Raw genomic sequence first — 72,089 nt, 5'->3', positions numbered from 1 at the left:
TGCACATTTTTCTAAATTCTAAAACATTAGCTGCCAGACTTTTCCCTTCACTTGATAGCTCATGTCTTAAAAATAGGACATTGAGGTGAGCAATTTTAGATTTTTTAAAGTTACATTTGTAGCTTAAATTGGCAAACCCCAGAATTATGTTGTTCACCCTGCTCAAGTGTTCCAATAATTCATCGCCCATCAGATAAATGTCATCTACATAGGACAATGCCTCCTCATCACAATTTTGAAGTAACTCTGTTACTCTTGCTGAGAACAACCCAGGGCTTTTCTTATACCTTTGGTGCAGTCCACAGAATTGCGTTGCGTGCCGAGGGCCAAGAATGCTGTCAAATATCTGCTTCCAAGTGCTATATTTTCACAGAAGAATCCATTTTGAGATGTGGTTTTGTATTGTTTCTGTACAATGTTATTCATTAATGTGGCACTGTGTGCATTTTGTACTGCAAATGTTTGTGTGTATGTGTTCAAATGCCTGTAGTCTAAGACTAGACGGTATGAATTGTCGGGTTTCATTACGGGAAACAAAGGATTATTCATGGAAGAGGTGCAGTTTTCAGTCACACCTTGCTATTCAAGTTGATCTAAGATCTCCCAGACTTGTTTCTTTGCACCATGTTTTATTGGGAACTGCCTCTGTGCAGTAGGAGTAGATTTTAATGGGATTACTTGGTGAAGTGACTCAGCATCCCACCCCACATGATTGCGGTAAAGTGCGGGAGCTAGCGCTAACGCCCACTCCTATGCATATGAATGTTTAAGTGACTCTGGAACGAGGTCGGAGAAACCCAGTAAAATTACATCTTCCCCCTTATGGCACTCCATAACGAACTCAGGCCGCCAATCTCTTTCAGCCTACAGGATGTTATATCAGTATGTCAGGTTCTCCCAAAAGAGACCTTTTACTTTCCTGGGTATGTCGCCCTCTATTTGGAGTGTTATTTTGAATAAACGGTGTGGGACACTTACCCTTGTATAAGGTGTCTCCACCGTGATATGTTCATTTAACGCTGTTGCCACCAGAAATTCCATCAGGTTCTGACAAGTTATTGTTACTTCTGATGTGTGGTCTAATATCGACAGAGCCCATACCCCGTTCAGAAGCAGAGTCCTCACTAGCCTGGCTATTTCTTATTTTAAGGCCAGATACTTTCTTTTTTTTAATTGTGCTTTAGTTTTGGGTTTATCTTCTTCTTTGATAATGTAGTCTGAAGTACGATTTGCCTCCCTTTTTGGCTCGTTCTTCTGATCTGTGTTCTGACCGTCCTACCCTCTCTGAGTGTTTTGATGAACCCTGAAAGGCACGAGAGTAATGTTTATTAGTATCCTGACACCTGTCAGGTTTTTTAATAGTGTCACGGTTTCTGAGATTGCATCTCTTCTCAGTGGGCTCTTGTTTAGGAGATTCACCCCGTGAGCGTGTAGCATTCTGCTTATTATTTTTTTATTGTTTGTCATCGCATTTCTTTTTAGAAGAATTGGATGCTTGCTTCGAGTTATCCATTTCAGAATTACTTGCCACTTGTGGTTTTCCAGGTCTGGATCCCAAATTATCTCTACATAGTAAAGCATAGATTTATTCGATAATCGTAGGTATTTCTCGCTCCTGTTGCGCAGGAGTGACTTCCCTCAGGCATTGGCATATAGCCACTGCTGCTGCCTCCCCTTTTATGTTGCTTACCATAATTGCTGATACCTGGGTGAAATTGCCCATCAGTTTCATCCCAAAGTCCAGAGCAGGTTCTGCCCTGTACTAGTTCTGTTTTTGTTTCAATCCATCTAGTATAACTGCTATTGAGGGGGTACTTTGAATTCTGATATACACAGCAGCAAAAATTGTGCCCCAAGTGGTACAATCTTCTATCGGAGGCACCATCCCCATTGACAAGTCCATTTCTTTTATGCCCATTTGACTTCTGTGCTTTGGCTTTTGTGTCCATTTTTTATGCTCTACCCAGTCCTTTGTGCTCATTTGCATACCCTATCTCGTCTTTGACCTATGCTTTCCCTTGTGTGCTTTGGCTTTTTGTTGCTCTGTCCAATCTTTGTGCCCACTTTTGTGCTCTTTGCTGTCTTTTTGTGCCCATATTTGTGCCCGTTTTGTTGCCTTGACTCGTTCCTGCTGATTGCTTTTTCTCTTCCCCATTTTTCCCCTTTCTCCAGGACCTCATTGACAAGCATTCCCCTTGACATGCTCTTTCTTGATGAAACCTGGTTCAACAAGTCACACACTCCAGCCATTGCTGAGATCATGCCTCCAGGCTACAAGATCATCTGCCGAGGCAGGCATCACAAACCCAGAGGACATCTTGTGATCATTCAGAAATACAACATCACCAGTACATACGCAATGGATAAACCCACTGCAATCATGGAACAAATGCACTTCCAACTACATATCAGCCAATCTGCAACCATGTCACGCACTCCCTCTTATCAACCACCAGGACCTTACATCCCCTCCAGCAACCTTCTCACCGACTTCATCACTCCCATCGCCATCAGATCAAATGATTTATTACTGCTTTGTGACCTTAGCATTCATTTCAATAACCCAATGGACCACAACGCCACCTCCCTCCGTACACTTCTACATCAAAGCGCCCCACTCCAGGAAATGAAAACCAGCCATCAACATCATTAGCAAATAGAACAACATAGCAGCGGTGCATTGGACCCATACCCTCAGGTCCCATCAGCCTATCCTCACAGGAGACCTACAGAATGATCCATCCACTTCCAACAACTGGATCACAGACTGTATGAACACCTTGGCTCCCACGAAGAAAATCAGGTATGCAAGAACTCATGGTCAAGCATGCTGGTACACAGAAGACCTATGAGACTTTAAGAGCTATTAGTAGAAAGAAGATGAAGAACAAGCCGATACAACACATAACACCTCTAGAGACACCCACAAATCCACACTCAAATAAAAGAAGCCAGGAAAACTGCCCTTGTGCTAAATTTAGAATCCTGAGACAGCATCATCAGAATATTCACCAATCCAACGGCTTCAACCAACACCATCACACGCTCATGGGAACTCTGCGAAGACCTTTCTGAATTTTTCCACAACAAAATACTGACGATCTACACCAACTTTGCACCCCAACCCACCGTAGAAAACATCATTGCGCTACCTCCCATCACCACCAGAAGCGATCACCTTCTAACGAACTGGAGCCCTCTCACCAGAGAAGACTGCCAGAATTATGCACACTATTCATTCAGGGTCCCCCACAGACCTCTGCCCTCACCACATATACACCTAGGGAAGAACACTGATCAGTGTCAAACACACCACCATCATCAACTCCACCATACTTAGTGGAACCTTCCCGGATAGCTGGAAACATGCAGAAGTCAAAGCTCTCATGAAGAAACCCTTGGCCAACCTGAAAGGACTCAGCAACTACAGACCCTTCTCTCTCCTGCCTTTACTGGAGTTCTGGAGAAATAGAACAACAGGCATCTTTCACTCCATCTAGAATAGCAACACCTCATGAACTCCATACAGTCAGGGTTTCGAAGCAACAACAGAACGGAAACCACCCTCCTGGCAGCAACAGACGGCATCTGGTCCATCATGGACATAGGGGAAACAGCTGCTCTCACCCTGATCGATCTCTCGGCAGCCTCTGACACTGTGTCTCCCGTGGTACCCTCATCGCCAGACTCCAGGACTCAGGAATTCAAGGGCCCGCTCTGAAGTTTGTTTTTAGCCATATACAAAATAAGAACAAGTTTTATTTTTGATTTATTTTTTTATTTTTATTGTTTTATAGAGCATGAACTTGACCCTAGGGTATCAGAGTGCTTTACAGGGGAACATAGCAGTGTACAATAGGCAAGGAATCACAATAGTTTAGCGGACACTTAGGAAACAGTGTACATATAATTAACTCTAGATAAGGCCCCCGATTTCTTGAAGAGGTAGGTCGGTATTCCGAAGGGAGGCGCTAGTCCGTATTTGGCCAAGTTCTGTGTATTGGTCAAGGACTGTGAATCGGCAGGAGGCAGCATTTAGGAGATGAATTTACCCATAAGGAAATGTTTTGGTCTCCTTTTTGAAGCATGCCTGAGAAGGGATTCTTTTGATGGCGAGCGGGATAGAGCTCCATATTCTTGGAGCGGATCCGGAGAAAGCCCGGTTATACGTTTTTTTTCTGGAACCGTGCAGGTTGGAGTAAAAGGTCCCTGTTTCTGCTTCGGCCGGATACCACAAGTTTCTGTCAAGGTAGGCAGGGTAGTTAGAGTATAAAGCTTTGTGTGTGATGCAAGCCAGATTGAGTTGGATTCTGGCCTCGAGCGTGAGCCAGTTCAAAGCTTTCAGGTGTAGAGAGATATGGTCACATTTTTTTGAGCTTGTAAGAAGTCTGGCGGCGGCATTAAGGCAGGCTTTTAGGGGTGCCAGGGAGATCTTGGGTAAGCCTGAGAGAGTGGAACAGCCGTATTCCAGTCTAGAGATTACTAGCGCTTGGACTGCACTTTTTAGGTCGGTAGTGTCAAGGAAGGGTTTCAGTTTCCAAAGGTAGCTCAGGTGGAATCTGGATGATTTGGCCATCGAGTTGATGTGGTCTTGCATGTTCAAATTGTAGTCCAGGGTTATTCAAAAAGATTTTGTTGAGTCGACATTGGTCGGTGGGCAATCTATGGCTCTGATAGCCTTGACCCATAACTGCATCTCGGGATTTGTTTTTGGAGTGGAAATTAGGAGAAATTCTTTCTTCTTGGCGTTAAGTTTAAGTTGATTGGAGGTGAGCCAGTGGACGGTTGATTTCAGGGCCTCTTTCAGGGTGAGAATGTCCTCAAGAGAGGAGGCTGTGATGTAGAGCTGAGTGTCGTCAGCATACATATGGTAGGAGATATTCGCTGTGCGTAGTACTTCGGTAAATGGTTCAAGATAAAGGTTGAAGAGGGTAGGGGACAGGGTTGATCCTTGAGGGACTCCGACCTTGACCGGCGAGGGAGCAGATAGTTTGCCGTTAATTAGGAATCGCTGCGATCGGTTTTGGAGGAAGGATTTAAACCATTCTAGAACAGAGCCGTCCAAACCCATCCTCAGTTTGAGGCGTTTGATTAGTTTTTCGTGGTTGACTGTGTCGAAGGCCGAGGATAGATATAGGAGAATTAATAGGCAAGTTTTCCCTTGGTCCAGGGCTTGGAGAGCATCATCAAGAATGTGGAGCATGGTCGTTTCAGTGCTGTGCCCAGGTCAGAAACTGAATTGGAAATCATCGAGAAGGTGGAAGTTGTTGATGTGCTGACTTAGTTGCTGTTGTACACACTTCTCCAACACTTTGGCTAGGAGGGGGATGTTGGAGATAGGTCTGAAATTTTCGGGGATGGCTGGATGCAGCGATGGTTTTTTCAAAATAGGGAGGACTTGACCGGCTTTCATGGAGTCAGGAGTGGAACCCTGCTGGAGCGAGGCGTTAATTATTGCAGTCCAGCTAGGAATAATGGATTGGGCGACAGCCGCAAGGCAGTTGGGAGGGGAGCGGGTCGTTAAAATGGTTATTCGGGTTTAGGGACGATAAGATTTTAGAAACGGAGTCTTCCTCTTAGAGGTTGAAGTCAGTCCAGAGTGCTTGATTTTTGGGTAAAGATTGTGGGGGCATCGTAGGAGGAGGGGGAGGCAGGCCAGGAAGGGATAGAGAGTATGTGGCGGCACTAAGTCCATCTTCTAAGGCTGCAATTTTGTCCAGGAAGGAGGAGAATTCCTCAGATGATATTAAAGCCTTGGGGGCTTCTTTCGAGGTTTTGACCAGTTTATTGGATTGGTGTTTGACCAGATCAAAGAGCTTATGAGGTCTGTTCTTGGCGTTCTCAAGTTTGGATCTGAAAAATTCTTCCTTTGATTTCAGGATGCTTTTGTTGTAGGCATTTCTGGCCTGGCGGAGAAGTTTTAGATGAGCGGCGGAGGGGTCCTGCCTCCAGATTCTTTCGGATTACCGAGGCATCTCCTCTTATTATTGAGAGGTCCAGTGAACCAGGGGTTCCTATCTTTAGTTTGGGTTCTTTTTAGCTTTAGTGGGCCTAGGTCATCCATAATGTTTGAGATAGTTGCGGAGTAGTGGTTATTGAGGTCATTGACCGTTGAGCAATGTGGGGAGGGGGGGGGGGAGATCAGATTTGCAGCGAGCCTCCAGCTCATTGTGGTCCAGCTTTCTAGTATCTCTAATCCAGCGTTTGGAAATTACTGGTTGAGGTGACCTTATCTTGTGGGTGCCAAGTAGCAGGAATGCGATGGCGTGGTGGTCAGACCAGTCGCACGGGTCTATGGAGATAAGCTTGACTGTTGATTCCTTGGAAATGATCCAGTCAAGGATGACCCCTTTTGAGTGTGTTGGGAGAGAGCAGGTTTGGGTCAGGGCTTGATCGGACAGGAGGTCTTTGATGGCGTTGACATGAGGGTCCTTGGGGTCATTACAATACAGGTTGAAATCGCCCAGGAAGATATCTTTGGAATTGGAGGAGAACTTAGCAGTAATAAGTTCCACGAGGTGGTCAGTGAAGGAGTCGTTCGTCCCAGGGGGATGATAGATGATGTGTAGGTTGCACATTAGGGTGGAGTTGTTACAAATGGAGAGTGCGAGGTATTCGCAAGAGTCAGAGGAATCAGCCAGACGTTCAGAGACGCTGAGGTTAGAGCGGTAGATGCAGGCCATGCCCCCTCCTTTCTTGCTGGATTGTCTGTCCAGCCTGGTGATGTTATAGCCGGGAGTGACTAAGAGGTCCAGGCAGGGAGATGAGGAATCGCTGAGCCATGATTTTGTTAGAATAGCTATGTCGAAGTTTTTGTTTAGGGCAGAAGCACTAGGTACACTAGATAAGTCGTATCACAGCTTCCCTTCACAGCCAAACATTCTACATTCTAAATACAGTATACCAATAATTGCAAGTTATGCCTAACACAAAGGAATAGAGAAAAAGCAGATGGTACAATACCACACCCAGCTTGAGTTGGATCACCTCCTTGCTCTCCAACAGAACTCAACGAGTCAGACCTTCCTTTTACAACTCCGAAATCAAGAAATTAATCTGTGGAGTCCACCAAGGCTCCTCCCTCAGCCCAACCCACATAATTAGAGCCCACAGCATCAACACTGTCTCCTAAGCTGATGACACCGGGCGCATCTTCTCCTTCACAGACACAAACAACACCATCAGTACCAACTTCACCTCCCGCATGTCCAAGGTGGCCAACAGGATGAGAGACTACTGCCTTAAACTCAACACGGACAAAACATAGTTCCTGATTTTCTGAACAAGGCTTCTCTTGGGATTCCTCCTGGTGGCCAACCAAATTAGGTCCGACACCCACCCCCACAGACGACGCCAGGAACCTTGGCATCATCCCCTAGACGACAAACTCCCGTTAAAGTAACAGGTCACGGTGTGATTGCATGCTGCTGCCTCGTCTTCAGAATGCTATGCAAGATTTTCAAATGGCATCACAAGCAAGGAAGAAACACTGTCACCCAGGTCCTCATAACCAGTAGACTCAACTATGGCAACACTTTCTACATTGGCATCTCCAACAGGCTCAGACAAAGAATCCAGACCATCGGAAACACCGCCGCCAGACTCATCCTAGACGTCCCCAGAAGCACTCACATCACTCCCTACCTCAGTGAAATAGGCTAGCTACCCAGCCAGAAAGGTTTCCAATTCAAGCTGCTCATAAACACCTACAATGTCCTCCACAACACCGGACCAGCATACCTGAACAACTGACTTCAACTCGACCAACCATTCAGACAGCTACGTTCTATCTTTATCTCCTCCACACATGTCCCACGCAGCCACAGAAAAATGTCCTTCATGGCAGCCAAGAACTGAATTTAATTTCCTCAACACATCAGTACAGTTACGTTACTTCACTCCTCAATTTCCACAAGAAACTGAAGATCCGCTGTTCAACTAAGATTACCTTCCAATCCACATTCCTGCTCCAGAGCATGGATACCCTCATGGGTGATCAGCTGCACCATACAAATCGATTTAGCATAACGTAGCATAAAACAGAGTGCCCATGGACTTTGAATCTCTTCGCTGCTCTTGTAGGCTGTCAGCCCTGATAGTCTTAGATTTTGAAAAGGAGTTTGATTCTTTGTCCTAGCCCTTCACGTTTCAGATGCTGCATAAAATTAACTTTGGTCTACTGTTCATAGCATACGCCTGACTCTTCTATTCCTCTTCTTGGGTGCAAATAGGTCTTAATGGCCTACTCATTCTCTTTGCCGATTGAACGAGGGACAAATAAGGGCTGCCTGCTTTCCCCACTCCTATTTAGCCTGATGATCGACCTGCTCGCAGCACCGATCGAAACGATCGAAACAATGCTCAAGTGTGGGGAGTGGACTGGGGTTGCAGCGTGGAGGACAGGTGTAGGAAAGTAGGATCTGCTTTCATGGTTACCCCCACGTTTTGCCTGGTGTCAGTGTGTTTTGACTGTAGTCTGCTGGGATCCTGCAAATCAGGACTCCAGCTACTGTGTTCTCTCCCCTAACCTGACTCTTGTAAGCACTTTGGTACGTCTACAATTGACTACTGGTGTACCCTTATCAGTCCCTAGTATATGGTACTAAGGTACCGAGGGCATGCAGCATGTATAGTGCCACCCATGGGAGTCCACTTAAACTGTTAATACAGGCCTGCCATTGCAGCCTGTGTGAGATTGTGCTTGCACCTTTCACAAACAGATATACATTTCCTTATATCTGAGGTCACTGCAACTAAAACCTATAAGTCATCCCTATGGTAGGCTCTTCAGTCCTGAGGGTAGGGTGCTTTGTTACAAATGTGAGGGTATGCCTGCATGAGCAGGAAACCCCAACAAACCCCGGAGTGGATTCTCCAGGCTTTGTAAGTTTAGTCAGACATTTTAAGGTATATAATGGACATCAGTCATTACGAGATGCATAAATGCACATACTAATATGGCTGGCAGTGTCTGAAAGACATGGCCACCATATTGAACCCTTTTCCGCCCGGTCGACATGTCGACCTGGCGGAAAAGGGGCGGACGGACTTTCCATCCGCCGCGGACCCCCCAGCCATTATAATATGGCGGGGGTCTTTCTACAGGCATGGTGAGCAGATCCGCCCGCCATCCTAATGGGGCCCTAGGACTTCGACTGGAACCAAGACTGCATCAAGGAAGACTCCTGCTGCTCTTGGTCTCACTGTTCTTCAAGTATTCTGCGTCATCAGTGTATGTGCTTCATCCCAATTCTCCAGAAGGCCTGTGGGCCTCAAGGTCATCCTAAGTAATCTTGGAGTGAAGGAGTCACTCCCATGCATCTGCAGGCATCTCACCAAAGCTGACCGGTCTGCTGCTCTTGTCGTCCTATGAACTTCCTGAGGCCCAGCAACACAGGGGGAGGTTCTTCAGCTCCCTAGAGGCCTGACCGGTCTTCTCTGCAATTTTGGGGACAGTATCCATGGTCGTAGCTACCGGGACCAAACCATTTTACACCGCATTGACTTGCAGTTGCCAAGGCTTGTTGACTCTGCCCTCCAGAGATATTCGGGCTACAAGAAAACCCAGTCTTCAGCACCTTATCCCTCAAAGATCAGCATTCTCACTGCATCCTTCGTACAGTGGGACTCCATCTTTGATGAGCTGCTTTAGGTCCTCTTGTGACTCCTGTGCATTCAGCCTGTGGGTCCTCACAAGGGTCTTCCTTTGCTTCAGTGGGCTCTCCTTCTTGCTCAGGCCTGCTCTGACTCTCCTGCACATGGTGGGTCCCTTGAACCTTGTTGTTTCCAATGTTCGTATATTTTCGCTTTCACGCCATTTGCAGCTACCAAGGCTGGTTCGTGCTCCCGCCGGACACTGACCACCTAGACACTGACATCCAACGTGGGGCAGCTTGAGCAGGGATCCTGGTATTCCTCAGCATCGCCTGGTCCTCACAGCTGCGGCGACAAGGTAACCATCTTCACTCCGTAACCTCTTGACATCGGTGGGCATTGCACTTCCGTGCCTCCTGGTCACCTCCGGGTGACAGAGACTTTGTCCACGCTGCTTGCAGGTTCCCCTTTCAATAATGCACCCTTGGATTCCACCGGACTACTTCACGGGATTCTCCAAAGGCATCTTCTTTGAAGTCTTCCGTTGTCATCTACAGCAAGTTCCAATCTCAATTCACCTCTTTGCACCCGGCCTCCCTAGTACAGATAACCTGGTTCCTGGGGCATCCACAATTGGGGTGGCTCTCCAACCTTTCATCTTCCAAAGGATTTCTTCGGGGTCCTCTGGGAAGGGTCCTTCTTAAAAACTGCTACCACAACTTCTCCATTGACTTCTTTTGGGTACACAGCTGTGTTACCACTCTGCACACAGCCTCTGTCGGGCTCTTTGGTACTTACCTTAGGTGATTCCTTTCATCCCCAGCTCCTCTGAGTCGTCTGGTCCAAGTTCCGTTCTCCTTTGCAGTTCACATTCCACTTTCTTAGTATATGGTTTGATCTCCCCCTGGAGACCAGTGTACATTTGTGCTACTTACCTGATTATTTTCAAATATTCTTTTTCTATTGTTATCTCTGGGTAGGAGAAATACCAATGTGTTAGTGATTGTGTTACATAATAAATAGAGTTGTTTTTAATAAATACTGTATGGTTCTTTTTCATCTAATCTACTGTTGATGAAATGTTGTAAACCATGCTGCTTTACACTCCTTCAAGATAAGCCTGAAGGCTCCTCTCCACAGCTACTACTTTGAGAGCTTTCTATTATTATCAAACACCACTACGAGAGTTGCATGGATTAGTGCAAGGTGCACTGCTCCTTAGGGTGTGCACCAGATACTAAGCCAGCCTCCTACAACCGGGTTTCTCTCCAAGCGGACAATATGCTTCTCTCCCTAGAGCGACAGTGTCTGTTGATCTCTGCACATCTGTCGGAGGTTGATGGTCTACAGAGTCCTCAGGCCTTCAAGTGAACTGGCTTAAATTAGTATTGAAGCTGGTAGGAGCGACCAACAAGGTGGCCCTTCCCGAGGCACTAGCCTTCCGTCCTCCTTAAATATTTGGGCATATACATCAGACAGGTACTAGATGACTACAGGGAACTAACTTAGACTACAGCTTGCAGCCTAGGGACGGCTCCCAATCTCAATTATTGGGCGAGTGGCCCTGTATAAAATGATATCCCTCCTGCAGCTACTTTACATATTTCAAAACTGCCCATACTCGCTGCCTAACACTTTTTCAGCGGGCTCCGAGCCACATTATCTGCTTTCACATAGGACAGTAGTCTCTCATAAGTGTCGTTCAGAATGGTGTTGCAGCCACCATGAAATATAGGGCTGGGAGTCTCAAATATACAGCTTTACTACTGGGCAGCCTCAATGCTCCCTATTAACGACTGGCTAAAGAGGCGATCCCATGGTCTGACTTGAACTTTTTAGGAGGTGGAGAGGTATGGGGTACTGAGCTCCTATACAGGGCTAGGGCATGACAGACCTTCTCCGAGCTAGCTTTGGTTACCCAAAAGGGCACGACGTATGCACACAATACTGGCCATCCACCGAGCCGAGAGTGGGACAGCACAAACAGGGACAGAATCACTGTAAGGTATGGTTGACTGTGCCCTAGCAGAGGACACAGTTTAAAAAAGCAAAAAGAATAAATGATGGACGGAATGCTAAACAATGCAAACATTCCCCCCTAGTCACAAAGATGTGGACTTAATCCATCGCTTTGTTCCTCACCATGTCACCCCAGTTCGACCCAGACATATGCAAATCAGTCTTCCTCATGGGAACAGTCCAGCCCGAACTGCTAAGCCAGGTCCTCCCTGGACCACAAACAAGCATCCTGGGGGACTGGAATCAGGGTATCAGCCCTCATTGGCCAGGCTAGCTGGCTAATGAGAGTCATAGTGAGCACACAACCCATGTCTGAGAGCAATGAGCATTCAATATACGCTTCTCTTCCCAGCCCGAAAAAAGGTCATCTTCAACTACAAAACACTGTTTTTAATATCCCGGAGGTGGCATTGGAGTTAGCGGAAGATAAACGTGTCTTCCCTAGAAGAGGGGTTCACTGACCCCACAGAGCCCGAGGATGGCACACAATAAAACCATGGCGGCTCGGGACACTGGGTAATGGAACCCTCCAATGGGCATTGCAATTGACTTAGGAAAGCCAGATCAAAAGACATGAACACAGTAGATCTGGAGAAAAAGGTTATGAGGGCCCCACTATGTGAACAAGCGCAAAGGACACAGATCCTTCACCAAGAGTAACGGAGTGTGAAGAACTTCGGATCACTTATAATGCAAGAGGTAAATCTGAAAGACACAAATTGAAGGGACTGTATTATGATTAACCTAGGTTACATGGTTATGGGGGAGACCACAAACCACCCAGAGTTAGGGAGCTGGGCAGTATTGAACCCGCACCCTGGAGGAAGCAGGCACCACAATTAGTTTGTTCAGTTTTAGGGGTTTAACTTTATACCACACCAAGGTAAACAGATGCACACAAAAAAACTACACTGATGAAAAATGTTTACAACAACTAAGCCCAAGGTCCCCAGATGAGTGACAAACCTGATAACGACAACCTGAAGTTTTTATTATGGAACAGCAACTAGCAAAATTAAAATATGTATGGAGAAACGCGCCAGACTTAGTACTGCTGCAGGAAACTCACCTGTTGGGTACATGTTGTAAATTTCTTAATAGAGGGCAATGTAGATTACTGGCATGTTGGATGTACAAGGGGATCAAAAAACGTGGTTGTACTGGCATGGAAATTCCTCCCTTTCAGAGTACCATGACCTGGATTGACACAGACAGATGTTATGTGCCAGTGCAGATGAACATTGCTGCTCCTAAACAAATGTGTTGCACCTACATAGTAAAGGAAAGCTTGATCAAGAGACTTGAACACAGTAGATCTGGCGAAGGAGCAGGTCATGAGGGCCCCACTATTTGAACAAGCGCAAAGGACACAGATCCTTCACCAAGAGTAAAGGAGAGTGAAGAACTTCGAACCACTTATAATGCAAGAGGTAAATCTGAAGCACACAAATTGAAGGGACTGTATTATGACTAACCTAGGTTACATGGTTATGTGAAGACCACAAACCACCCAGAGTTAAGGAGGTGGGCAGTATTGAACCTGCGTCCAGGAGGTAGCAGGCACCAGTTAGTTTGTTCAGTTTTAGGGGTTTAAGTTTATACCACACCACACCAAGGTAATCAGAGGCACACAAAAAGCAACACTGATGAAAAATGTTTACAAAAACTGAGCACAAGAACACCAACGAGTTAACTAGCAAAATTAAAATATGTATGGAGAAACGCCCCAGACTTAGTACTATTGCAGGAAAGTCACCTGTTGGGTACTTGTTGTAAATGTCTTAATAGAGAGCAATATAGATTACTGGCATGTTGGACGTACAAGGGGCTCAAGAGAAGTGGTCATACTCAGGGCTCGACAAATCCACTCGACCGCTCGCATTTGCGAGGTAAATTTTATGAGGTTGAGCTATTTTTAGGTCCTACTCGCCCTTTCTGGCGAGTAGGAAACATACTAACTTTTGTCCTCCGTCTTTCAAAACGGAGCAAATGTGACAAGATAACAAGATTTAAAGGCCTTTTTGTTGCTCACAAAGCAAATGAGTAATGAAGATGTCTTTAAATCTTGTTATCTTGTCACATTTGCTCCGCTTTCAGAGACGGAGGTCAAGTAGGTTACTGTTAGGTCGAGAAGTTTTTTTAAAGTACTTGACCTGCAGGTCTAGTACCATTTTCCAGATTTCTCGAGCCCTGATACTGGCATGGAAATTCACACCTTTCAGATTACCATGACCTGGATCGACAGAGACAGATGTTATGTGGCAGCGCAGATTAACACTGCTGCTCCCAAACAAATATGTCGCACCTATACAGCAAAGGTAAGCATAGTCCTAAACTCTTGAAAGTGGAGACAACCATACACCTAGTGGGTGGGGATTTTACGGACAGGTCACAAGCTTGTGCAGTGTTCCCACAAGCACTCACAAGGTTGCATAATTCATCTGCATGTTGAACCTGTTGGATGTTTGGAGACATAGACAGACTCAAGTTCATGTTTCTCAAGGGGCCACAGGTCTTTCACCCACCTGAATTATGCATTCGTCTCCATGGGAGAGACCATGGTGATCAGGTAGACAGAATACCTGGGGTGAGAATTTGAGTTGTTGGTTGAGGAAGGTGCACCGCTACTCAAGCAACAGCCACAATCCTTATCAGGGTGAACCACAAAAGTTACTAAATTAATCTGTGCTTAACCCTCTGGTAGCTTGTCACAAAAGCAGTCGGGCTTAATTTAGAAGCAAGGCAGAAAGTATTTATGCAGCAAACAAACAATAATAAAGTGAAAACAGAACACTGAAAAAATCCCACAATTTAGAAAATAGTGCCTAAAATCACAAAGCAACAACTGTGGGTCTGGTCTTTTCAGACTTCAACAAAATCACAAGTTCAGGCTGACAGTGGTCAAATGCAGGCCAGATACAGGGACCAGGTTAGGCTTGCTGAACAAAGTACCTTAAATCTAGGTTCTGAAGCCTTGTGAGGTCTCTCATCGAGAATGCATCATACAGGGGCCATTCCAATGAGTTGCAGCTCTGATGTAAGGTACAGCATCGAGTATGCTTTGTACAGTGGCAGTTCAAAAGAGCTGCGGGCTGTGATGCAAGGTCCTGTGTTGAGAATGTGTCATGCAGTGACATTTCCAAAGAGCTGATGGGTTCTGCATTGGGGATTCATTATACAGTGCCCATTGTGATGCGGAGCAGCAAGGTAATGCCCCATGCTGCATCAGTTCTGCTAGGACCACAGCTGGGATGGCACAGTACCTTCAGGCCCACTCCAAGGGTCCAAGAAAGGGGTGGCACCACTAGGAGCCAGGACGCACAGTAGGCAGAGTCCCTGGAGCAAGGTTCAAGGTGGTTGGAGCCTTTTCTGTCCCAGAGGTTCTGATCAGGAGGCCAGCCAACTAGCCCTTGAAGTCACTCTGGTGGTCCTGGGTTTAAGATTCAGGACCAGTCCTTCACAGTCAGGCAGCATGGCAGTCCTTCTTGGAGGAGAGCAGCAGAGCAGTTCTTATGAGTCTTCCACAGATCCAGAACTGTACTGAAGCGTTGAGTCTGAGGGACCACTATATATATATCAGATTTAAGGGCTTTATTCTTCAGAATGATTATATTACTAACGCTTAGTTAGCTCATTTATGGAGGTTCTATGGTCTACTTTCATTCTCAGAACATGGTTGCTCCAACAATCACTGCTTGTAGACCATAGAACCTCCATAAATGAAGGTAAGTGTCAGTATTATAATCATTCAGAAGAATAAAAAATAGAGCCTTTAAACATGCCATATGTAACGCCTCCAAGAAAGAGAAATACATATCAGGCGACAAAACCCCATGCACAGGCAAAGAACACATAACGTGGTAAAGTTGGCATTACCCTCACATAGGGAAGCATAGCCTTGGTAAAAACCACCTCACGCAAAAGCAATCCGTACACCCCTTATTGCAAAGTAAAGTGCACCCTGCCAAAACTAAAGAAAAGGACTGCAATCAAATGAAGGACCGGTCAAATAAGAATGTCCTAGAAGAAAACTTGGTCAATTAAGCCCAAAATTGCAACATAGTGAAAATTAGGAGTAGATATAATCAATATACATACTCTCTGTATAAGAGGTCTCCCATAGGGCATAAGCAAGATGTCCCTATAAGAGATACTGTAAATCAAAAGTAATACATACCAGCAAATTGAACTACTTCCAAAGAAGCATGAGACATTGGTAAACTTCCTAACCGGAAGAAACATCACAAACAAAATGACCTCTTGAGCATGAAGCCCATGATCAGAGGAAAAAAGGGACAGGAAAAGCCAATACAGTAGGTATCCTTGTATCACATAACCTGTCAAAGACAATATTGAAACAGTAATATCTGCTAACTGCAGGAACACCACATCAGGTGTCACCAACATGCAGAACTTTTGCCACCATGGCACCACCATAACATGGCCAGCCGTGTAAGAACCAAAAGATTAATTTCCCCTTAACAGCCCTAGTAAAGGGAAAAAATCAAATAGATATATAATTTGGAAAAGAGAAGTTAGGACTCTGTCTTACAACTTCTATCACAGAATGCCATAAAGCCAAGTCGGCCTGGGCATTAAAAAGATGGGTGCCATCGAAGGACATATCGACAAAAGCAGCTTGGCCAGCCTCTGGCCTGAGGTACTTAACCAGGCACAACGACGTAGCGACCTAAAGGATGCTATGGCCAGACCTACTGAATCAGTGGTATCCATGGCACATCTAATAATTAGCTTAGCCGCCTGTTGGCCATCACAAGTCAACTGTTCTATATTAAAACAGAGGCCATCTGGAAGCGATGGCTACATAGTGTGCAAGAAATCCCAATGAGCATTAGAAAAACACCCAAGATCACAAGACATGTTAGTGGACCTTAGAGCAGAACTAGTTGATGAAAAAATATGCCTGCCACATGAATCTTGCCTCATAGAGTCTCTATTCGATGGAACATTAGGTAGAGAATCCATATCCTGTCAGGTTGAAATCACCTGAACTACCAAACGATGCCAGGTAGGATGCTTGAAGAGACAAGCTGGATCTCCAGGAGCATGCAAGTGCCAGCTTGATATAGCATGATCCACCGAGACCCCCCTATTAGGCTTAGCGCAAGTGCCCAAAAATATGTCGTACAGTGCCTCACTATAGGAGAGAACAGGCTCCACCCCTGTCTGAGCTTGATATAGGACATGATTCAAGGGATCAGTGGACTTCTCCAGCGTAGGAAGAGAGAATTTGAAAACCATAGCCACTCTCCTTAACATATCTGCAAAAGAGGAACTCGCCTCAGTAGCAAGACTGTGAGAAGACAGAAGTCCTGAGGCTGGAAAAGACTCCAGCCCACTAGCCTAACCAAGTACAGAAAGCCTACTCTCCTTTACCAGAGGCAGAATAGTGTCAGCAACAGGCTGTAATAACCCAGACTCCTCCGTTTTACCTCTTTCAGAAGCCCAACAATGAGAGGAAAGAGGAAAATCAACATTCCCTCCAGGTGGCTCCATCAACATCACATCTGACGCCGAACGACGCCAAAAAGGCGACGCCTCGACACCAAGAGTAGGAGAAATGCCTCCGACCGGCGCCGCTGATGTCAATGCAGGAGTTGGTTGATCAAGAATAGACGCCAAAGGTGGAAACCCAGAAGGGCTGTGCACCAGCACCAAAGTGGAGTCGGCCGACCGGCGCCCCCTTCACAACTCAGACGGCCCAACAGATACCGAGGGTGAATCCCACAAGCATGACTTGTATCTCCTCCATGGGGTCCGACAGCGCTCCGGGGAAAGGAGGAGGCCCAAAGATGAGATGCAAAGAATTATAGTATACTCTCATTTGGGCCATCAATGCCCTGGTTCTCGGAAAGATGGGGAGGCACAGGGCAAAGATGCATCTGGACACCTTAACCGTAGAGCAGGAGGAACTGTGAGAGACGGAGTCCCCATGTGGTGTAGTCAACAGGTGCCGCAACTTCAATTGCCTATGAAAACATTTAGATGTTGATGGAGAATGATGTCCCCTTGAACAGCTCCAGCTCCTATAAAGGCGCGTGCCTCTGAAAGAGAAGAAGACAACAAGGCCGACGTGAAGTGTCAGAAGACCAAGTCAGCCACGCCACCAAGAGCTTTATTTGGCATTGCTTGAGGGTCTTCGGCTTCAGCTTCTGGCAGGAGCCGCAATCTTCGGAGTCGTGGTGTTCTCCCAAACTCCATATACACACGGAATGCGGATCTGTAGCTGACATTTGTCATTCACAAGACCCACAAGATTTAAAGCCTGAAGACCTGAGAAAAGACTCACTGTTCTAACCCATAAATACTGTCAAGTAGGCCAGAAAAGGGCCCGAGGCATCGCTTCTCCTGATCTGCGTTGCAGCGTGAAAAAGAAGAAACCAACATCCGTGCACCGGAGGGGACTTATATGACTCCACAACAGGAGTCAACGTCATCACAGAGTCATTCAACGCCGTTCCCTGGCACGCAATGGTGCTGCTGAAAAATGTACGGGTCCAGTCTGATGCCTGGGGATTATTCACAAGATAAGGAATCTTGGGATAGATGTCTCTATCAGATAACTAGTTTTTTATTACCAGGACAGGTAAAACTTAAATGTACATGTCCAATATTTCAATTACAATGTTCCCTGCCCTAAGGGCTGTCTAGGGCCTCCTTTAGGGGTAACATATATGCAATAGAAAGGAAGACTGAGACTTTAAGAAGAGGTTATTCTGCAAAGACAAATTGCATTGGCAGTTTAAAACTGCATACAGCCTGCATTGGCAGACCTTGGACAGGTTGTAAGGGTTACTTAAGTGGGTAGCTTATGATGTGCTGCAGGCCCACTAGTAGCATTTCATTTACTAGCCCAGGGTATATGGTATATCGTTTTACAAGGGACTTAAAAATAAATTAAATATACCAATCAGGAGTAAGACAATTTTACCATGTTTTAAAGGAGAAAGCACATGCACTTTAGCACAGGTTAGCAGTGGCAAAGAGCGCAGAGTCCTACAACCGACAAAAAAGAGTTAAGAAACTAGGAGGGTTTAAGGCAAACAATTGGATGTAGGTCCAACAAGAGCCTACATTAGAGGTGACTTGTGTATCAAAAAGGACGGTTTAGGCCTGGCAAAAGCTTTATTTTGCAAGGTCAAAATGGTAGTTTAAAACTTAACACACAGGCTGAAAAGGCAGGCCTGAAACATATTTAAAAAGTCTGCTTAAGTAGGTGGCACAATAAGTGCCACAGGACTACTAGTAAATGACACACAGATGATGGACGGAATGCAGAGCAAATAAAGCATTCTCTCTAAGTCAAGAGATCTGGGTTAAATCCTCCTTTCTTTTTCTCACCATGCCACCCCAGTTTAGACCCAGCCATTTGAAAATCAGTCTTAACCTATGCCTCATGGGAACAGTCCAGCCAGAACTGCCAAGCCAAGTCCTCCCTAGACCAGAAACAATCATCCTGGTACTGGTTTCAGGGTATAGTAGTAGCATTTAGTTTACAGTGTCTGGGTACATGTAGTACCCCTTTACTGGGGATTTGCAAGTAAATGTAATGTGGCAACTGGGTGTAATCCAATGTTACCATGTTTAAAAGACACAAGTCCTTTAACACAGGGCAGCAGTTGAAAAGAGTCCTAAAACCAACAAAAACGGGTTCACAAAACAGGAGGGGTGAAGGCAAAACACGTGGAAACTAGCATCTCAGACCACTCCCCGCTTAGGGTGATGCTGGATAAGAGGAGGATACAGGCACAAAAAAACAAGGAGACTGGATGCATGGAGTTGTAAGACAGAGAAATCGTACAAACCCTCCACATCGACTCAAAATGATACTGCACAGAGAATGTGGGTACAGTAGATTCCCTTCTTACACTCTCGGAAGCGTACAGAACCATCTCCAGAGGCAAGGTGCAAAACCTAGTCACACAACACAAGAGATGTAGGGTGAGACAGTTAACAAAGTTAGAAGGGGAAATACTAGAAAAGGACAATTAGTACCATGAAATTTGGCAATAAGATCTCCTGGTTTACTGATAGAATATCGATGTTACAAACATCGATGTTCTAAATATCGACTGCAAAACTATCGACTCCAATACCTTAACAGGTAAGTGCAAAAATATCGAAGCAAATATCGAAGCAAAAATTTCAAAGTAAAAAATATTGATTAAAAAAAATATCTACAGAAAAGAATATATGGTAAATATATTAAATATTAATATTATTTTTAACAAAATAAATTACATTTAATATACATTTTAACTAAATATAACAAATAAACGTAATTTAAAAAACTATAAACACACAAACATAAAAATGTATACATATACATATATTTACTTAAAAAAAATATTAACTATTATCTTTAACTAATTTTTAAACTTTAAAATTATGTAAAAATAAAATATATATATCAATAATTGAAAAAAATCTATAATAAATCATAAAATTAAACTATCATTTCCCAATCCGCAACATTAGGGAAAGTGTTGGATAGCGGTGGGGTAAAAATGACTAATTCCTACTCCAGTGAATGCAAAAGGAGGGTAAGTGTTGGATAGTGGAGAAATTAAATTTACTATTCCAACACCAGTGAGTGCAACAGTAGGGAAAGTGTTGGATAGCGAAGGGGCAAAATGACTATTCCCACTCCAAAGAGTGCAACAGTAGGGAAAGTGTTGGTTAGCGGAGGGGTAAAAATTCCTATTCCCACTCCTGTGAGTGTAATAGTAGGGAAATGTTGGATAGCGGAGGGGTAGAAATTAGTATTCTCACTCCAATGAGTGCAAAAGTAAGGTAAGTGTTAGATAGCGGAGGGGCAAAAATTCCTATTCCCATACCAAAGAGTACAACAGTAGTGAAAGTTTTAGATAGCTGAGGGGTACAAATTACTATTCCCACTGCATTTAGCACAAAAGTAGGGTAAATGGTGGATAGCAGAGAAACAAAACTTACTAATAACACTTAAACAATTGATAAAAAACGAAAAATATATATTTTTTCAAATCATAAAAATAAACAATATTTTAAAAATATAAAATATATATATTAAACATATAAAAAGAACACATATCATATTAATTACATATAACAAAAACCTACAAATGATATATAAAAGAAATTAATAAATACATTTTTAAACAGTTATTATTTAAAAGTAGCAAATATTAAACAAAAATTTAAATTAAAAAATAATGTATTTATTTTATTTCCTACCGTATAACACCACACCAATAACAAAACACTTCAAAATTTTTAATTGAATATATTTTCATAATTAACGTAATTAATAATCAATTAAAAAATCTTATTAATAAAACAAATCATTGAGTACACATGCTTTAACACTATAATATCCACAAAACACACCTAAATTAAACTATAAAAGAAAACACAATTAAATATTATTTTTTAAAGATAAACTATTACTATTAACAATTAATAATTAAATATTTTAAAATGTATTTAGCCCCTTCGCTGCTAGGCCTTCCCCCCCCCCCTGTGGCTATGTGGGGTAGTTCTCGCTTAGGCTCCTGTAACTTTTTGACCACATAAGGTATCCACTTCAAATTTGCGTCCTTTTTTTCCAACATCATGGGGATTCTAAAGGTACCCAAGGTTTGTGAATTCACCTGGAAAGGACACAGAAATTAGCCAAAATACAACTAAATACTGTTTTTTTTTAAAAAATGGGAAAAAAGGGCTACAGATGAAAGCGTCTGTTTTTTTCCCTACAAATGGTATCAAACAAGGGGTTATGGTGCTGAAATCACCATCTTCCCAGCTTTCAGGGACAAGCAGACTTTTGTAAGAAAACTATAATGTTTTACATAGTTTGGGCATTTTTCTGAGACATAGCCTATTTTTGCTATTTTTTGTGCTTTCAACCTCTTTCCTGTTAATGGTAGAAATGGGTTTGAAAGCAATAATGGAGCCTGGAAAGCTATACATTTTAAAAAAGTAGACAGAATTCTGAATTCAGCAAGGGGTCATTTGTGTAAATCCTTTAAGATCTCTTTATAGAAACTAACCGTTGAATATAGGAAAATTGAAAATTAGTTAAAAAAACAGCCATTTGTATCAACGTTTTCCCCTGTACCTTCTTTTAATTATGAGAGCTCTCCGATAGCAATATACCATTACATCCGCTAGACCTTTCTGATTGTGGGGATATATAGGACTCGTAGGTTCACCAAGAACCCGACGAACCCAGAACCAATAAATGAGCAGCGTCTTGCAATGTTTTTTTATTATGTACCGGGTATATAGCAATTCATTTGGGAAAATATATACATGGAAAATCGGTATGAAAGACACCTATGTATTTCTGAAATTGCTACAAAATATAGAGTTTAGAAACAGGAGATATTTGCACATTTCCCAAATTGTGGGTACCCATACTAGCATGAGAATTATAGGTCATTTTTCAAAATGACTTCTTTTTTACACATTGTCTTTAATTTGGAAGGCAGAAATGCATCTATAGTCAATAGGTAATAACAGTTGCTCTACAATTCTGTGTTACCCGAAGTCTCCAGATAAAAATGGTACTTCACTTTTTTTTGCAAAGTGCCTAACTGGAGATTTTGAACCCTAGATCTGCCGGCACCTAGGGAAACCTAGCAAACCTACACATTTTTAAAAATTAGACACCCAGGGAAATCAAGGGTGAGGTGACTTGACTGGCTCTCGCCAGGTTCTGTTACCCAGAATCCCTTGCAAACCCAAAAATGTGTCCCAAAAAAATCATTTTCCTCACATTTCAGTGGTGGAAAGTTCTGGAATCTGCGTGTATCCACAAAATTCCACCCACCCCGCGTTCCCCAAAGTCTTCCGAGAATAATGGTTCCTCACTTGTGTGGGTAGGTCTAGGGCCCGCGACAGGAAATGGCCCAAAACGCAACGTTGACACACAACATTTTCACAGTGAAAACGGACCCTTTTTTTGCAAAGTGCCTAGCTCTAGATTTTGAACCCTAACTCTGCCAGCACCTAGGGAAACCTAGCAAACCTATACATGTTTGAAAACTAGACACCCAGGGGAATCCAGGACGGGGTGACTTGACTGGCTCTCACCAGGTTCTGTTACCCAGAATCCCTTGCAAACCTAAACATTTGTAAAAAAAAAAACTCACACTTTCCTCACATTTTCTGTGGTGGAAAGTTATGGAATATGTAAATGTAAATGTACAGGAATTTATATAGCGCAAATCACCGAGCGGTTTCTAAGCGCTCGCTTAGGGAACCCGTCCTGGTATTCCCCTGTGAGATAACCCCGGCAGGGTATCCGCAAGGTGAAAGCCAGGCATCCCGCCGCGAGGGGCCGTTGTGGAGATTAAGCAAGCTATTGCCCAGAGTCGCTGAGTGTGAACCCGTGAATCGAGTAGGCACCGGAGCGAGAATTGTCGAGCCCATGGACATTTTAGGACTCAAGACCCAGCCGAGCTGGGAATTGAACCCTGGTCCCGGGCTGACCTCTGCTTCCAGGTCTGCCTCCTCTAACCAGTGAGCCACACTTCTCCTGCGTGGATCCACAAAATTCCACCCACCCCGCGTTCCCCAAAGTCTTCAGAGAAAAATGGTACCTCACTTGTGTGGGTAGGCATAGTGCCCGCGGCAGGAAACGACCCAAAACGCTACGTGGACACAACACATTTGCACAGTGAAAACTGACCCTTGTTTTTGCATGGTGCCTTCCGGTAGATTTTGAACCCTAGCTCTGCTGGAACTTAGAGAAACCTAACAAACCCATACATTTTTAAAAACTAGACACCCAGGGAAATCCAGGATGGGGTGACTTGTCTGGCTCCCTTATAAACCTAAGAAGTTGTCAAATACACACATTTTCCTCACATTTCTGTGGTGGAAAGTTCTGGAATCTGCGTGGATCCACAAAATTCCACCCACCCCATGTTCCCCAAAATCGTCCGAGAAAAATGGTACCTCACTTGTGTGGGTGGGTCAAGTACCCGCGACAGGCAAGGGCCCAAACCTATTGAGGCGACTTCAAAATGACCTATCACAAAAAAAACTGGTTTTGCAATGGGGCGTCCCATGAGCTTTTGGCCCCGGGCTCGGCGGCCACCTAGGGAACCCTACCAAACCCACACATTTCTCAAAACTAGACATCCAGCAGAATCCTGTAAAGTATGGCTTGCATGGGTCCCTAAACGTTTTCCCAACCAGAATGCCCTGCAAACCTCAAATTTAGCTGAAAAAAGCACTTTTTCTTCAAATTTCTGTGTGGGAAAGTTCTGGAATCTACATGGATCCACAAATTTCCTACCACCCAGCGTTTCCCCAGGACTCGAGATAAAAATCATCCCTCACTCGCGTGGATGAGTCAAGTACCCACGACAAGCAAGGGCCCAAAACGTATTGAGGAAACATCAAAATGACAAAACAACCTGGTTTTGCAAGAGGGTTCACCTGGGTTTTTGGCCCCGGGATCGAAGGCCATCTTGGAAAACAACCAAACCCACACATTTCTGAAAACTAGACACCCGGGGGAGTCCAGCGTGGTATGGCTTGCATGGATCCCCCAGCATTCCCCCAGGTCTCCTGATAAAAATGATACCTCACTCGCGTGGATGGGTCAAGTACCCGTGACAAGCAAGGGCCCAAAACGGTTGTAGGAGACATCAAAATGATTTATCACAAAACAACCTGGTTTTGCAAGAGGGGTCACCTGGGTTTTTGGCCCGGGCTCAGCGGCCATCTTGGAAAACTACCAAACCCACATATTACTGAAAACTAGACACCCAGCGAGGTATGTCGTGCGTGGATGCCCAATGTTTTCCTACCCAGAATGCCCTGCAAACCTCACATTCAGCTGAAAAAAACAAATTTTACACATATTTTTGCGTGGAATCACCGGGCCGGCACAAATGTCCTACCACACTGCATTCTCCTCAGTCTCCCAAGTAAAATTATACCTCAGTTTGAGGTTTGCAAGGGATTCTGGGTACCAGAACCTGGTGAGAGGCACACAAGTCACCCCATCCTGGATTCCCCTTGGTGTCTAGTTTAAAAAAATGTACAGGTTTGCTAGGTTTCCCTCTGTGCCGGATGTGCTAGGGCCCAAAATCCACATGTAGGCACATTGCTAAAAACAAGTCTGTGCCCAGTGGGCTTTCGGCCGCCCTGGGGGGAAACTGGAGGGGGGGTGGGGGGAAGGCAGGAGGGGTTTCCCCGAAATGCCTCCAAGGGGGGGGGGGGGTCAGAAAGACTGGCTATGTTTTTGGGCCTTGGAGGAATTGGTATGCCCATTCTGGGCAGTACTCACCCCCACACATAAAAAGTGGGCTTCCTGCCCCCCCTAGAAAGACTGTGGCATTGTTTTGGGGAGATGTGGGCATTGGCATGCCCATTCTGGGCTGACCTCAATCCTGAATAAAAATTCCTGAGGCCTAGAGGGCTTTAAACCCCTCCCCCCCACACCCCCGGGGACAGATAAGGGGCTATTGCCCCAATATGCCTCCAAGGAGGAGCAGAAAGACTGTGGTAATTGTTTTTGGGGTGGGGGCATTATCATGCCCATTCTGGACAGCCCCCACCCTACATTATAAAAAAACAAATCCCTTGTACTCAGTGGGCTTTCTGCCCCCCGGGGGCAGATCAGAGGCTATTGCCCCCGTCTGCCCCTGGGGGGAGCAGAAAGACTGTTGCATTTTTCAAGGGAGGGTGGGGGCATTGCCATGCCCTTTTTGGCCAGCCCCCACCCCAACGTCAATACAAAAAATCCCTGGTTTCTAGTGAGTTTTCTGACTCACCGGGGAGCAGAAAGACTTACATTTCTCTGGAGATGGTGCGGGCATTGCCAAGCCCTTTTTGGGCAGCCCCCATCCCAACAACAATAAAAAAAAGAATCCTTGGTTTCTAGTGGGCTTTCCGCCCCCTCAGCAGGGGAGATTGGAGGCTACTGCCGGGGGGGCAGAAAGACTGACATTTCTCGGGGGGGGGGGCATTGCCATGTCCTTTTATGGCACCCCCAACCTCAATAAAAAAAATCCCTGGTTCCTAGAGGGCTTTCTGCCCCCCCAGAGGGGCAGATTGGGGGCTACAGCCCCCATCGGCCCCCCGGAGGGACAGAAAGACTTACATTTCTCTGGGGGGGTGGGTGCATTGCCATGCCCTTTTTGCGCAGCCCCCACCCCAACGTCAATAAAAAAAGAATCCCTGGTTTCAAGTTGGCTTCCCCCCATGGGGGGGCATATTGGGGGCTACTGCTCCCCTCGGCCCCCCAGGGGTGGCAGAAAGTCTGTTGGGGCCAAACAAATATGGGGGGAGCAAAGGCCCTTGCCCAAGGGGCTGCTCCTCCTCCCCGGCACTAGTGGGTGGATCCCTGCTTGGGGCTCGCCCTCTTGGGGTGATCCCCACTAGGGTAGGTTACCATTGGAGATGGGAGATTCTCCCCTTTCCAACAATACCTCTCCCATCTTTTTTGGTGCTCGGGGGGCTGAGATAGCGCCACAAGCACAGAAACTGAAACTAAGTTTCAGTTCGATTTTGTTGCAATGACGATAACGTGCCATGCGGGCGATCGTCATTGTAATGAAATTCAGAAATATGCCTGGGAAGGTTGGGGAAGCTCTTCCCCACCTCCCCAAGCAAAAAAAATGGGGAATCCCTCTGCTGTCTGCATCAGAGGGATTTCCTGAGCATGTGCTCATGATGGAATGGTTCCGTCATGAGCACACTAGAGCCATTCCGTCATGGGCACAGAAGGGGTTAATACCCACCTTTTACACCTTTAAAAGTAAAAACAACACACAAAAATAAACAATTACACAAAATAAATATCAAATAATTAACATTTATTAACAACTATATAATAATTAATTAAACACAAAATACTCACCACCCTTTACTCCTATAAACAGCACAGGACACACTTAAAATAATTAGCAATTTACTAATTAAAATTATTTAACAAACAATTATTAATTAATAATACATTACTTTTGACATTTAACACTATAACATCTCAATTAAACATATAATAATAAATAAAAAATATTCAATACATTTAATATAATATAATTAAATTACTTCCCAACCTATTTCCCTATAAACCCACAACCTGCAACAGAACTAAAAATGCAAAATTCAAATAAAAAAATATCAATAAGTACTAAAAATAATCAATTCATTTTATATAATTAAATTACTTCCCACCGTATTCCCCTATAAACCCACAACCCGCTACAGAACTAAAAAGGCAAAAATATAATAAAAACTACTTATAATTTAACACATATATTAAAAATACCAACAAATCTTATACAAAAAACATACATCGCATACATAAAAAATATATACTAAAATACATACCATTAATAAAAAAATCGATATTTTCAACAACTATATATTATATTTTTGCAAATGATATTTTACACTTCGATATTTTGAACATCGATATTACTTACCTAAATTCGATACTCTTGCCCACAAGAATTTGTCTGCCGATATTTCAACCAACGATATTTTAACTCAATATTTGTGTAAATCGATAATATTTTTGATTCTATTTGCCTTCTCTACATCAGAAATCCTGACGTAGGTAGTGACTCTAAAAGAAAAATACCATCATGCCCCACACACGTAGCAGCTAGATAGTACAATCTCATGACTGGGATGAACCTATAAGAAGAGAGGGATAAGAAGAGCCACCAACTGGCTTGGCTTGCAAAAAGAATAGAAACAGATCCGATTGCGGAAAATTATACAGGCAGACTTTGCTAGGATCAAAGAGGACAGAGATATCACATGGGCATTTGCACAATATTACTACGACCAGCCAAATGGTCCCAGAGAAGGACATATCGGATTTTTGGTGGTAACTGGAGCAAGTGGTGGGAGTGGAGGACAGAGATGCATACAGGAAGTCTTATCTTTGGATAAAATATCTGAAGCTTTGAAACTGATAACCAACAGGAAGACAACCGGAACTAATGGCCTCCCAAAAGAGCTGTTCTAGAGTTTGGCACCTGTGCTGGGTGGGCATGTCCTCAACATGTTTAGCGAGGCCAAGGAGATGGGCTGCCTCACTTCCAACCAAGGGAACACAACAATGGCTGCAATTCATAAAAAGGTAAACCTAAAACTGCTTAAGACTCGTACTGTCCTATTTTACTTTTAAATAACGAGGTAAAAATCCTGGCCAATGTACTTGCAAAGAGCCTAGTGAAAGTCATCACTACAGTAGTGAACAAAGACTAGAGAAGTTTATGCTGGGAGGGGCATGGGCGCAACTAGACCTGAACTTTGAGGGCTAACAGTTCCAGCCAGGGCTGGCCTGGCATTGGTCGCACGCGGTGCAACAGTCTTTTTTGGCACCCCTCCCCCATTTCCTCCTTCCCCATGAATTCCCTCCCTCCCACTCACCAACAATCCACCTCATCTCTATAGCTCTTTCTGACAAACATTTTATTTTTTAAAAGCGCTACTCATAGTTTACTCACTCATTTCTATGATCTGCATGGTACATGCTCTTTGTAGCAGGTACCTTAACCCTCTGGGTTGCGTGGGCAACAGGAGTGCCCATGTCAGTGCACATGAGCGATGCGAAAGTGTGAGAGTAGGGTGAGAGGAGTGACTGTAGGTTGAGTGTGGTGACCATATGAATTTGGGTGCGGAATTAAGTGCAGAGTGGGATGAATGAATGTATGGTTTGTGATGGGCTTGAGTGAGATTGCAGAGTGAGCAGTGAGGGAGACAAGAGAGTGAAGTGCCCCCTGAGAGCAGGGTGAGAAGTGTGCTTGTGTTAATGCAGGGTGAGGTACATGGTGCACAGCGCAAGTGCACTGCGAGTGCAGAGTGAGCGATGTGCTCATGTGACTGCAGGGTAAGTGGAGAGAGAATGGTGTGAGTTCATGGCAAGTGGCATAAGTGCTGTGTGGTCAACGTTAGTGCAGGGTGAATGGTGTGAGTGCATGGTGATCAGTGGGAGTGCATTGTGATCGCTGTGAGTGCAGGGTGAGTGTTAAAGTGAAGAGTGAGAATGAGGAGTGTGTTGTCTGAATGCAGGGTGCATTCCCAGACACTTGAAGTAACTCAGCATGTTATTGAGGGCTGGTGTAAGGTTTCAGATATAAATGAAACTATTGCTATTTTGGCATTACTCCGGGAAAGGGCCGGACTGGAATTGGCGAGCACCGTGCGTTTTCGCAGTAGGCCAGAAGGGTAGAGGCCGTTTTGGACTGGTGAGAGCCGTTTTTGGTACAGGGATCCGGTTTTACAGCAGTGCTGCAATATCTGCCCCCTGTACCAAAAGCCGCTGCAATGTTTTCCCACCACCCTCCCCCACGGCTAGTCCGACTCAATTGCCAAGGTCGGTTTGTGTTCCCAGTCTGACCCTGTTCAGTGATCGAGGGTGGCGTAAATAAATATGTGCTCATCCTGTAACAAACTTCCAGTCTTATGATTAGGGTTGCCAGCTCATTATATTGATGTCCCGGACATTACAAAAATAAGCAGTTACCTAAAGCCTATTTTCAGCACTTATCTGTGCATACTTGGAACAACAAATATAAATAGAAAGCACCTGGGAGCCTGCAAAGAGCCCACACCTACACTGGATGCCTCGTGACCTCACCATCGGCGAGAGGGCAGATACATCCCCTCGCTGGATGAGCAATAAGGTACTGTTCCACCTCCCAGCTGCAAGCATATTCTCGAAATACCGGAGGGCCAAGCCCCTGCTCATTGCGCCCCTGACTTCATTTATCATATATCAATCCTAGTGATTTGCTGAAATATTCCTAGCCATTACGACTCGGTTGAATGAGCCTGAATAATCCGTACAACCTAATCAAATGAAGGCTCACTCACATAGACAGAGGACTAACTGATACAGCAAACCCGAGTTACCATCTTAGTAATAGGAAAAGGACTCGATCTGAACAGTTTTGATTGTTAGACAAAGGACTTGACCTAGATAGCCTAGCTGCATGGAAAGAGAAATAGGACCAATCGACAAATGTACCCCTTTACCAGGCAAACTAGCGGCCATCTTGGAACGACCAATACATTAGGCATTCACCCAGGAAGATAATCTCTGATTGACTAAACCTCAGAACTACTAGACCCCTTATGAGGCGCTGTAATAAATAGGGAGGCCCATCACCTCACATACGCCCTGTTTAGATCCCTTCCCACTCCTACCGCCTAACTATTTGACCTTCCCATCCCCCCCAACAATCGGATCATATACTATGGAGCCGAAGGGCCAACACACCTACTACATCAAATACCCCCCCACCCTCTCAAAAAAGTCAGCAAAAGGCTTCAAACATAACATCCTAAAAGCACACCCAGAAACCCCAATCTCTGACACCTATTTCTCAAATAACACAGGACACATAACGAATGACATTATATTCTACACCAAAAGGAGAGGACAATGGCGGAAAGTCTTTCTCACACTATTCGCAACTGCATCTACTAAGAAAACTGCACACGGTATTACACTAACCATCATCCCTTCCCCATTCTACAACGCAACGGCCACAATTACCATCTATCACAATGGGATCATCCTCATGCAGGCATCAGACCATAACCTTAATCTACTGGATAATATCTTCCCAATCATCAAAGCTAAGGCTACAAGACCCCATCCCACCTCTCCTAATCCTCTGAGGATCTCTATATCTAATCCCCCCGCTAGTCACTCTCCCTCCCATAGCACAGATACATCCACCACAAGTCCTACCGTCACTACACTGAATAATACTCACCCACAGTATTTATGCTCCCCCCCAATAACACTAATATTCCTACTACTTCCACTTCGCCTCTCACTAGCGTCACATCACCCGTGACCTTCCCACTCACTCCCTCGCCCCTCACTACCACTCCCCATCTCCTCACCCATTCCTTCTCCACATCATCCCCCACACTCACCCCTTCCACTAACTCTATTCCAGTTTCTACCCCAATCTCTCCATACACACTTAATCACGTCATGGCCGCTTCCCCTCTCGCTCCCTGCAATCTAAATCCCAACATCAGTCCTCTCACAGCACAAAACATTACACCTGCACTTCCTCGCTTTACTCTCCCCCTGCCTATTGTCTCCCCTCCCACAACAATACCACATAAGAATTCAGATACTCCCAAAGCACAACTCCTTCCATCCCGTCTCCATGGAACTCGTCACTGTAAACCCATCACCCGTCGATCCATCACAAGTCTCACCCGAGGAAACCACACAAACCACCTCATCGCCCCTTTCTACCACAGACCAGACCATCAATATGACAACCTTAACACCTGACCCCAAGCTAGACGAGATAATACTATCCTTATGACAAATAAAGGAAGACATCCAAACCCTTCACAATCTGATCAGGCAACCACCCAAACCCAAAGCGAAACCCCCTCAGCAGCCTTGCTCTAATCCCTCGCCTCAGCAGCCCCCCAAATGGAAAACAGTACCATACCCCAATGCTTCATCCAGGCCATCAAGGGAAAGGAGAACACTATCTCCAAAGGACATTACTTCCCTACTTCACTCCTACGAACCTCCATTCCTACCTGGTAAGCCAGTTCACCTAGAGACTACTCAGAAATGGTCCTCAATCCAACCCATCCTCCCCAATGCCTCTAGATTGACAAGACACGCCCCCAGAGGTATTGTTGAAAGCAACCTCACAAGAGTACCCATCTCCCATGACCAGAACACCACCTCGACCAAGGCCCAGTTAAAATGCATTTTATTAAATTGTAGATCGGCTGTACGTCATGCCTCCGACATAGCCAACCTTATTATAACCAATTAACCCGACCTTATAATTTTAACGGAAACCTGGCTAACCGAGTCATCCACACCCATTCTAGACATATTAGTTCCCCCGAACTACTACATCACAAGACTAGACAGACCCATTAAGACAGGCGGTGGTATTGCCTGTATTCACAGGAACAACATCTCTGTGAACCGCGCTAACACCCCAATGTTCTCTTCCTGTGAATACCTTTGCCTACTCATTACTAGTAATAGCAAGCCAATATGCACACTACACTCTTTCTACCATCCTCCTGGCAACAACCTCACCTTCATCGAACATTTGATGGATATTTTAGCGATGAACGTAGGACAACAGAATACACAGATCTTCCTGGGGGACTTTAACCTCCACTGGAATGATCCTGACGACCCAGAGGTCAATAGCCTCAAAGCTTTCCTATCCGACCTCAATCTGACCCAAATTTGCGACAGCCCCACGCATGAAAAAGGATCAATCCTTGATCTAATAATTTCCAAATCAAACTCTATCCAACTGGATTCGATCCTCCCTTGCGATTGGTCCGACCATCACATTATCACTTTTCATATCAAGGAAGTAGTCAAACTGCTCTCGATCTAACCTACGAGAACACAAATCTGGAAGAGAAACCTAGAAAACATCAATCCGATCGATTTTTCATCAGCTAGTCACACCCTCGCGCCCCCACCTGATGGATCAACCGATGCTCAGGCTTTGACGAGTCACTACTTCCATTCGATGAACAAGGTTCTTGACAACATAGCCCCCCTACAACTAAAAGGAGTCAACACAAAGAACTCAAACCCCTGGTAAGATGGTAGACTAAATGAAGATAGGAGATCATTGAGAGCTATTGAAAGACAATGGAGAGCCGTCCCTTCCACTGCTCTCCTGAAATTATTAAGGAGCACGAGAAATGCCTACTACAAAAGGATTAGACGAGCTAAAGCAGAATACATACGTACCCAACTAGACCATGGCAAGAATCGCCCCAAAAAACTCTTCGAAATAATCAAAGCTCAGTCTAAGGGAGTCCACTACTCCGCCCAAGCCAACCTGGATACACTCCCCAAATGTGAGGATCTTGCCTCCTTTTTCACAACAAAGACTGAAAAACTTAAAGCTGACCTACTTAACGATCTAGTATCACTTCCCGTTACTCCCATAATCTCCTCTCGGACTACAGCGGATCCCCCGTACAACTGCATCACAACTCCCAACCTCAAAAACAATGCCTCCTGGTTCACCTTCAACCTCTACAACGAAAAAACTATCCTCAACATGCTCAGTTCTCTAAATCCCTCTAACCATTTCACTGACCCCCTCCCAGCTTCGCACCTAAAGACCTTCATGCCACTGCTAGTGCCCCTATGGACGAGGATCATAAATTCCTCCCTCATGCAAGGATCCATCCCTGACATCCTCAAAGCTGGTCAGGTAACCCCCATCCTTAAGAAAGTTTCAGCGGACCCAACTGACTTAAATAACTATCGCCCAATATCTAACATCTCAACCCTTGCCAAACTACTTGAAAAGTGTGTCCACACGCAGCTGAGTATCCACATAGACCTCTTCAACCTGCTAGACCAATTTCAATCAGGCTTTCGATCAGGACACAGCACTGAATCAGCCATGACCCACATAATTGATGATGCACTACAAATACTGGATCAAAACAAAGCCTGCCTTCTAATCCTAATTGACCTATCCTCAGCCTTCGATACAGTCAAACACGACAACCTACTGGACCTCCTGAAGCATAGAATGGGGCTATCTGGAACAGTATTTAACTGGTTCACCTCTTTCCTCCAAAACAGAACTCAAACCAAAAATTCAAGATCAACCAATCATTATCTAATTCCACCCCTGTCACTCTAGGAGTACCTCAGGGATTTTCTCTTTCCCCAACACTCTTCAATCTGTTTATGGAACCACTCACTGAGCTTCTCAACTCCGCAAATATCCCAATATCACATGTAAGCAGACGATACGCAACTCTACATTAAGGTCAAATCTCTTGAAGACATCAAGTCCCTTAACTCGACGCTCAAAGATACACAGATCTGGCTAGCCAAGAACCATTTAAAACTGAACACACAAAAAACTGAATTCCTCTTGATCGCACCTCCCAACCAATCAACGATCATCCGCGAGTGGATGGAACACCTAACGGCACTAGACGGTCAACCCCTCATCATTGATTCCACTAAATCTCTGGGAATAACCCTAGATGAAAAACTAAATATGCTGAAACACATCAGCGCTGCAACAAAGGGTGCACATTTTCAGATTAACACACTAAGAAAACTGAAACCCTTCATTCCCACAAATGACTTCAAACAGGCAGTCCAATCTCTAGTAATTCCCAGAATTGACTATGGGAGTGTCGCACTCTGTGGTCTACCCAAATCAACAACCGCTCCTCTCAGAGCCTCTATCAATACAGCCGCTAGACTCGTCACAGGCACCAAACGCAACTGCCACATCTCCCCTGACCTTCAGGCCCTCAACTGGCTACCCTTTGAGACCAGGATCCAGTTAGAAATCGCCTGTATGACACATAAGGCACTTCATCACAAAACCCCGAGATACCTAGCGGAGAAACTAGTTCTTTCAGGCGGCAACAGGTCTACCAGGAGCTCTAACAATCTTCTTCTGAAACCTCATCGCTTCTCCAAGAAAAAAACATACAATCGTACCTTCTCAGGAATGGCGCCCAGGATTTGGAACGCTCTACCCCCAGAAACGAGACTTAACCCATCTATGGCCTATTTCAAAAAAGAAGTGAAATCAATTCTCATGGCCAAATTCACTTGAACTTGTCCTATACATTACTGTAGCTATGTACTAATCTTTAATTGTTCCCATTGCTTACTGTATTAATATATGCCACTGTACCTATATTTATATGTGTTTTTATACCATTACCTATACTTGATCTGTAAAGCGCTCTGATACCCGCAAGGGTCTTGTTCCCGCTATACAAAACTGCCAAAAAAAAATAAAAAAAATAAAAAAAAATAATTGTGTTGTGGGGCTGCCTGACTGATTCATGACTGATATTAAAAGACAGAAGTCACATTACAAATGAATACATACTTTTTTTATTTATAACCCTATTTTGGGGCCGATTCTGATCTCGGTCGGAAGGGCACCATATCGGCCTTGGCATTAGCGGATACGATTCGGAGGCTGGATTTCCGTCCGAGTCGTACACGGGTCCGGACGTCAAAGTACGATGTGAACAAGCGCGAAATCTCCGTCTGAATCGTTTCCTGGTCTGAACCGCTCCGTAGGACTTGGTCACAAGCAAACCGTAGCGCGCAATGGAGACGTTTCACGACCGAGCTAGTACGATGCTCGATTCCACAGCTGGATCGAGTCGGAGCGTCCCGGAGTCGGACTTCGGGGGTCCGCGTCGGACCCCCTGTTACCCGCAGCCTTACGACTCGGACACAGGGGGAGACCCATGGGTCTCCCAAACACAGGCATGTACGGTGCGGATGGCACCGATGCGTACCCACTGTAGGGGGCGCACTTGTCCGCGACGTACCTATTCAGTCAATGGGAACCCATGTACGCATTGTACGACCGGCTCCCATTGACTTCTAAGGGAGTCCGAAAGAACCGAGTCCGACAGCATACGGCCGCATCGTACTCGCTCGGTCGGACTGCACGACTCCGGATCGGTCGGAAAACACCCCGGATCCGGCTCCTGTCGTAATCGGCCAATTTGTGTCAAGACAAGCTCTTTGCAGGCTCTTCAAACAACACATGGCTGGCATTTTCTTTCGCCAACCCTACTATATAATCCTTTTCATGACTTGCATATTAAGTATCTCGTTATCAGTATAGAATCTTAGACAGATAGAAAAAGGATATGGACAAATTACTAAAGCTACACTGTGATCTGATTAGAGGTATACAGAGTCAGTGCCCTATATGTTCCAGAAATGGGGGTCATGAATATTAACAAAGTAGCTTCATCCAAGATTTGATTTCTTAAAACATGTCCAAGACTTCCCGCTAGCGCCCATCTGTGCCACTGCCTGTTGAACTGAGTATTTATTATGTTGAATCAATAGCAAAACACTGACCTCGGTTATACTGGCACACATTTGGTTAATAGAACCTCAAAATCAGAGAGCTGTACTTGTCCTCCTGTCAAGTGATCAAATGCCATGGGCCTTATTAGGATGTCAGTGGGACCGCCACGACAGGCTGTTGGTGGAGGTCCCAATGATATCCAGGATAGCGGTTCGACTGCCGCATTACGATGCAGTCGGTCGTTCCGCAGCGGTCTCAGGGACGGACTGCCACCCCCGACAGGCTCAAGGAGCTCCTTTGGGCAATGGTCAGACAGTAACCCCTACAATCAAGGCAGTGTCTGTACAGACACTCCCGTAGGGATTACGATGTCCCTTTCCACCAGCCTTTTTATGGCAGTCCCACTGCCATGGATATGCTGTCAGAAAGGGACTTTGGGGGCCCAATCAGGGGCCTCGTGGACCACTGGAATGTGGCCCTGAGGGCACATGTTGTGCCCCCACACATATTCATGCACTGTGTGCCAGGCACCACCATGTGCAGATTCATGCACTGTGTGTCAGGCACAAAATACTCAATATGCTTTTCCAGGACCACAGCACAAGCCACAGTGTTATTGAGCACTTTTCCGACTGATGTGGTGGCAGTCCCATTGTAATTCGGCGGGTGGGATCTCTGACTCCTTGCCAGGCGGTCCTATTACCAGGGGGATGGCGGTGGTCATTTGACCGATCACCATTGTAATAGGCCCCCATGATTTGATCACAAATGTCAAATTCTCTTTCCTAGGGACTGTGCCATTATAGAAAAAATTATCTTAATACCTCCTTCTGCTTAAGAACTTCCATCATAGTTGGCTACTGGATGTATAGAAACACTATGAGGGTATCCCAAGCATGAAAACGTGGACTATGAGGATATCCTAAGCATGACAAGGTGGGCTGACTAAGACTATTTTGTTAGGATGTAATTTCAATGCATCTTATATTACCTCATCAAGGCATCTTCTATTTTATTAAGTCAGTTCACTAAAGAAACATGTTTATTGGGTTTAGCTGTGCACAGTATTCGTTCAGAAATATAATTCTGAACATAGTGCTGTGCTGTCTTGTTATCAATGTGGCCTGACAAATTAGTGTATGGTTCATTTTTGCCTTTTTCGTCCAGCTTATTAACCCCAAAAGAAAACAATGGATTGTTACTGGTACCAACAACTTTGTTTATTTGTAAGTACCACATTTCTTTCATCATATGCTAATCTTATACTAATGCTCTAGTTTTAGATACTTTTGAATTTTTTAACTGCATGCAACTTACGGTTTGCGCACCTACAGAACGCTGTTTACAACTATATCTTTTTTAGTGGCACTAAAGAGCAAAAACTGCACCTTTTAATGTAATTGCACATGTCCCAATGGTGGATTGTTTTGATGCTTTGCACTATGATATTACTAGTTATTGATTTCCTGGTTTTATCCCTTCAGAGGAATTGTTTGAGTTGTAACAATGAATTTTGAGGGTGAATTCTAAAATCACGTCACCAATTTGTTTTTTACGATGTGCATGTTTTATGGGCATCGTTTACCAGAAAGAATCCTATTCTTGCCTTACCTAGTATCATTTGCGACTTTTATTTTCTTCTGGTTGCAGAATAGACATTATTTTACAGATTAGTTTACCTACACTTCTAAAAGACTGATGTTCAATGCCTTACTTTAATCAAGGTTATTTTTCTAGATGACATCTAAGTTTCACATAACGTCTGAAATGTGGCTACTATAAATTTGGAATATATTTAAATTGCATAAAAGCTTTAACCCCTTCCATGCTGCCGTCGGCCATTAGCCGACGGCAGCACTACCTCGCTGGTGCTGCAGGCCGACGCTGCCCCGCCCGTTTTGCGGAAGTGCCGCACTTCCGCAAAATCGGCGGCGCAGCGGAGGGGTTAAGCTAAAGCCCGCACATAAATAGGAGTTTCCACAATTCCCAACCTTACAGGTTCTAATGAGTCAATTACTTACTAGGAAACAGAATTATTGTGAGTCTAGTTACTCCTTATCACAGTTGTTAGTTTAAGAAGAATCCTAAGCCTGGAGACACACATCTCACTTGCTCCTTCATAAAAGGAACAACTGTTTTCACCTTCCCTGCCATGTCCCTTAACACTATATTGTGCTTCTCTTGCACAAGATTTCTGTAGGCTACTGCTGATTTTGATTTTTTTTGTTTTCCATACTCTTTGTGAGGAGACTTCCTATCTTAATGCTGATCATAGTTAGTGCTGTTAATATTTCCTTCTACCTAGTGCAACTGTTATGGGGAGTTTGACCTTTCATAGCTGTTAGCCTTTTGCTAAATGTACTAGCTTTTTCCATAATAACTCTTTATGGGTTCTCACTGGGGCAGGTTTCATCCTTTAGATTATAATAGGGACAAATTCCTTTATGGAACACACTGTTATTTTGTATGCTTTCTCTAATAATAATTTTTTGAAATATTTTTGTGAACATATATATCTGACCAACTTGAATAAAAGAACAAAAATCCAAACTAATCGTTTTCATGAGAAATAAAGCTTTAAAACTTCATCAAACCTCATCATTGAATGAACATTAAACGCTATAAATTGACGAATATTTTAGCAAAGTTTTCAGGTAGTGCTCCATTCTAACACAGTGGCAAAGATTAATCGACAAAAAGAAGAAATATGCTTGGAAATTGGAGTATCACTTAGTGAGTCTTAAAGTGGAGATGGTTTTAAATATTTATGAGATTTCCGCGCTTGCAAGTCTGGTAGCAGAGGATAGGTTTAATGCCTTGAATGGAGCTATGAAATACTACCTGGAAATATCATTGTAAAATTCACGATTCCTGACTCGAATCTCAAGAACTAGGAGATCTGGCAAAGTGGTACTCAAAGGCGGTTGCCTTTTTGAAGGTGCGAGTATTAATATGGCAAATGTGTTGTGGTTGTTTGTGATTGTGCTTTCCTTTTGGTTTTTATGGCGAGTGGCTAAAACAGAAATAGTAGAAAAGTGGTTGAAATGGTGTTTGAAGATTTCGAACTCGTCGTAGTCGAAAGATCCCAGGATAATATAATAACTGAAAGCTTGTTTGCAGAAATCTGAGGTGGTGTGTTAGGAACCATCACCTACACCAGTGACATAGGGTTATTAAGTTAGGGTTACTGATTAATATTGATCGGTGTTAGTTGAACCTAATTGCACAAACAGGGGAAACTGCATTGGTTTGGGTCATTTTACGCTGGCGGAGATCTAACTTGCAGTTGTTGAAAATATTCTTGAAAGCATTAGATGCTTTATTTCTTTTAGTAGAGCAAACAAGGAAAAGCTTTTGAGATTGTTTTCTAGAATTGTGCGAGTACAATGAAATTGTAGAGGAAGGTGAGCCGCTGCAAAGAGTGAGGTTGTACGTCACAGTATTTTGCGCTGGGATTGGTCGTTGTTGTGCTTCATGCTTTGATTAATTGGTGACTTTGCAGTGCTGTGCTGGGATTAGATCCCCAATACTAAATGCGGTATTTGGATTTGTTATTAAGAATGTGAAAATAATAACTGGAATTCAATTGGTTTAAAAAGAAATTGATGTACACAGAACAAAATCATACCATCTTGTTTAATCTTATTTTTTCAAATTGAATTGTAATTATGAAATGTTTTAAAAGATTTAAAGAATCTAGTAAGGGAGGTAGTAGGAAGCTGGCTCAGTATATGCTATACCAAAGTAAGGTATAGTATGTACTGAGTCCAGTGGTTCCCCAGAGGCATAGCAGAGGCTAAAGTAGATAATACTTTACTCTCCCTTGTGCTAGTGTGGTTGAGCAGTCCGGCTTATCAGAGGATAGTGTTAAGCATTTGTTGTACACACTCAGGCAAGAAATTATGTCACCCACTCAAAGACTGAATCCAGAGCAATGGTTTGTATAAAATGTTACTTTGTTATTTTTCTTACTAGAATCAAGATTTACTAAGTAGAAGGTAAATGATACTTTTCAAGATACAGTGAGCACTGGTTTTTTAGAAGCATACAAATTACTTTGCTGTCGAGAAAATGGGTTGTAAACTCTTCATAATACGGTTTATTACTTTAGGATTACATTTTAATTACTTTTCTGTTACTTTTCTACTTTTGCACAAAACAAACTAGAGTTACGCAGTTTGGGTATTGTAGGACATTGGCAAGCAGGTTAACTCTTTTGCAGACACTAAGGGCCCCATTAGGATGTCGGGCGGATCGCCACCGCCATGCGGTCGGTGGCGATCCGCCCGACATCCTTCCCCGCCCACCACTCATTTCCCCCTCGCCATATTACTATGGCGGGGGGACCGCGGCGGACGGAAAAACCATCCGCAGCTTTTCCGCCCGGTCAACTAGTTGACCAGGCGGAAAAGGGTTTCATATGGTGGTGGTGTCTGTTAGACACCGCCATCCATAATAGGATGTGGGCGGGAACATGCTTTTCCGTGACGGCAGCGGGCCCCCAGGGAGGTGTGGGGTGCACATGGGGGGTACGGCACTTTACTATACAACGTAGCAGGCACCGCACGGTGCCTGTCACGTTGTGCATTGAAGTGCGCAATGTTAAAAATGCGGGATGCAACCGCCAGTGTGGTGGGCGCATCCTAATGGCCCCCACGGGACCGCCGCCCTTATGGCGGGCAGTCCTGTTTTACATCGGGATGCCATCCTAATAGGGCCCTAAGTTACTTTGTTGTGGTACAAAAACAGGTTCAACACAAAACATTTTTCAGAGAAAAACCCATCATACAATCCTATGATTGAAAAACAAAGTGTTAGATTTGCAGGTAAGTAAACGGTTTTGGTAAATACGTTTTTGGGGGGTAGAATCAAGGTTCAGGTTAGCACTCAAGGTGCACCACCAGCAACACTAGGGCAGCTGGGTGCAGAGTGCAGGGCGCCAATGGGTCTTGGGGACACCTTGGTTGGGGGCTGCTCACGAGCAGACCAGTCGGTTTTGGGAGGCATAAGCCTAGGGTTAAGGTAAGGGCAGAGGTGTTCCTAGGTGAGCACCAAATCCACACCATCAATAGCGCAGGGGCGGCAGGGTGCAGGTTGCTTAGGAGGTGTCGGGAGCCCAATGCTTTCCTATAGGGGTTGCCGGTCGAGGAAAAAAGACTGCCGGCTGAAGCCAGAAGACTAATGAAGGGAACCAATGACTGAAGGATCAAGTTGAAGAGATGCAGGACACCAGAACACAGTTGGTCAGGCACCTCACCACTCACGGGCTGCAGGTGCAGGGGTTTCTTTTCGTGTCGGATTCTTCTTACAGGTCACGGTCAGGAGGTCCTTCAAGAGGAACCTGCAGGCATCGCGGAGAAGGTCAGAGGAGGTCATACAACGCAGGATCCCAGGTCAGGATTGCTGGGGGGACCTCATTGGGGTGTTGGGCCACTCTGACTTGGGCCGCGGGCATTGGGTGCAGAGTGGTGAAGAGTTCCGCTTCTTGCTGGATCTGGAGTCCTTGTTTGGGTTGCTGTTGGACAAATCCGGTGTTCATGGGAGATTAGAGTTGTTTGGGGAAGGCAGGGCAGGTCCCCGGGGTTCTTGGAGGCTGCTGGCTGCAGGACGTGCCAGTTTCAGCTTGCAGGGGTTCCAAAGCAGGAGACAGGCTGGCAGAGCTGGGGACAAATCAGTTGTCGTCGTCCTTTTCTATGCAGCACAGCTCTTCGATCCATCGTCTTCTTGACGAGATGAATCTGAGGTCTGGCTTCAGGGCTGCCCCCTAAATACTGTATTTAGGGGGCTTTCTAAGGGTCTTGAGGTAGTAGCTAATGTGATACTGTCCTTACGGTGACTACACCCTTAGGGTGATTGCCTCACGTGGAGGAGTGGGCACCATCCCTATCCCTGATTGGAGGGTGCCTGCCATCTGCAAGATGGTGGGCACTGAAGAGTGAGATTCACCTCGCCTCCCCCACCCGAGGGGTGGGACTGGCAACGGTGGGCACACCTTCTGAGCTGTCTTGGATTTTCTTCCCGCCTACCTTCCCTCCTAAAAGGGGGTGAGACAGGAATCGGGCCTGCTCCTGATAGCAGGAGAGGCAGGGCCTTTAAAGCTCCTCTGCCACAGATGGCTCTTCCTGACCTGCGTGGGGTGTGAACACCTCTTCCCAGGAAAGGCTTTGTTTCTGGACCCAGGGAGCGAAGGTTACCATCCCAGGGGTCCAGAAACTTGCCTCGTGGTGGCAGGCTGGTGTTCACCAGTCAGACACCCATCAGTGGTTAGTTTGGATCGAAGGACCCCTCTAAAGGGGACCCCTGAGTACAAGGAATAATAAGTCAGATACTGGAATCAGTGCAAGTTTATTATTCTGAGATTCAGTAAAGCCACCATGGTGCTAGGAAACTTGTAATGCTAGTTTCCAGTTCATATACTCAGGGTACCTGTACTGGGCACTTATAATATCTAAGAATGTCCATTAGATATTATAGGGACCTGTCTGCTCATGCAGATCAGGGCTTGAAAATTCCACTTGACCGCTCGCATAGTCGAGCTACATTTAACATGGTCGAGCTGTTTTTAGGTCCTACTCGCCCTTTCTGGCGAGTAGGAAAACAAACCAACTTTTGTCCTCTGTCTGTGAAAACAGAGCAAATGTGACAAGATAACAAGATGTAAATGCATTTTTATAGCTCACAAAGTTAATGAGCAATAAAGATGCCTTTAAATCTTGTTATCTTGTCACATTTGCTTGACGGAGGTCAAGTAGGAGGCAGTTAGGTTGAGGACATTTTTTAAGGTACTAGTCCTGCAGGACTAGTACCATTTTTGGGATATTTCGAGCCCTGCAGATAGGTCCTCACATGAGGTAGAGGGCACCCTGCCTCAAGGGTGACTTACCTAGATCTCATGCAGTGCTGGGCAGGCTTGACAAACAGGGATGTGTGCCATGTTCTTCACTTTTAGCTGCACCACAACACGCAGGCTGCATTGGTAGTGGTGCACGTTTGTGGTGAGAGGTCTCTGAGGGTGACATAATACATGCTGCAGCCCTAAGAGGCCTTTTCTCTGACTACCTTGCCCAAGGTAATATTGGTACCTCTTACAAGGGGCTTACACGTAGGCCTGAGTTGTGCCAATTGTTGAAAGAATGGTACAGTTTTAGGGAAAAAACACAAGCCCATGGAACCTGATTGGCAGGGCCCAGGGCAAACTCAATCAAATTGCATCTCGTATCTGGCAAAAAAGTTAGTGGCAACCACGCAGAAAAGGCACTTTCCTACAGAGATGTTACCATTCCAGTATGCAAAGGTGACGAGGAACCTCCTGAAGGTACACCTTCGTATACTAATACAAATGAGCATGGTTTAAGCACATGTCTTTGGCATAGTGGAGTCGGATCACTGAGAAGGAAGGTGCTTTGAGCTTCCCGAGATATATACCATTCAATACCAGAGATCATTTGAAAGAAAATTGTAGGAAATGAAGCCACCATCTAGACCCATTCAGTATGAGGCTTTTAATGCGTGGGAGAAAGTTGCGTGGGAGAAAGTTGCAAGGGAGAAAGAGAGGAAAAAATATCTGAAAAGGACCAATAGAGCTGTGAAAAAGTACACAAATTACTGATGGGACGAAGAACAGTGTAGATGGAGAAAAGCCATTATAGAGGGGACTAGATACTTCAGAATTTGCGAAGAAAGGAAGGACAGAGATTCCCTCCAGAAAGAAGAGGATGATTCCGCTAGAGATTTAGGAGATAACATATTGAAACAAATGCTGACTTCGAGACCGCCACCACATATGATCCTACCAGGCAAAGTGAATCAAGGCGCTAGTACTAGTTCAATAGTGCGTACTGCTCCTGCATAACAACAACCCTTACGAATCCGTAATAGCTCGACCACAGGCAATGGTTCAAACTGGGACTACTACAGCTGCAGTGACCAGTATAGCACCAGAACCTATAGTAAGTGCTCCTCCCCTTGTAGAGACAAGACCAGAGACTCAACTAGTTACTGTAGGATTACCCACTTCGAGATTTGTCCAGACATCTGAAAACTCACAGATAGTTGCCTGGAAGTCACCACTAATGGTACAAGCATTAATAGATGGATGGGAGGATGTTTGTACTCGTTGCCCCAATGTCAGCGGAAGAAACAGTCGCAACTGAGGAGGGATATGTACCAGCTTGGTTTGATGAAACCACAAGATCTAGTAAGGCAGAGAGTGCAGGAACACGTGAAAAACCTGAGATTGAAAAAGAGAAGCCCTTAAATGTTTCTCAATTGACGGTAGAGCGGGAGGAAACAATACGGGGATGTTTGGAGTTTGAGCACATAGAACAATATCAAAGGAAAGGATTAACATACTTATGCAAGAGGTCACAAGCAGGGCAGCCTTAGCCCATGACAAATTAACTGAACTAGCGACAAAAGATGAGAATGATCTCAAAAAACATGTGCATCTACACCTAAGCTATAGGGTTCAATTGGATGACCCACCCTTTGAGAATATGAGAATTATAGGACTGTGTTTTCATATTGCAGAATTGTTTAAGTGCAGGTGGAGTGAAATAAAAAAAATTGAAACCAAGTGGGCTAACAAACATGAGATGGAAAAGAGGGAAGCCGCTATCACAGGAAAGGAAGATGAAAGAAGTGAAGGAGAAGTGACAGTTTACCCACTCAGTGAAATGGCAGGAGGCACGTATGCACATGTTCCTTGGAGTTAAGGTGATTTGGCAGCAATTATGAACAATTTTCTCACATTGAGAGACAAGCTAGTACAGTGGTATGCACACATGGAACAGGCGTAAAATGCTATGTGATTAATTATACAAGACATGTATATGTGATTAAGTGTGCCCTTGCTATGACAATAAAAATATATTTTTTAAAAAGATATCAAAGGTTTTTGTGACTGATTTGAATACATTCTTTGATATTGTAGTGCCTGCTGATTTATGGGCTGAATTTAAAACTGCAGTACAACAGCCTAGATATGAACCAGCAAGAGTGGCTGGGACAAATGCGCGGTCTACTACAGCGATAGAGAAGTATGAGGCAGTTATTACTTTTTAGAAAGGCAGAGTACCCCCAAAAGATACGGATTGGCTCAAACTTAAAAGAACAACACAGGAGCCAAATGAGACTGTACTTGAGTACTATAAAAGATTGTTACAAGTGTTCCAGCAGCACAGTGGATGTGATTATCCTCTGGAGAAGGATATGGGGATCTTTAGATCTCAGTTTGATTTAGGGCTAAAGCCAGAGAGCTGTTTGCACATAACACAAATCATGATCTGCTGTTAAATAACAAAATCCAGAGATATGCAATATACTGTCTGATGAGTTAGACACGAAGCAGAAAAGGATAAAAGAGAAGTTCGTGTTAGCATAAATGAAGCTGGCTCAGGTTTTCAGAATCCGTCTTTTTGTAGGAATTCAGGCAAACATGCAAGGAGTTGATGTGCCTCAGTCTGGGTCTCAAGGAAATCAAGGAGGAATGAATGTATCACAAGGTAGAGGTGTTCCTGTAGGTGCATGATCTGGTACAGATATTGCTGCTATGACAAAGATTACATCTGTCATACAGTTCGACACTGGAAGACGTAATGTTGATATAATACTGATAATGTTGGAGGGAATGTACAAATGCTGCAAGGTATGCAAGCTCAAAATGTGCCTACACAACAAACGGACAGGCTTCAATGATGCCTGTTGCACCTGCAGAAATGGGAAATCATAGGTTTAATTTCAATCGAATGCCAAAAATTAATACTTCTTCTTTCGAGAATTGCATGCCACAATCTCAGAATTCAAACCAAAAAGCCGTACAACAATTCCTATTATTTGAAACTGATGGTTCAGGTTCAGAAAATTCTCAATGATGGTGCCCGAGAGGGGAAGAAGATTGCGTACTTGGCGCAGTCTTAGAGGTAGACCCGAATGGCTCATATGTAGATGCAGAAGTCTATGGCTACCCAGTATCATTTCTTATTAATACTGGTGCTACAGTTAGATCAGTGGACATTCAAGACTTACCACTCTCAGGGAAAAATATCCAAATTGTAGGAGTAACTAATAAACACATTTTAAATCCAGTTTCTGAAAAGGTTCCAGTAAAAATAGGCTCATTTAAAGAGAAGCACTAATTTGTTATCGGCGATTCAAGTCCTGTGAACATATTAGGAAGGGATTTGTTGTGCAAGTTAAATTGCAATATCTATTGTACACAAGTTGGCTGAGACAGGCAATGGCAGCGTTACGTACTAGTCTGGAAAAGAACGAAGACATATTGATGGGATACACATTAATTGTCATGGCCCCAAACTCTTTTGAGCTATTGCTACCAAGAACAAAGACACAGTATATGACCCATAACATGTTAACCCGTTAGGAGAAAAATATACTCTCTTCAGACAATATTGTTTTTAAACGTTGTACAGTGCTAAATCCTTCAACGTTGTAACCTATAAATGATGATGATAACTCTGAAGAAAGTGAACATGATTGTCTAGATGTCACAGAATTGTGTACCAACCCTCCCTGACATTAAGGACAAACCCCTGATTGAGCCTGATCATGTATTCGCAGATGGATCATGTTTAAGAGGAAATGAACACGCACAAAGCTGCATATGCCGTGTGCACCATAATTGATGTGGTCTGAAAAGTTTGTTTCTGCCAAAGTTGCTGAATTGATTGCTCTTACTAGAGCCTGCAGTTTAACTGCTCAAATGAGTGTCAACATATTCACTGACAGCCAACATAGGTTTGGTGTCGTCCACGATTGATTTCCTGATCCCTCTTTTAAATGCGGCTCCAGGCAGATAAGTACATTTTCACTTCACTTTCATGTATGACCTGCATCTGCTAGAATAAGCAACTATATGTGTATGTATGTTTTCTCAACTTCACTTTCATGTATGATCTGCATATTCTAGAATGGGCAACTACATGTGTATGTTTTCTCAACTTAGTTTGTATACCTTTCTGAATAGACATGTGCCCTTTTTTAACTTAATTTGTATACCTTTCTGAATAGACTTATGCCTCTTTGACCTCAAACTCCTCTTAAATCACAGGTCAAACCTAACTGATTTCCAATTTACTGAAATCCTGTTCCCCCTCGCCCCCCCTCACCCCGAAGCTCACACTGCATTACCACCCAATCACGGCTACCCCGAAATACAGACAAGTCGGGAACTCATAACAAAAATCAATAATTAAAACAATTAAAAAAAAAAAAACTTTACCCCGTCTGTAGTTGAGGGGCTACCTGGGCAATGCAGTACATCAACAGCTGATCGTTCGCGGGCATATCCGATGTCAGGAAGTCTGGCAGTTGGACACTCCTGTGATCAGCTGCTAATTGCGACCGCAGGTACTCAAAAGCTATTTTTACACCCAAAACCTCACTTTACAGTAAAGGAGCATAAATTGTAAAAGACCTGATGTAACAAAGCCTTAATTTACATAAGCTCCTCTAACAAAGCCTTGATTTATATTAGCTCCTCTGCACCTTAATAATAAGTCAGTTTGCCTGCCTTCTAAGCCATCTATATCGATTTCTAACAACTACGGCCCGTAAAGGAGTATAAAATCTAACATGTCTGATGTAGAATAAGATGGTCTTGAGGTACCTACCCCTAACATAAATATTAAAGAAATTAAAAAAATTATTCAACACAAGATGCAATCCTGCATGCGCAAAACACTCAACCGGGTCATGTCAACCTAAAAACCCTTAATTGAGGAAGAAGATGGCACTATTGAAACCCAGAAAGGTCAAAACGGGGAATGCAATAAAAAACGGGGCAAAAGATTAAAGAGAAAGAACAACATTGAAAGAGCAAGTCCCATGAGCCCATTGTGAGGTTTAAGCACCTCAAATAATTTGGGCGGTCTAAGCACCTCATCATATAAAGGAGGTCTAAGCACCTCAAACTATAAGGTAGGTTTACGCACCTCAAAAGTATCAGGTTTCCTTAGCGACACGACCTACCAAAGCGGCACACAATATCTAAGTGCTCATCATGATACACAAGATCTTGAAATTGAACCACAAAGGGACCAAAACATGAACCCCTTGGATGAATATATCCTTGCCCTAGACCAGGATGATTTAGACATCGAGAGACCCCTATCAGAGGAAGAGCTCCCTTCATCCTCTAAAGAAATTATAACCAACCCACTGAGTGAGGAGATGTTCTTGCCACATAATATCAGATACCCGTGGAGCTCAGAATGGTGGCCCCAAGATCAGGTAGCCGCATTCATGAAAAGATGGATTAGGAAATCCCCTAGAAAGAGAAACACGAAATATCTTAAGGGCAGAATGTCCCAGACCAGTGGTTCAAGAAAAGGTATGCCCGATACCCAACCTCAACGCAGAATTAATCAAATTCCTATTCAAACCGGGTAGAGACCCCAAGAAGGGCATGAAAAGGTCAATGAAGGCCTGCCAGGATCGCATACTTGATATTTTAGGCCCCCTGACAAGATTAATTGATATTTCGCAGGGCAGCCACATTAACGGTACCCTGTTAGACTTAGATCTACTAAGCTAAAAGGATGGAGTCAGAAAACTCTGATCCTATTAGGGAACGTAAATGCAGGGATAAATGCATGCAACGAAGAGTAGTCATTACCAAGTTCAACCCTAAGTTGAGTGACATGGCTGACAAAGAACCCTCAGCAAACCCCAAAGGACTCTTATTTGGAGGACATGATCAAGATTTGAGGCAAATACGTCGCAACATTCACAGCCCTAGACAAAGCTCAGAACAGCATGCGTAGAGTATTCAACCCTAGTATTTTTGCCAGGGCCGGCAGAAGGGGCTGCTCTACTGGCCTTGCCTACCAAACGTCCTACTACAGACAATGAGGATTTGATCGACTCAGAGTTTTTTTTACAGATTTGGAAAACAATTATACAAGCCCCCTGGGTTTTAGAAAGCATTCAAGGCATCAAAATAGAATTTTCAAAAACACCGACACAATCCTCACCCCCCAAGAAACCTAGTACTGATCACAGAACAACAGGAAATAGTAGAGGAATAGGTAATGTCCATGATCGAGTAAGGAGCAATTATATAAGTACCATGAGATCGTTTGAAATTCGTAAGCACTCTCTTTCTGGTAGAGAAAAAAGACAAGGGTTGAAGACCAGTCATAAACCTGAGAGAACTGAACAAATCTCTCATCTACAGACACTTCAAAATGGAGGGTATCTACCTCGTGAGAGACATGCTTCTAGAAAAGGACTGGCTAGTGAAGTTGGACTTGAAAGGTGCCTACTTCACAATCCCCATGGCCTCAGAGTTCCAACATACCTCCAATTCACATGGAACCTTTGTCTATTCCAATCAATTCCAAGCTCTCCCCTTTGGGCTATATTCTGCTCCCCGGTGTTTCACCAAGGTAAGGAGAGCTATAGCATCCTTCTTGAGAGAAAGAGGGATAGGACTGATAGTCTATCTCGACGATATTTGCATTATGTCCCAGCACCACTCTCAGATTCTTCAAGACCTGAATACAGCAGTAAATCTCTTAGAGAGCCTTGGCTTCATAATAAACAAAGTAAAATCTATCATGGCCCCCACTAAATCCCTGGAATTATTGGGAATCACTGTAGACACTTTTGCTACTACCCAAGTTGAAAATCCCAAAAATAGCAAAGAAGTACGACTTGTATTAAAATGAGACCTCTTGTCCCTGAGAGAACTAGCCAAACTCATGGGCCTCCTATCTTCCTCTATCCAAGCTATCTTTCCAGGAACTTTACATTATCTAGCCCTTCAAAGAGTGAAGGCAAAAGCCCTCCGTGCTGGACCGTGGTACCGAGACAAAGTAACCCTAGACCGCGAAGCTCAAACAGAACTGAACTGGTGGTTAGAGAATCTAGATGATGGGAACGGCAATGCCGTTTTCGGAAACTCCCTAGAATTCATTCTAGAGTCAGATGCGAGCCGTCATGGCTGGGAAGCGTGCTTACAGAACCAGAACATGGGAGGTCTATGGTCCTATACAGAGAGCTCACGCCACATAAACTACCTAGAGTTAACTGCTGGCCTTTACGCTCTTATGAGCTTCAAACAATCCCTACAAGGCAGGTTGGTTGTCCTAAAAATGGAGAACATATCAGCTGTGGCATACATAAATTGCTTAGGGTTACAAAATCCTCAGACCTATCAAATCTAGCCAAACATTTCTGGATGTTCTATCTAGAACACAAGATAGCCCTAAAAGCAGCATACTTAGCGGGAAAAAGCAACGTCACTGCTGACTGGAATTCAAGATTCCTCCTAGACCACAGCAACTGGAAACCCAACGTGAAAGCCTTCAGAACTTTAAATCAGTTCTAGGGCCCTCTGAAAGTAGATCTTTTCGCAAGCAGACTGACATTCCAACTGCACAAATATTTCAGGTGGATGCCACACCCCGGTGCTCAAGCAGTCAATGTCTTTCTCCAGCCATGGAAAAGAATTCTAGCATATGCATTTCCCCCCATTTGCAATGACCCAGGGAGTCTCACGGAATGTGCGACAAGACCAATGCTCCTTATTCCTAATATCCTCTTTCTGGTCCTCCTAAGCATGGTTTCCAATGAGCTTTGAATTCGCCTGTGAAATACCCTTTCTACTTCCACCCATAGAAGGCCTTTTAAGAGACATAGATGGAAGGGAACATCCCCTAGTCCAGACAGGGACTTTGAACCTTCTTGCCAGGAAACTGTCAGGAAATCTAATTAAATCACAGATTTTTTTAGATAAGCTGCTACACTCCTCCAAGAGTCATGGGCTCCTGGAACCCACTAGATGCAATAGCATCTGGAGAACTTGGGTACGCTGGTGTCTGGAGAGGAACCTGGATTCCGTGGAGGCTCCTGATGAAACATGTAGCCAACTTTTTAGTCTAACAATATGAGAGAGGGCTTACTTACAGATCAATTAATTGCTACAGATCAGCTATTCCAGCAGGCCACGCTCAAATAAATGGCAAGACCATAGGGAAAAATGCCACAATATGCAGAATTATGAAAAGTATCAAACTAAGGAGACCACCTAAATATGAAACTGTATGGGATGTTAAGTTACTATTATACCCTTTCACTACCTGGCCTGAGAACTGATACCTAGATAAGAAGAGACTTTCCATAAAACTAGAATTTCTTCTCTGCCTAATATCCTGCTGTAGAGTATCAGATGTTAAAGCACTTGAAGTAACTCAGAGTCTATGACGCATTTGGTGTCAATTTCGAGATTATTAAGAGAACATACAATTTTAACAAAGTTTAACATATGCAAAAAACGTGTGGTAGATTGTATGAAAGAATATGATGCAAGAATGAGCGAATATCATGCGAATGGTGTTAACCAATTACTTATATCTTTTGTGAAACCCTTCAAACCCATTACATCCGCTTCTATAGAAAGATGGGTTAAATATGCAATGCAATCAGCTGATATTGACCTAAAAAGGTTCCAGGCACACTCATAAGGGGTGCTATGGCTAGTGAATCACTTTGGAAAGGGGGTAAACTAGATGACATTCTTAAAGCCGCTGTTTGGTCAAATTCCAACACTTTTGCTAAACACTATTGCAAACCTATTAAACATATGTCAGGTGTAGTGTTACTAAACTACCAACATGCAAAATGGTAGTCTCCGGTCTTGTAATGAAATTGAGACTCTACTAATAACATGACAAGAGAATCTGGATTTCATTAAAGACACGGAGGCTAACATTATGTCACCCTCCCCCTCCCGTGGGTGGATATATGAATTTATGATACAACCTTTATTCAATGTATTGTTGAAAATTTCAAACAACCTTTCTTCAATGTATTGTTGAAAGTTTCATACAACCTTTTTTCAATGGATTGTTAAAAATTTCATATAACTTGCCCGCTTTGATATTACACCTTTCTCAGTTACGTGACAACAGAGCACTTATACTCTTTCTTATTTCAGTTAAGTCAACATAACAGATTCATTTATACTGCTGTTTCCGCAAGGAAGATGGACAGAAAGAGTTAACTCTGTGTCCCCTTCATTCAATCTTCTTTAATTCTATCCATTTTGGAATGACAACAAAAAAAATTAAAGAAAATTCTACACAGAAGAAGACTTGCCTTATTACCTCGCATTTAAAAGAGGCAGACTATCCTATGTGCATGGCTATTGTACATCTGGAAGATTCTATTCTAGATCTGTTTCATATTATGATGTATTGCTTCTAAGTGGCTGCTTGGAGTTAGCATTAAAAGAAATATGCATAATGTTAGCCTCAGTGTCTTTAAAGAAAACCAGATTCTCTTGTCATGTTATTAGGAGAATCGCAATTTTGGACAATTGTTGTCACAAATGGGGTTTCTTACATTTATACATACCCCCATTAAAAAATAAACCTACATCAAGGACCTATTGGATGCTATACAATTACCAGGAGATGCTGCTGGGGTTATGCACTGAGCACATCAAGGAGGAAGCGATTACGTTGCGCTGGACAACCGATACGCTGACTCAGTGGCCAGGTACTGTGCACTGTTAGCCTGTTCATTTAATGGATTTTTCACATGTGAATCCGTGGAGGAGAGTTCTTTTGCAATGTTTATGAAAGTAACTGATATGCGGGATGAGTTGAAACAGGTGCAGGAAAATGTGTCAGAACAGAATGGTTGGGTAAAAGCAGGATGTGAGAAAAATGCATATGACATTTGGATGTCAGCAGATGCAAGACCAGTCTTACCAGATAGGTTGTTGTTTGCCATGATACGATACTACCATGGATACACACGTTTATTAAGAGACACAATGGTGAGACTTTTCAGTCAGAGTTGTTAAACCCACAGATTCAGAATGTTAGCAGAGGAAATTTGCCATTGGTGTGTAACTTGTCAACAGCTAAACGTAGGAAAACAAACAGGCACTTTAACACACCTAGGAAGATCAGGTGGCCCATTTAACAGTATGCAGGTGGATTTTCTCGAGATACCTGTACATAATGGGTTCGAGACATATCTTAGTGATTATGTGTGTCTTCTCAAGATGGGGTGGTAGCCTACCGACTAGGAGCAACAGTCACAGTCTTACTGTAGCTATGCTGTTGTTACATGAACTGATACCTATGTTCAAACTGTGATTTCTCCTGAGTCAGACAGAGGAACGCACTTGAATAATGAAGTGATGAGAATAATTTGCACAGCATTACAAATTGAACACAAATTATATTGCATTGCAGTTAAAGACCAGAAGCCTCTGGTATTGTTGAGCAAATGAATGAATCATCAAGTCCAGACGGGCCTAGGTCTGTTCATCAACCTCTCTGAAACGGCCTGATGCCTTACCATAAGTGTTGATGAATATCCAAAGTACACTTGTAAGGAAGACAGGGTTATCCCCCAATTAAATACTGATGGGCAGAGCAATGAGTTTACCTACTATTCCTGCCTGTGCACTTTTAAATATCACTGACGATATTATATTAGAATACTGCAAGGGACTGACTGATGTTGTGCATTCTGTCTCTCATCAGGTCTCAGCTGCCACACAAGACCTACATCAAGAACAGTTCCACGATCTCAATCCTGGCGATTGGGTTGTGATCAAGAAGCACGTTCAGAACACTTGCATTGAACCCAGTTGGAAAGGCCCCTTTCAGGTGATCCTCGCCACACATATTGCTTTTAAGTGTGCTGGAGTTCCGAGTTGGATTCATGTCTCACAAATCAAAACAGTGAGCCATCCGAAAGAAGTTACTGTATGTGGTCACAAATGCTTAACACACCGCCTCTGAGATAAGCCTGCCTGCTCATGCCAAGCTACCAAGGGGGTGAGCAGGGGTTATTTTAGGAGTGTAATCCCCTTATCCTGACTAGAGGCAAGGGTCCCTATTTGTCACAAGTACTGCACCAACTAGAGACACCCAAATCTAACATGCATTATGATAGAGGACACAGTGCATGTTGTTTGGACATCATGTTTGTAGTATTGGCTTTTATGATACAAATCTGCTACCAGGTACATCAGAATATTTAGTTTGACTACACGTCTCATGAAGCACGGGGGTTGTTAAATTAAAGCCAATGATTCGTAAAACAACATCAGGGCACCCTAGAGCAAGGTGGCAGCTCATCTTTCATGATCTAGATCAGGGCCAGCAGGGTCTGTTCATTTTCAAGGATGTGCGCATAATGGTGATTTAATCGTGGCCCAGCCCCTCATCTCGGATAATGACCTATAATGATTATATTTAGGTATTGCACGATAAAGACCATTATTACAATGTGCCTTCACATTACTCTTTTCTGACATAAATATACCTGTCAAGTTTTCTCCATCATTCTCTATTACTGAAACTATGGCTTAGAAACTAACTTTTAAAGGAGGGTGTTTTTATGCTGCACACCAGCAGCAGCATGTCAGTTTCCTGACCTGCTCCGACTTCATAACCTCACACACCGTAATCATGCAGAACGTACTAATCATGCAAGAGAGTCAGGCCGGTGTGCAATTAAACATGCTTATCGAGGACATTGTGCCGTTGTCTCTTTGTTTGTGTTGCCATGTGAAATCGGCCTATTGTTCTCAAGTGAACATGAACATATGTATTATACTGTTAAAAGTGGCAAAATAAAAGGTTTTGGAGGGAAACGAAGGTGATGGAACATTTTCACATACCATGAAATATAAGTATTTACAACAAGGGGTGGTGAGGGACAGAGTCTCTGAATTAAGCAGAATACTCTCACCCTGTCAAGAGATCAGGGCTAGATCCAACACCGTTTTTTAGCTCACTGCACCATCCCAGTTTCAGAACCTGGCTGTATGCAAATCAGTCTGTTCCTGTCCCAGTGCATGATGGGAACAGGGCAAACCAAACTACAAAAGCCAATTCTTACACTGGGAAGGAAACAAGCTTCCGGGGACCGGTTTCTGGCATTACAGCCGTCTTCGGCCCGGCTTGCTTGAATCCTGATGGTGCAATGAGCAAGGGACTCATGTCTGAGTATATACCCTTCCACGCATAGGATGGACAAAAATATTTACAACAAGGGGTGGTGAGGGACAGAGTCTCTGAATTAAGCAGAATACTCTCACCCTGTCAAGAGATCAGGGCTAGATCCAACACCGTTTTTTAGCTCACTGCACCATCCCAGTTTCAGAACCTGGCTGTATGCAAATCAGTCTGTTCCTGTCCCAGTGCATGATGGGAACAGGGCAAACCAAACTACAAAAGCCAATTCTTACACTGGGAAGGAAACAAGCTTCCGGGGACCGGTTTCTGGCATTACAGCCGTCTTCGGCCCGGCTTGCTTGAATCCTGATGGTGCAATGAGCAAGGGACTCATGTCTGAGTATACCCTTCCACGCATAGGGTGGACAAAAATATTTACAACAAGGGGTGGTGAGGGACAGAGTCTCTGAATTAAGCAGAATACTCTCACCCTGTCAAGAGATCAGGGCTAGATCCAACACCGTTTTTTAGCTCACTGCACCATCCCAGTTTCAGAACCTGGCTGTATGCACATCAGTCTGTTCCTGTCCCAGTGCATGATGGGAACAGGGCAAACCAAACTACAAAAGCCAATTCTTACACTGGGAAGGAAACAAGCTTCCGGGGACCGGTTTCTGGCATTACAGCCGTCTTCGGCCCGGCTTGCTTGAATCCTGATGGTGCAATGAGCAAGGGACTCATGTCTGAGTATACCCTTCCACGCATAGGGTGGACAAAAATATTTACAACAAGGGGTGGTGAGGGACAGAGTCTCTGAATTAAGCAGAATACTCTCACCCTGTCAAGAGATCAGGGCTAGATCCAACACCGTTTTTTAGCTCACTGCACCATCCCAGTTTCAGAACCTGGCTGTATGCAAATCAGTCTGTTCCTGTCCCAGTGCATGATGGGAACAGGGCAAACCAAACTACAAAAGCCAATTCTATAATATAAGTGGCAGACACAGGGACAGTGCAAAATTAAGAGTGTTTCTTAGCAGCCACTGCAATTCAGTTATGAATGCACTAAAGATGTTGCTCTGAACGTAGTGTGGGCGGAAATTATATTTGTGTTTACTTAAACAGTAAGTCTTAACGTCTACACAAGGCAATCAAGGCGCTATATAAGAGCCTCATAAAGGAGGTGGCTAAGTGTAAGCAACAGGTGGCAATGTCTGGTTGCTAGTAGAACACTAACAGAGCCGTTCCATAGTAGTAAAGACAGCAATTTGAACGACCTGAAACGCTTTAAACATAACTTCTTGAGGTCGCACCCTGAAACACCCTTTGCCGACACCTACTTCTCACCGGGCAATGGAGCCCTGAACATTGATATCATCTTCCACACCTCACGCAGAGCCAATGGAGAAAAGCGTTCCTAACCCTACTCACCGTCTCCACCACCAGGAAAACAGCTCATGGCCTAACTCTCTCTATCACACCTTCCCAACTCTTCCCTGGCAGAACCACCATTACTATTTACAATAACGGGATTGTCCTAATTCGATCCACACAGACAAGAACCTGGAACTACTAGACAACCTGTTCCCCAAGTTCAAAGAGCACCTTTCCAAGCTGCGGACCTCCACCCAGAACTCCACCAGCACTATCACCCCTGACGTCGCAGCCCTCACCCACAACACTTCTAACATAGGTCAGCGTCGGATCCACACGCACCTCACCTCTACCCCCAGCACCCTAGTCAATCGCCCACCTGCTGTTACCGCCCCACACTCCCCAAGCGCAGTCACAAATCTCTCCCCCTCATACACTAGCCGCCCCTCTAACACTACCCCTTTGACCCCCACTCATACCTCTCCCATCCCTCTCTCCCCATACATAACAACTCCCACCCACAACACCTCCTACCTAGATCAGCACCAGAACGGCACGCACAATGACAAATCCCACCCTTTGTTCCCCCCCTCTCTCAGTCCCCACGTGAGTACACGCCCCCCCATACATCCTCGATACACCCACATCCTCGATACCCCCACGCCCCCTTCCCCCCACGCTACACCCCCCACGAACGCTTCTGAACACACCACCGTCCGGAGTTCATCTCCCCCCCCTTCCCTCCACCCCGCGGCAGATCCCTCTCCCTCCCCAGCTCCCTCCCCACTCTCACTCACGACACCCCCACCCTCCCAACCAGTCCCACAGAACATACCGCCTCCCTTACCTTAGCATCCCCCCCTCTCTCCCCTCCCATTCTCAGCCCCCACTACCTTCCTGCCACCCCCATTGTCTCCAGCCTTCACTCACTCTTCAACTCACCGGCACCGTCTCCCACTGACGGCACTACCTATGCCTCCCACCCTCCCCCTACCTCACCCACACCCCTCGCCCACAAATCCGCCCACACATCGAATGCCATCCCACTCATTATCGCCGTAGAACCTTCCAACAACGCTAGCATATCCCCTCCCTCGATACCCTGTTCGCTTTCCAGCTCACCACTCAACCACTCACCAATGGCCCTCACCACCAACCCCATCTCCAATCTACCTCTTGACTTGACTTTATCCACCCTCCAACAAGTCAAAGAGGATATCCTACAAGTCAAAAAAGATCTCCATGCAATCAAAGACCTTCTCTTCTCACAGCCCAGTCTACCTCCCACCATCCCACTACCCTACAAACGACGTACCCTCCCTACATACCCTCGCCTCCAACGACTTCCGCGCTGGCCGACTATCCCCGCTCGCAATAACTCCCACCGCCCCCGTCGTGTCCTCAACTTACTGTCGGACCGCGACCTATGCTCCCTCCTACGCTCTTATGGCCCAGGTCCGGTAAAACACATATCCAACACACACATCCCCATACCCACAATTCTCACAAATCCTCTGAGGCTCCCAACCCTTAGCAACAGAGGTTCCGTCCCTAACAACCTCAGAAAAGTCCCCCTCTCCCTAGAAGGCTCGACCACCCTTCTCACTCCCAAACTCAAATGCATCCTACTCAACTGCAGATCGGCCCAGAGACACTCCTCCGACATCGCTGATCTCGTCTCAGCAATGGATCTGGACCTAGCCATTCTGACTGAAACGTGGCTTACTGAAGCCTCTACCCCGATAATGGACATACTAGTCCCCCCCAATTATCACATCATTAGACTGGACAGGCCTGGCAAGACGGGCGGGGGATTTGCATGCATTTTCAGGAGCAACCTCTCCGTTACTAAAGCCACCTCCCCCCTCCCTTACTTCCTGTGAACTCCTCTGCCTCGATATCACCAGCGAGGGCAAACAAGTTTGTGCTTTACATCTCATCTATCACCCGCCTGGTGACAACCTCATATTCACCCAACAACTCATGGACACGATCACATCCAATGCCGGTCGGCAGACCACCCAAGTCTACCTGGGTGACTTTAATCTCCACTGGAACGATCAGAAAGACACAGTGGTGAATAGTCTCAAAACTTTCCTTAATGCGCTTGACCTCACCCAAATATGCGATAGACCAACACACGACAAAGGCTCGATACTCGATCTCATCATCGCCAAAGAGGACTCTACCCAGCTGGAGGCGATCCAACCCTGCGACTGGTCAGACCACCACATTATCACCTTCTTTATCAACGATTAAGTTAAATCTAACCCGGCTCAACCCACCAGATCCAAAACCTGGAAAAGGGACATGAGGAATCTTAACCCCACCACCCTGCCTCCCCACATCGGCAGTCTCCTCCTTCCCCCTTCAGGTGCCTCGGATGTTCAATCACTGACCGATCACTACCTTGACTCTATGAATTCAATAGTCAATGAAGTCGCCCCACTGCAACTGAAGAGAGTCTCCACCAAAATTTCTAACCCCTGGTATGACGGCAGACTCAATGATGACAGGCGTACTATGCGAATGGCAGAGCGTACCTGGAGATCTGACCCCTCATCACTGCATCTCAAAACGCTTAAGAACAAGAGAAATGCCTACTTTAGGAAAATAAAGCGCGCAAAGGCGTACTTCTTTAGCCGCCAGTTGGACCAAGCAAAAAACAGGCCAAGAAAGCTGTTCGAACTAATCAAGACTCAAACAAAGACACAACCCTTACAATCAAACAGCACAACAAGCGACACCCCACACTGTGAAGCCTTCTCTGCTTTCTTTAAGCTAAAGACCGACAACATAAGAAATGACCTCCTCATGGATGTAAGCCGATTCCCCAACCACACCAGAATGTCTAACACTCAACCTAAAAACAAGGCATCATGGCTGTACTTCGACACCTACTCGGAAGAAGCAATACACAAACTGCTCTGCACCTTGAAGCTCTCTAATCACCTCATAGACCTCCTACCTGCTAATGCTGTAAAAGACTTCATCCCCCTGCTCCTCCCACTTTGGACCCAAATCATCAACAGCTCCCTTCAACAAGGTCTCATTCCAGACTCCCTCAAGGTGGGGCAAGTCACGCCTATACTCAAGAAACCTACAGCTGACCCGTCTGACCTGAACAATTACCGCCCTATCACCAATATCCCCACCCTGGCCAAACTGCTGGAAAAATGTGTCCAACTCCAACTAACAAAACACATTGACCAATTTGACCTCCTCAACCATCATCAATCAGGCTTCCGAGCGAAATATAGCACAGAAACAGCTATGACACACATAATTGATGATGCCCTCCAAATCCTTGATCGCAATGAGTCCTGCCTCCTCATCCTTCTTGACCTCTCTTCAGCATTTGACACGGTCAAACATGAGAACTTACTGGAGCTGCTAAGCACTAGAATGGGTCTATCGGGAACTGTTCTCAAATGGTTTTCTTCCTTCCTTCATAACCGGTCTCAGAAGTTCAAGATCGACAATGTGCTATCTACACCTGTGCCTGCAGATCTAGGTGTTCCACAAGGAGCCTCCCTCTCCCCCACACTGTTCAACCTCGTCATGGAACCGCTCGCCACCTTACTCCAAGCATCCAATGTTCAATTCCATATGTACGCCGATGACACACAACTTTACCTAAAGTTACAATCCCCGGAAGATATCAAACTTCTGAATTCCACACTTAGTAACACTCAATCTTGGTTGGCCGATAATCACCTCAAACTAAATGCTCTGAAAACTGAGTTCCTACTCATCTCACCTCCGGCGAAAATTTCCACCACCCAAACCTGGCTCAATAACCTAACAGCACTCAATGTCCAACCTACCATCGTGGATTCTGCGAAATCCCTAGGCATCACACTCGACGCCAAGCTCAACATGCAACAGCACGTTAGCAAAGCCACAAAAGGAGCTAACTTCCAAATCAACACACTGAGGAAACTTAAACCCTTCCTCCCTGCCAAAGACTTCCAAACTGCTGTACAAGCTTTAGTCATCCCTCGCATAGACTACGGAATTGTGGCCATCAGCGGACTCCCGCTATCCACAACAGCACCCCTAAGAGCCTCCCTGAACGCTGCAACGAGGCTCATCACTGGCTCAAGAAAACATTTGCATATATCCCCAGACTTAAAGTCTCTAAAATGGCTGCCTTTTGAAGCCAGATCACAGCTAAAAATTGCTGTTATGACACACTCGGCCGTGCACCACAAGGCACCCAACTACCTCGCTCAAAAGTTGTCTATATCAGGAGGTTCGAGATCCAATAGAAGTACAAAAAATCTACTCCTGAAACCTCGTAGATTCCGGAAAGAAAAAACATACAAGCGCTCCTTCTCAGGAATGGCACCCAGGATCTGGAATGCGCTCCCTCCTGAAACCAGGCTTATCACCTCCACTGTACTCTTCAAGAAAGAGGTGAAAACCATCCTTCTGGCCAAGATCTCCTGAACTTTATAGATGCTGGATCAGAGACTCTGCATCGCTTTGTATCATTGATCACCTTGTCTCCTGGCACTATACTCTTTCTTGATTGTGACACTACTACGCTACTCTCTTACTACCGACCAATATATGATACACTTTAGTTTATTGAATAACCCTCCCCATGCCCCCACCCCGTGTTCTCTCTATCCTAAGAAATTGGTATAAGCCATCCACACATCTAAGGTTTACCTGAACCCTACTGTAATGGGATCAATGACTTGTGCCGTCTTATATTACTTGTTACCTGATTGTATAATGATATGTTTTCTGTACGTTACTGTTATCCTATTATGTTAGTCACTATTATACTGCTCCCATTATCTCTGTTCAGTCCTGCTGCCCCTACCCTTGTCTCTGTGAAGCGCTCTGATATCTGTAAGGATCTTGTTCGCGCTATATAAAACTTTGAATAAATAAATAAATCAAAACACCACCAGACCAATAGCACCAGTGCAATTACAGCCTCTAGAAGAAAGAAGGGATGAAGATCAGTTGACGGAAGATCAAGTGCAAGTACATGAAATAACACAGAGTGGCATTGAGATCTCTAACGGAGGAGAAGCAGCGGTCGAGTCACAGAAAGTGCTGCTGACATGGTACTGAGACAAGAAGATCCAAGAACCAGTACTGAAACGAGGAGAATCAATAAACAAGCAGAATGGCAGCAAAGCTATAAAACCAGAATCCAAGAAGATGTTCTTCAATAGCTCGAATTCTTGAAATGATACCCAAAGAGGCTGAATCTAGCGATGAAGGTAACCTAGAAACAAATCAGCAAAAACTAAGAGCAAAAAGAGCAAAAGTACACTGTGACAGATATTCAGCACCCTAATGGTCATAATTCATGAACACTGCTTTGAATGTTACATTGGAAGATTTGTGCTGCGTTAAACCAGAACTATTAGAACCTTCCTGAAAGAGAAAATAAGACTGATGGATAAGCTGAAGAAGGAAAATTATTAACTCTACCTATTAGATTTGTATTGTTCTCTTTGTTTTACAGAAGATCAACCTAGACCCAAGATGGAAGTTACAGAAGGCTAGGGATAACAATTAGAAAAACACGGAGCAGAGTTAAGTATTGTCTCGTTAGGAGCTTGACCACTGAAGGAAAAAAAAGAAGACTAATTGATCTAAAGAAGCTGTGTGCTCAAATTGCTACAAGCTATAAAATAATTACATTGAACTGACTCAGAGAATGAGTGGCATTAGAAATAAGTGTAAAGATATTGTGGGTTAAATTTTTGTAATAACAGTATTAATGATCACTGTAGTACTTATAGGATTTTACTTAGCGACAGAGTCAGAGACTAAAGCAAAGAAAATTACTAATCCACCTATATACAATATTAAGGAGGACCCTTTGAGTCACTCCTTTATAAGAACAAGCATTTGCAATGCAATAGGTCTCGCATTAGGAAAGTTTGAGCTATTGGTACTGAAAAGACAAATTTTTTATTTATGTGTTGGTTTTGAAAATAGCGAAATTAATAGCTTTTTTATTTACAATGCCAATAGTTTTATCTTTTTCAAATGTGACACCTATAGCATTTGTAATGCAATATGTGTTGTATTTACGTGACTTAGATGCATTCATATTACAAATAAAAATGGCTTTTAATTTTTTTAAGAATTAATACTTAAATAAAAGTTATTGTAATTTATAATGGCAATAGCTTTTGTAAATAACTTTTGTGAAGATTATGTTCATTGTATTTTATTGTGACGAAAATCCAAGAACAGAAGTGAAATATTAACATCTTTTTGTGAAATTTGTAATAAAGCTTGAAACATCGAGAGAACATATTTGAACCAGTTGTTGTTGAATGGTTGCACATATTGATGCTGTGGTGGCGACGAGTGATGCTGTGGCGTTCATTGATGCTGTGGTAGGGCATAGTGATGTTGTGGTGCCACTGAGTGATGCTGCGGTGGTGCTGAGTGATGCTGTGGTGATGCGATAGATAGATAGTGATTGCGATAGATAGATAGAGGGAGGGCGATAGATAGATAGAGGGAGGGCGATAGATAAAGGGAGGGAGATAGATAGATAGAGGGAGGGCGATAGATAGATAGAGGGAGGGCAATAGATAGATAGAGTGAGGTCGATAGAGTGAGTGGGATAGACAGACAGATAGAGTGAGGGCGATAGATAGATAGACAGATAGATAAAGTGTATTAATGTTGCATTGATTGGAGTGTAAGTATGAGGTGTGCAATTATATGGCACTGAGCGGTATTATGTGGAGTGTATTTACGTTGCATTGAGAAGAGTGTAATTATGTGGCGTGTAATTATGTAGCACTGAGTGGTAATTTGGGGAGTGTATGTTGTATTCAGTAGAGTGTAATTTTGTGGCGTGTAATTGTGTGCCACTGAGTGGTATTTGGAGTGTGTGTTGCATTGAGTGCAGTGTAATTATGTTGCATATAATTATGTGGCACTGAGTGGTATTTGGAGTGTATGTTCCATTGCAGAGTGTGTGAGGGTGCAGAGTGTGTGAGGGTGCAGAGTAAGGATCTCAAGGTGCTGGGGCATGTGGGGGGACTGCTGGCCCTTCGAAGGAGCTGCAGTTCAGTCAAAGAGGTTTTGATATTTTCATGTCCAAAATTCCACCCAACTGCTCTGTTGTTCCCTTACTCTCTAAGCATGTTCTGCGGCTGCCAGTGGGACACGCTCATTCAAGAAATCCAGGTGTTCTACAAGTGACTTTGTTCAGCACAAGTTTCTTTTACCCAATGTCAGGACTCAGTCCACGTTGGGCAATGCCCCCAGAGAAACCAGGGGCGTAATGCCAACCCCTGGAGCCCCTGAGCTGTAGGATGCCCCTCAGCCCTGGTCCCATTCAGCCTAAAGTCACTGGATATCTATCTGATATAGAGGTCTCGGGGGTCCCTCAGCATATTCTACAGTTAGACCCCAATAATGTGCATAATGCCACTGCGAGAAATGACAGCATCAGGGGAGGTTCTCATCCCTTATGTCTCAGACGTGAACAACCACCTGGATAATTCAAGCAATATCTGGTGCAACCCTGGGGTAAGCCAGGTACATTCATTCCCCAATGGCAGAGTGGGTTCAATGAAGGTTCTTAATATCAAGGCACTATGGATCCCTCCTGCGGTTACAGTGGACAATACACTCATGTCTTTAGGATGTCCCCATTATGAAAGTAATAGAAGGACAATATTCCCCCAGAACTGAGCTGACTGAAATGATTCTCAAACATATAAGGATGCCTGACCAGCTGAAGCCCCGTTGTGTGGTTCCCTACATTTCGACTAAAAGTTTGACTTGTCACAGCAAGTTGGAAATGGGACTTGGAACCTATTATGATCCTATTCTGCCTGCACCTGGCCGCTTAAACGGTAGCTTCCGCAGACTATCACGTTCACAGATCAAGTGATAAACGTACGAATGCGATTGCGTGTGAATGGGGGTTGAATCGTGCACTCTAAATGGGAGCGAACGTGTGAAGGGATGATTTGAACACTGGGTTGTGAAATAACAAATAAAATATACGTGCAACCAAGCGTACACATACAGACCGATGCGCGTGTGCGCGTGCGGAAACAGACACGAGAACAACAGAGGATGCAGAAGTATAGTTTGCGGCAGGAGTGGACAACGGACTCAAAGAATACAAAACAAGTTGAGCAGCTCCACTTCCCGATGGTCTGATATTGGTATTTTCCTAAGCACTTTTCTTTCCTGAAGGTGCTGCCTCTGTCCATTCCTGCAGCTCTGATGGCCAACTCTGAACGGAGAGATCAGGTTTGGTTGCAGAAGAAAATCGCAATAGTTGAAAACCGACTCTTTTATGTGGCTGCATTTTTGTCTCGCTGTGTCCTTTTACTGGACATTCTTGAGTTGTAGAAAACATTGTGCCATGTGCACTTCCACAGTGCGAACTACACTTCACACTACAACAGGACAGAAGTATTAGAAAAGGTTTTGGGAAATCGAATGCAACTTATTTTTTCCTGGTCCGTCCCCTGTGAGTCCTCAACAAAGAGGCAACTACTTTCCCAATTAAAAATAAAATCCAGCTAAAGTCATCAATATGGATCGCAAGGGGTTGAAAGCAAAAGTCGATGTGTTGGCTCAGGAAGATTCTATCATGAAAGGACATCCTTGGCAACAACAAATGAGTAGGAAAGATACAACGGTGTAAATCCGTGCATTACATGACATGTGTTGTAAAGTCGGACATTCGACGCTGAGAGGGAGATGCGGAAGAGCCCCTCATGCGTTCCTTTGGAGGAAGAAAGCTGCATCCAGTCCGCTGACAGCAGTGGGTGACAGATTAATGCGTATCTATGGTGTTTGCAGTCAAGCCAGCGGCTGATGGGTTGACCCCAGAGCACTTGAAACAACTTGTCTGTTTAGACAGCAGACAGAAGAGGGGGCGGAATGTTTAACCTATAATATAACCCAGAACCTGTGCTGTTTACCATATTTGTAATGAGTTTGCCAAGCAAGGAAATTAACCTGCGAGGCTAGAATGCAAACAGCGATACAGGGGACCCACAAGGGTCCTTCCATCCGGCTCTTCGATGGCGGGGGGGGGGCTGGGGGGAAGGGGGGCTGGAGGGTTAAAAATGTTCTGCCCTATTAATGGATTTTTTAAATGTTTCTAGTGACACTGCAAGCTTCCTTTATGAAACAGCAAAAATAACAAGCTTTCCAGAAACCGCTCTCCAAATACCGAGCAGATTTCAACAGAACGACCTTCAAAATGAGAAGCACGGGTTGAGTGCAGCCTGCAGCAAACTTCTGCTGCGGAAGCGCACATACAAATACGGATCTACGCTTTGCACACACAAACATGCGGGGATAACATGACAATAACAAAAAAAACATTGAACCGGGAACGTGCAAAAGAAAGAACCGAAAGTAGCTGGGAAATGAAGGGAAGGTTAAACAAGAAAAAAAAGCAATAGAAACAAAATTAAAAATGCCGATCATACTGACCTGAAGAACTGAGGCGACAAAGCGGAAGTCAGGCAGCCTTCATTGGGATGTGGACGGGGCCTGCAAAAGAAACAGGAAGGAACCGCCGGGAGAACGTCCGGAGCCCTGCATGCTGAATGCTGAAGTCCCGACCCCATCAGAGGGACCGGGCGAAGACTGCATGGCACCAGAGGCAACACGGGGCTCCTGAGTGCCGAGACTGACCCACTGTCTGCCAAGGGAGAGAGGGGGACGGCAGAAAGAGCCTGTCTCACATTCCCAGGAAGTCGATGACAATAGATCTTTAGCTGGACGCAGTGCTTCGCACTGCTACACCAGCTAGACCTAAAGAAGGGGGCTGCCAATGATAAATAAAGCGGTACAAAAGATAAATAAAGGTCATAATCTTTGCTGGACTGTGTGATGATCAGTGTATCTCTACCCTCGCAGTGAAGTGGTTCGCCATGGTGGAGCTTGGATTCGTTAGAATTCGGAGCGGCAGTGGTGTGTCAGTGAATAGTCCGGTAGGAAGGGGTGAGGGGCCCTCCATTTCGGGTTACAACTATGTAGCGGCTTCTAATAGTCGGTGATTCCCAACCTCTGATACCGCATCCCCCATGACCCAGGATCTCTGTTGTACATATTAGGTGTCAACCGGTCGAGTATCGTCTTCGTCCCCATTTCCCTCGTTGTTGAAGGCTGAGGGTATAGTGTCCCAATTTTGCGCAATGGGAAACTTGCGCAGCCCTGCCGTTTCCTCCCTATGCAGTGATGTACTTTCCGCCTGAGCCCAGACCGCAAGTGATCTTTTCCAGCTAATCATTCAGGGGGGTCTGCATGTTTTCATCTCTTCGTAATTAAGCGGTGTGCAACTATCAATCCTAGGTCTCTAAACAGAGATGTTACTTTGTTTTTCGTGGTCCTCATAAATCCCCAATGTACAAATCTCCCATTTTGCTGGCAGGGATGTGTCAGTGCAGAGCGCTAGGGATGTGGTGACTTTACACCAGTAGCTTTGGAGGGAAACAAAGGACCTTCGCATATGCAGAAGGTCCGCATCAGGATGCCTACAGCGCGGGAACTCAGAAGTACTAATTTTGAAATATCTGTTAATTTTATTGTGAGAGAGATATGCTCTGTGTAAGATGTAAGTTTGTATTAATTTGAATTTGGAGCTTCTCGGTATATAAATGGGACTGGCCAGGACATTGTCCCACTCCTTGTCAGTCCAGGGTTGACCACGATCTGCTTCCCATCGGGCACAGAGGGATATCATCGGTTTCACTGTGTGCGTAAGCAAGGCAGTCACCAGCCAATGTACTATATGAGATCGCGCCCCCATAACATGGAGATACTGTATTAATAAATGCATTGGAGGTTCAGTCGTTATATCTCCCCAAAGTGTCGATAGGGCCCTCCTTAAAGAGGCGTGCAGTAAGAACTGCCCTACTGGTGAGTCAGTGTCGTCTGCCAGAGCCTCGAATGTTAATAACACACCACCTCTGTAAAGATCGCCCACAGAGTCTATGCCTGCCGTGCACCAATGTGTGAGGGCCTCCTCAGAAGGGTCCATCTTCCCTCTTGGTGTCCCCAAAAGTGGTAGTGTCAGGGCAAATGGAATAGTCGCACGGGTGAGCTCCTCCTATAACATCTGTACGCTAATCCTAAATGTAGCTGGGTCGGACATGGTGACTTGGCCGTAGGATGAAACAAGTAACAGATTTGGGTAGGACTCCACAACTGCTGCAAGGTCGCTGTGTCATCTAGATTGCTGACGCTTAGCCATTTTGTTACCCATTGCAGCTGCGCGGCTATATAATATAGTTCCATGTTGGGAAATGCTAACCCGCCTCCCCCCGCCCGACTTTTCGGTGCATGTAGTTTACATAACGCGATACGGGGCCTGCCCTTATTCCATATAAAGTCTCGGGACATGCTCTCCAAGTCGCAGAAGATTTTGGTTGGGACACAGATCGAGAAGTAATATAGCAACTCGGGAAGGACTATTATCTTCAGCAGGGTGATACGACTCATAACATTCAATGGGAGCATTTTCCAAAACTGCACCTGGGCCCCCACCACTGATATCGCCCTCATTAAGTTGCCTTCTAGCAATTCTTCAGGTGTCCGATAAATAAATAACACTAGATAGCGGAAGGAGTACCACGGGAGTTGTGAGCCATTGATGAGAATGTCGGTTTCCTCCATGCGTGCATCAAAGGGGTATACTCCGGACTTGGCCCAGTTAACCCGGAGACCCGACATCACCTCAAAGGTCTTTAACACGTCCGCAATGGATGTGGGGATGGCTGCGATATCACGGACATACAATAAATCATTGGCATACAGGGACACAGTATGAGTCCTGTCCCCCAGCGGTATGCCCCATTCCTCATGACTGCCGCGGAGGAGCATCACCAGTGGTTCCATGGCCAGGGAGAAGAGCAGCGGGGACAGCGGGCAACCCGGACACGTCCCCCGCCTCACTCTGTTAGAATCTGATAGGAGCATGCCAATTAACCCTGGGCGTAGTGGGCGTAGTGGGGCTCCGCGGAGCTACGCGGATTGGGCGAGAAGCTACGCCCACTCCCGCACTCCGCGTAGCCCCACTACGCACCTCCCTCCCGCTCTCCCCTACATACATTATTTAAGCAACTACCCTGAATAAAACAATTTTAAAGCACTTACCTTGTCCGGGGCTCGTCCGGGGCTCCCTCTTTGAATAGCGTCCTTTCCTGGATACCAATGCGCATGCGCGGGCGGCCGCGCATGCGCATTGGTTTCCAGGAAAGGACGCTATTCAAAGAGGGAGCCCCGGACGAGCCCCGGACAAGGTAAGTGCTTTAAAATTGTTTTATTCAGGGTAGTTGCTTAAATAATGTATCTAGGGGAGGGCGGGAGGGAGGCGGGTGGCGGCCGGCTCGGCTACGCACACGGAGTGGGCGTAGTGTTGCCGGCTACGCTGTCTACGCAAAATGCGTAGAAGGCAACACTACGCCTACTCCGTGGGCGTAGCCGAATCGGACGCCCAGGGTTAATGCCAATACGAACCCGGACAGCAGGGCGTTGATATAGTAACTGGACCATACTAAAGTAATGATCTCCGAGCTCATATTTGTTGAGCACTACTGCCAGGTAGGGCCATTCCAAAGAATCAAATGACTTTTTCAAATCTAGTACCAGACAACCAGAACGAGGCCATCTATGTAGCGCGTATTGCTGTATTCGAAAAAACTGGCGGAGATTTAGGGTGGTATTCCTGGAGGGAACGAAACCGTTCTGATCTGGATGCACCAGTGTTTTCACTAAGGGTGATCGCCTCCTTGCAAGTAGTGATAAGATTTTGTAATCAGTATTGAGGAGCGCCAGTGGATGAGAATGTGACCCTTATGTACGCCATATTGTATCCTGTGCATATATTTACAATGGCTCCTCGTGCTTAATGTTGGCTGTTGTGAACCAAAATAAGAAAACTAATAAAGTTTGTTTATAATTAAAAAAAACATTCCATAATGATGCAGTATCAGTGCCCATTCTCTCTAAGGAATCAGTTATCGCTCCTTAGACATCTAGATTGCATCTCAGCTTTGGACTCTGTAAACCGCTTTGCTGCCTTGGGTTTACGCTATATAAACGGTATATATAAACATGCGTTTTTCTGAATGTGTAAATGCTATGTAGTGACTGATAAAATGTTTGTTTCTGATCAAAGCATTTATGTTGGACTGTGGTGAAGCCTCCATAATTCCAACATTCCCACTGGCTGGGAGTCAATCTCCTTACCCTGCCAGCGAGAAATGCAAATCTCATAGTGTACTCAGGGTGGGACACTATCTGAAAAACAAAATCTGTAAAGCTTGCAAATTTATAGGTGTTCATCACCTTTTTGTTGGCGTCGTCAAAAAAAATAAACAGCGCCATAAGATTGGTCTCACTTACAATGGTGACTTACTGGTTGAATTTTCTATATGAGCAAATCCTTGTACGAATGCAAATTCAGATTTCGTGAATAACCAATATGGATCTCCGCAAGTAAATCATGCACTTTGTGCATCGAACCATTGAAGAGATTCAGAGGCCAGTGTAGGAGGTTACTAAAGTTACTTGGGCTTGCACCTGTGATCCGTTATAATCACCAGCTTGATTATCAAAGAGCTCAACAAAAACTCAGACAGCAGCAATACCTCAGAATCGTAAGCTGTTAAAAAGGTCACGCGAGGACATGCTGCTCTATTACGGATCAGAAACTAAATCTTCAAATCTTTTAAATATTATAGGAAGTTGTCCTTTATCACCTCTGCTCACACAGGGTGGTTCATGAGTTAAGACTTTCTCTTGCATTACGAAATCTTCATCAAGTTAGAAACAAGTGAACTATCTTATGCAATAGATTCTAGAGAGATTAACAAAAAGGCACTGAGAATGTGCTGATGGGACTACCGATTCTGAAGTAACTATTTAAGATTGTCCACAGCAACTTGAATCAGCACTTCTGCCGCTTACATGAGTTTCTACAAAGCAGAAACATGCTAACACATAAAATGCAATCGAAAGAGGTCTAAAAAAGGCGCCCAGTACAGAGTATATTTTTACACTATGTACGACTATTTATTTTTGGAGAGTTAAAAATACTCTTTTATATTATTACCAGCAAACCAGGCAACACCAAAGTTGTGCACGTGGGGGTGAAGGAGGGTCGTAAATGCTAGGTTCTAAAATTAGAAAAGTGACAACTTGCAACATCACCAGAAAAGCTCTGTGAATAATTACAGGTGGCGGGGAAGTCGTGTTACGAACTGGAAATGGACCTGACAAAGGCAAATGGTCTCGCATTGAAGCATTCCCGGACAGGCAGTTCAGAAACATCAAGAAATAATGCACAACAAAACTTCTAAAATGTCTATGGCTACCCCGTTCACTTCCCCTAACCTGAGATAAGAACGGTGAAGGATGCTGTGAGAAAAGAGAACTCGGCAAAGACATAGGGGGTTCACTAGTCCAAAGCAACAGAAGAGAAAGCCATGAGGAAAGGCAGTGTAGCTTATGGAAAGAGGTTTTCTAAAAACACACAACACAACACACCCACCCCACCCCATGTGGTCTGTCATGCAGTAAAGTCACTCACTACCTGCTGTATAGGCACGATCGAGAAATACTACTTTGTTTCACAGAGCCTTTGCTGCCAAGATCAGGAGTTAAGACGATAAATTGTTTCAGTCTGCTTGATTTGAGACGGACCTTCAGCGCACAAATTTCAGTAACAGGCGCATTGCCCATGATCTTGTTTTTTCCAAGAAGGTAGAGACAAATGTGTTTTGTGTTTCTGAAGCACCCTTCGGCTAGATAGCTCATGTGATCAAGATAATGCTGCATTCCAGGCTTGGGCCTTCTTTTCCCAGTGTTTTACAGAATGTTGATGGTATCTGCAGACGTAAAACGCAAAATGGCATTCTTGGATTTTACATATTAGCTTTGCACTAAAATACTGATGATAGCTTTACCTTGTTCAAAATACCCTCTAGAAACATCAAGTTGGCACATTCTAGGTATGGAGAAGAGAACTATGTCCTTGGCTGGGAGGGGAGCTGAATTTGGAGATTTGTGGGGCCCATATGCGTCATTGCTCTCACAGGAATATCAGGAATTAACATGCCCAAGATATCTACGCCTGTTACGTTCATCAGAGGCAACTTCGTCACCAGCAACCTTAGATCATTGAACACAACCAAGACTGTGCAATTTAAATGTTCCTTTGTGTGTGTGTGTGTGGGGGGGGGGGGCACTGTTGGGGGGGGCACTGTTGGAGAGGCGGGTAGGGTTCTACCAGCACGTAATCAGCACTTTATGCATGTCTACACCAGAGAATGTTCTTTCTTGGGGAAAGTGAATCTGCTGCTGGCATTATTCTTTTCATCTTTAAAAATGCTAATAAAAGATTTGAACCACAGAAAGGTCAAGTTCTAGAGAATTGACTAGGAATGCGTCACAAGAAGAAACATTAATATGGGGCAAACTGGCACACGTCAATAATAGCCACGAATTTTAAACGACAGCTGTCACGAGACTCCGGCCTGAAGCATTTAAAAATGTAAATATGATTTCAATTTACAGATTCTGTCTAGACGAAACAGTATCGTGGCCAACACAGATGGTTAAGGCTAAAGTCTGGTTAAAAAAACCAAAACCAAAAAATAAATAAAAAACTGTTCTCGTTTTACGTGTATATTCTTAAAAAAGAGAAACTTCCCTGTGAAGTCTCATTCCCTGGAACATCAGTCACTGCACCCTAATGGCAAAATTAAAGAGAGGTTCTTACCCACCCATCTCTATTCCATTCCTAATTTCTGACCTTACAAAGGTGTATAGAGCCAACTCAGAGCTAGAAGTTCTATGAGAAAGCTCTGCTTCGAATCTGTGCGAGGCCACGCAAATGACAAACTCCAAGACACCAAAGGTGCAATGCTGCATGCAGCCTTTCACTTTTCTTCCACAAACTATGGTTTCAGGTGAGTTAATTCAATCGTACACTTGCGCACAGCGTCCTTGGTAACTGTCATCAGGTAAACTCATCTTTACCAGTTTAAATTCTGAACCGCTCTCTAACATGCCAGGCTTTACACTTAAAGTGAACAGCTTTTTTGTTTTAATTACACCCAAGCGAAGTAAAGAAGAACAAAACAAGCCGTGAGCGTGCACACTCCCGAACTTCCGGTTTCGGGATGTGCACGCTCATGGCTATCGCGAGGCGGGAGCGGTGGCAGCAGGAGTGGCGGCTAAGGCCGCTGATGCGGTAAGTGGGGCATAGTGGGGGGGCGGTTTGTGTGTATGTGTGTCTGTGTCTGTGTGCGTGTGCGCGTGTGCGCGCGCGCGCGTGTGTGTGT

This window comes from Lissotriton helveticus, chromosome 1_1 (assembly GCF_964261635.1).
Source record: "Lissotriton helveticus chromosome 1_1, aLisHel1.1, whole genome shotgun sequence".
In the NCBI taxonomy this organism is placed as follows: Eukaryota; Metazoa; Chordata; class Amphibia; order Caudata; family Salamandridae; genus Lissotriton; species Lissotriton helveticus.
The sequence above is the reverse complement of the archived record's forward strand: the minus strand, read 5'-3'. Positions refer to the sequence as shown.